The 72,089-nt window shown below is 47.0% G+C and overlaps 1 protein-coding gene across 2 annotated transcripts; it reads left to right on the top strand.

The window, feature by feature from the left end:
* The first annotated feature begins 45,988 nt into the window (after positions 1-45,988).
* Positions 45,989-52,620, top strand: LOC109733101 (alpha,alpha-trehalose-phosphate synthase [UDP-forming] 1). Of its 2 annotated transcripts, XM_020292300.3 has the most exons (19): positions 45,989-46,109; positions 46,214-46,281; positions 47,018-47,562; positions 47,660-47,757; positions 47,894-48,282; positions 48,373-48,487; positions 48,711-48,812; positions 49,114-49,264; positions 49,450-49,538; positions 49,654-49,702; positions 49,817-49,917; positions 50,075-50,262; positions 50,409-50,526; positions 50,806-50,985; positions 51,071-51,193; positions 51,270-51,357; positions 51,446-51,576; positions 51,671-51,769; positions 51,865-52,620. In XM_020292300.3, exons 1-19 carry the CDS (start codon positions 46,098-46,100, stop codon positions 52,306-52,308), a joined length of 3,090 nt encoding a protein of 1,029 aa, XP_020147889.1. In that variant the 5' UTR covers positions 45,989-46,097; the 3' UTR covers positions 52,309-52,620. The 2 variants fall into 2 exon arrangements, with proteins under 2 accessions (XP_020147889.1, XP_073356655.1); XM_073500554.1 differs by lacking the exons at positions 45,989-46,109; positions 46,214-46,281 and having other exon boundaries at positions 46,816-47,562.
* Positions 52,621-72,089: the final 19,469 nt, after the last annotated feature.

The following is a 72,089-nucleotide window of genomic DNA, read 5'->3' as shown; positions in this document are numbered from 1 at the left end:
AAGGATGATGGAGACTATGATTCCCCCACAAGTCGGGATGAGACTCCGGACTAAAAAAAAGAGGCCATAAAAAAAAGAAAAGGCCCAAATAAAAAAATAAAAAAATGAGAGAAAAAGAGAGAAGGGACAATGTTACTATCCTTTTACCACACTTGTGCTTCAAAGTAGCACCGTGATCTTCATAATAGAGAGTCTCTCATTTTGTCACTTTCATATACTTGTGGGAACTTTCATTATAGAACTTGGCTTGTATATTCCAATGATGGGCTTCCTCAAATGCCCGAGGTCTTCATGAGCAAGCAAGTGGATGCACACCCACTTAGTTTCTTTTTGAGCTTTCATACACTTATAGCTCTAGTGCATCCGTTGCATGGCAATCCCTACTCCTCGCATTAACATCAATTGATGGGCATCTCCATAGCCCATAGATTAGCCTCGTTGATATGAGACTTTCTCCTTTTTTGTCTTCCCACATAACCCCTACCATTATACCTTATTCCACCATAGTGCTATATCCATGGCTTGCGCTCATGTATTGCGTAAGAGTTGAAAAGGCTGAAGCGCGTTAAAAGTATGAACCAATTGCTTGGCTAAAACCAGGGTCGTACATGACATGAATATTTTGTGTGGGGAAGATGGAGCATAGCCAGACTATATGATTTTGTGGGGATAACTTGCTTTGGCTATGTTATTTTGATAAGACATAATTGCTTAGTTAGTATGCTTGAAATATTATTGTTTTTATGTCAACATTAAACTTTTATCTTGAATCATATCAAATCTGAACATTCATGCCACAATAAGAAGAATTATATTGAAATTATGCCAAGTAGCATTCCGCATCAAAAATTCTGTTTTTATCATTTACCTACTCGAGGACGAGCAGGAATTAAGCTTGGGGACGCTTGATACGTCTCCAACGTATCTATAATTTTTGATTGCTCCATGGTATATTATCTTCTGTTTTGGACATTATTGGGATTTATTATTCACTTTTATATTATTTTTGGGACTAACCTATTAACCGGAGGCCCAGCCCAGAATTGCTGTTTTTTTGCCTATTTCAGAGTTTCGCAGAAAAAGAATATCAAACGGAGTCCAAACGGAATGAAACCTTCGGGAACGTGATTTTCGGAACGAACATGATCCAGAGGACTTGGACCCTACGTCAAGAAATCAAGCAGGAAGCCACGAGGTACGGGGCGCGCCTACCCCCCTGGGCGCGCCCTCCACCCTCATGGGCCCCACGTTGCTCCACCGACGTACTCCTTCCTCCTATATATACCTACGTACCCCCAAACGATCAGATACGGAGCCAAAAACCTAATTCCGCCGCCGCAACCTTCTGTACCCACGAGATCCCATCTTGGGGCCTGTTCCAGAGCTCCACCGGAGGGGGCATCGATCACGAAGGGCTTCTACATCAACACCATAGCCTCTCCAATGAAGTGTGAGTAGTTTACCTTAGACCTTCGGGTCCATAGTTATTAGCTAGATGGCTTCTTCTCTCTTTTTGGATCTCAATACAATGTTCTCCCCCTCTCTCGTGGAGATCTATTCGATGTAATCTTCTTTTGCGGTGTGTTTGTTGAGACCGATGAATTGTGGGTTTATGATCAAGTTTATCTATGAACAATATTTGAATCTTCTTAATTCTTTTATGTATGATTGGTTATCTTTGCAAGTCTCTTCGAATTATCAATTTGGTTTGGCCTACTAGATTGATCTTTCTTGCAATGGGAGAAGTGCTTAGCTTTGGGTTCAATCTTGCGGTGTCCCCAGTGACAGTAGGGGCAGCAAGGCACTATTGTATTGTTGCCATCGAGGATAACAAGATGGGGTTTTTATCATATTGCATGAATTTATCCCTCTACATCATGTCATCTTGCTTAAAGCGTTACTCTGTTCTTATGAACTTAATACTCTAGATGCATGCTGGATAGCGGTCGATGTGTGGAGTAATAGTAGTAGATGCAGGCAGGAGTCGGTCTACTTGTCTTGGACGTGATGCCTATATACATGATCATACCTAGATATTCTCATAACTATGCTCAATTCTGTCAATTGCTCAACAGTAATTTGTTCACCCACCGTAAAATACTTATGCTCTTGAGAGAAGCCACTAGTGAAACCTATGGCCCCCGGGTCTATCTTCATCATATTAATCTTTCAACACTTAGTTATTTCCGTTGCTTTTATTTTACTTTGCATCTTTATCATAAAAATACCAAAAATATTATCCTATCATATCTATCAGATCTCACTCTCGTAAGTGACCGTGTAGGGATTGACAACCCCTTATCGCATTGGTTGCGAGGATTTATTTGTTTTGTGTAGGTGCGAGGGACTCGCGCATAGCCTCCTACTGGATTGATACCTTGGTTCTCAAAAACTGAGGGAAATACTTACGCTACTTTCCTGCATCACCCTTTCCTCTTCAAGGGAATACCAACGCAGTGCTCAAGAGGTAGCAAGTTGCTCAATGCGTTCACCCAAGGCTTCACTTTCTTGATGGAGAGCTTGTTGGGCGACGAAGAAATGGTTCTTGGTGACGTAGTCATGATCGTCACCTTGCTCCTCGAATAGGGGGTTCGCCGAAGAAGTTGGCCTATCCATCATAACCAAGTGGTGGTGAGTAGGAAAATGAGAGAACAAAACCGAAGTTACCTTTTTCGAAGATTGAGGATGTATCAAGTATCGCTCATTGTAATGCTGCAATAGTAGAATTGGTACCGGGTTTGTTTCTCACACCTACACAAGTAAAGCTTATGGAGGAGTTTGGTTAGGACGGTGGCACAAAAATTTCAAGCAAATGTTAGTCAAGATATCGATAAGGTTGAGAAGGTTCACAAAATTGCAAGTAAAGCAAATCGATGTAACCCAAGGATATCACTAGGAACACACACACGGAAGATAGATGGGACACGCACAACCAAGGAGTGAGCTCAAGATGTGTAACCCCGAAAAATGCTCTTGTTGTACGGATGCTAGAGAGACGCTAGCTCGATTGCTCAAATGGGCAAGACACGCTTGTGCACCTACCTATGAGAGAAACGTGCCATCTTCAATCCCAACTATGATGTGTATTTTGTGACCAAGATGATGTAGCGATGCAAAATGGCTCAATGCTATTGCTTACAAGCTCTTTGTTTCTCCTCTTTTGCTTAAAAGCTTTCTTTCTTTCTATTTTTCACTATGCTTGATGTTTGAGCCAAGTATGATATGAGACAAGCATGTAAGATATGCACGGGAGAGACTTATGGCACGATGATGATAGCAAGATCACTACGGTGCACAATATAGCGTGGCCCTGCAATTCTCAACTCGCTAGTCTCGATGGGTAAGTGACGCAAAATGGCTCGGTTTATCAATGCAAAAGCAAGGAAATGAACTAAGTGTCATCGATTTTACCGTCCTTGCTTACGGTTAGCAGTGTCAAAGGTGAAGATTGTTGGCGATGACGACTCCGAGGCGATGATGAATGGCGGTGATGTCGATGTCACATGTTCCTAAGTAGCCGAAACACCTTAGGAAACGGAAACCGCAACTCAAAATCGGTCAAATGCGAAAGATGGGTGTTTTATGGTGAATTTTTTATGGAGGCAAATGGTGGTGGTAATGATATATGTGGATGGGGGCTGTCAAGAGCTTCCAAACGAGCTAAAGAACACGAAAAACGGACTTGGGAGGTGAAACTTATGGTCAAAATGGTGGTGTAGTTGGGCTGTTTCGGGGGGGGTGCAGGCACCCCGGTGGGAGGTGCGGGTGCCCGGGGTGGTCAGGGACACACAGCCCGGGGGTGCAGGCAGCCGGGGGTTTGGGGTGCGGGTGCCCAGGGTGGTCAGGGGCACACAGCCCGGGGGTGCGGGCAGCCGGGGGTTTGGGGTGCGGGTGCCCGGTGAAGGAGTCCTAGATTAAGGGGTCCTCGGGCGTCCGGGCTATGTGACGTGGGCCGGACTGATGGGCCATGAAGATACAAGACAGAAGACTTCCCCCCATGTCCGGATGGGACTCTCCTTTGCGTGGATGGCAAGCTTGGCGTTCGGATATGAAGATTACTTCCTCTGTAAACCGACTTTGTACAACCCTAGGCCCCTTCGGTGTCTATATAAACCGGAGGGTTTAGTGCGTAGAGGCAATCACAATCATACAGGCTAGACATCTAGGGTTTAGCCATTACGATCTCGTGGTAGATCAACTCTTGTAATCCTCATATTCATCAAGATCAATCAAGCAGGAAGTAGGGTATTACATCCATCAAGAGGGCCCGAACCTGGTTAAACATCGTTTCCCCCGTCTCCTATTACCATCGACCTTAGACGCACAGTTCGGGACCCCCTACCTGAGATCCGCCGGTTTTGACACCAACATTGGTGCTTTCATTGAGAGTTCCGATGTGTCGTCATCAGAAGGTTCGATGGCTCCACCAGTCATCTACAACAATGCTGCCCTAGAGGAGGTTTTTCTCCCCGGCCAGATCTTTGTGTTCGGCGGCTTCGCACTGCGGGCCAACTCGCTTGGCCGTCTAGAGCAGATCGACAGCTATGCCCCAGGTCACCAGACCAGTTTTGGAAATCTGGACTATGTCGCTGATATCCGAGGAGACTTGATCTTCCAAGGGTTCACGACTCCCACCTCCGCTCTGGCCTTAGATGCGGAGCGCGTCGCCAGGTCCGGAGACGGGATTCCTAAGCCCGCCGGACTATCTGGGCCACTAAACCCAGTACGGGAGAGCCGGAGGAAGTAGTGTCGATGGTAACCATCATGAAGCCGGACTCTTCTCCGGACACTGGCTCCGAACCCCCGGAATCAGCATCGTGTGATCTCGGCCAAGGAGTTTCCTTCCCACCGTACTCCACGGATTCTCTTCTCCCTGGCCAAACCTCGCCTTTAAGCGAGGCTCTAGACTTGATGCGATCCCTCGTCATTATGGAGGAGCAACGTCCGAACTAGGCCCAGCCCAGACTAGGGGCTGAGAGCGGGGATTTTACGTCCCACCCACCACCCACTTCATAGCCACTATCGAGGACCTAACTGACATGCTCGATTACGGCTCCGAAGACATTGACGGTATGGACGATGATGCCGGAGAAGAGCAGGCCCAAAACCCGCCGTTTACCGGACGCTGGAAGGCCACCTCTTCGTATGACATGTACATGGTGGATACACCCAAAGAGGGCAACGGCGATAACGACAAAGATTCAGTTGAGGATAAACCTCCTGAGATACAGCCAAAGTGCCGACGACAGCGACGCCGCTCTAAATCACGCCATGGAAAAGACAGCAACGCACGAGAGACAACAATACTCCGGATGATGCCAAAGACCAAGAAGACCCCGTCGAGCAAACTTCCGAACAGGACGATCGAGAAGATGGGAAAGTTAGCCCTGATGAACAAGCCGTAAACAAAGACTCGGAGGACAGTAATTATCTTCCATTCTCCAAGGACGAGGTGAGCCTCGGCGACGAAGACTTTATCATGCCTGAGGAACCCCTCGAGCAGGAGCGCTTTAAGCGCCGACTAATAGCCACTGCAAGGAGCCTGAAAAAGAAGCAGCAGCAGCTTCAAGCTGATCAAGATCTACTCAATGACAGGTGGACTAATGTCCTGGCAGCCGAGGAGTACGGCCTTGAGCGCCCAACCAAAAGTTACCTGAAGCGTAAAATGCTACCTCAATTCGACGATGAGGCACTTGAGCCCGTACCATCAGCACGTAATGCGGCTGAACGACCACCACATGGCCGGGACAAAACGGCAACTCAAACCGAACACCAGCCCATACTACCTCACCGTAAAGGTAGAGACACAATAACTCGGGGATATACATATGACCTGCGGCAGGACCTGGAACATAGAGCAGGTCAAACCAGATCAATCTACGGATCATGGGGGCACGCCCCGACGCGCAACGACGACTATCTAGCCGAACATGACAAGCATAACCACGTCCGGGCCGAAAACCGCAGACGGATTCCATCCGAGCTACGTCGCGACTTGGCCCGATATAGAGGCGCCGCACACCCCCTCTGCTTCACTAATGAAGTAATGGAGCACGAATTCCCAGAAGGGTTTAAACCCGTGAATATCGAATCATATGATGGAACAACAGATCCCGCGGTATGGATTGAGGATTTTCTTCTCCACATTCATATGGCCAGCGGTGATGATCTTCATGCCATCAAATACCTCCTGCTAAAACTCAAGGGACCAGCTTGGCACTGGTTAAACAGCCTACCAGAAAACTCCATTGGCAGCTGGGAGGACTTGGAAGACGCCTTCCGCAACAACTTCCAAGGTACATACGTCTGACCTCCGGATGCCGTTGACTTAAGTCACATAGTTCAACAGCCCGGAGAGTCAGCCAGGAAATTCTGGACTAGGTTCCTAACTAAAAAGAACCAGATCGTTGACTGTCCGGATGCCGAAGCCCTAGCGGCCTTTAAGCATAGCATCCGTGACGAATGGCTCGCCCGACACCTCGGCCATGAAAAGTCGAAGTCCATGGCAGCCCTCACGACACTTATGACCCGCTTTTGCGCGGGCGAAGATAGCTGGCTAGCCCGTAGCAATAATAATGCAAGCGAACCTGGCACCTCTGAAGCCAGAAATAGCAACGGCAAGCCCCGACGCAACAGACACAAGCATCGAAACAACGGTGACAATACCGATGACACGGTGGTCAATGCCAGAGTCAGTGGCTCCAAGTCCGGCCAGCGGAAGAAGACATTTAAACGAAACAATCCGGGCTCATCCAGCTTGGACCGCGTACTCGATCGTCCATGTCAGATCCACGGCACCCCTGACAAACCGGCCAATCATACCATCAAAAGCTGTTGGGTCTTTAAACAGGCCGGCAAGTTAAATATCGAGAACAAGGAGAAGGGGTCGCAAAGTGAGGAAGACGATGAGGAGCCCCGTCCGCCGAACATAGGGGGACAGAAGAAGTCCCCCCCCCAGGTTAAAACGGTGAGCATGATATATGTTACCCATATCCCCAAGAGGGAGCGCAAACGCGCGCTCAGGGACGTCTATGCGATAGAGCCAGTTGCCCCAAAATTCAACCCATGGTCGTCCTACCCAATCACCTTTGATCGCAGGGACCATCCGACCAGTATCCATCATGGCAGTTCAGCCGCACTGGTCCTCGAGTTCTCATGGACGGTGGCAGCAGCCTCAACCTGCTCTATCAGGATACAGTCCGCAAGATGGGCATCGATCCATCAAGGATCAAGCCCACAAAAACTACCTTTAAAGGAGTAATACAAGGTGTAGAGGCCCGCTGCACGGGCTCAATCACATTGGAAGTCGTCTTCGGATCCCCGGACAACTTCCGAAGCGAAGACTTGATCTTCGATATCGTCCCCTTCCGCAGTGGCTATCACACACTGCTCGGACGAACTGCATTTGCTCGATTCAATGTGGTGCCACACTATGCTTATCTCAAACTCAAGATGCCCGGACCACGCGCTGTCATAACAGTCAATGGAAACACAGAACGCTCCCTCCGTACCGAGGAGCACACCGCGGCCCTGGCAGCGGAAGTACATAGCGGCCTTATGAAGCAGAACTTTAATTTAGCGGGCAAGCTCCCGGACACCGTCAAACGTGTTCGGATTACTCCGCAGCATGACAGTCCAGCTCGTCAGGAGTTCGACTAGCAATTCGGCCTCCGTCTCAGTCCCGACCAAATGGCGGCGTACGTACCGCGCGTACATTACTACGCACTCAAAATACCATGGGCAAGGACGGAGGCATAACTCGATTGTGGTCCATAATACGGCTCGACCTTCCTCGGGCACACATACTTTCCCTTTTCCTTTTTAGGTTTCTTTTCCACAGTCCCCTCACGAAGGCCTGATCATCGATCCTTTCAAAGGATGGATATACCAAGGCGGCAAGCGGCACAGACGTGTGAAGGAATCTCTAGGTGGTCTTCTTGACAATCACTCTACTTGTTTTTAGGACCCGCACGCAGCTCCCCCTTGGTCTCGGCATGTGAAATAGCCCTGTTTCTTATCGCACTATTTGTACAAATATGCTTTGACGTATTAATCAAATTATCATGGAAACAGTTTGCGGCCCAACTTATGTGGCACTGGATTACTACTTCACTTTATTTCGCGCTATTTTTATCGATTGCACCCGTACACTTTGGTACGCTTTAACTCACCAGGGGCTTCATTGCGCCCCATACTACGGCAACAAAGTCCGAACACTTTTTACAGTATAGTTCGGCACCCCGAAGTTAGCATTATATGCATCGGCTCCGAATCATGTCTTTGGTCAATAGTTGGGTTGCCCGGCTCCTATGCTTACTACCTTACGTTCCGTACTATCGGCTAGGGTAGTAAAGGGAGAACTACTACGATTGTGTTTCTGGTTTATCCGAGTAAACACCTCTGTAGAGAAAGTTGAAAACTGACTGTCATGATGCGGCGAGAGCTAGTTAGCTATTCGGAGGTTAAAATCTCTTGCGATTTTTTCCGTATTATGCGATGGATCGGCCTCTACCCGATCAGGTGTCTACAGCACCCTAGTCCGGATTAACAAATACTAACTAGGGGCTGTGCCTACATTTCCATTGTCAAACTCCTATGGCTAAGTGAGGGTGATAAAGCCACATAGTCCGATTGCCTGGTTCGTTGCGCTAAACACCTCCTTCAAGGACCAAACTCTTGGATCAAGAGTGTTTAGGTTCCAACCCGAACACCCCCGTACTACCTACGTGGGGCCTGAAGCCGACAACTGGCCAACTCTCAGATTTAATAAACGGCCGCACAGGAGGCAAAATTTTAAATAACCAACAAGCATTATATTACACATAGGCTTTGTTTCATAATACAGGACGGGATAACATGAATGTATTCATTCGAAGATAATGTCTTTTGCACACTTGCCCTCTACAATGCGGGATCCCTTTAGGACATCATCAAAATACCGCTCGGGCGTGCGATGCTCCTTGCCCGCGGGAGGTCCCTCGGTCGCGAGCTTGACGGCGTCCATCTTCGCCCACTGCACCTTGACACAGGCGAAGGCCATCTGCGCACCTTCGATGCAGATCGACCGCTTGATGGCATCAAGCCAAGGGCAGGCATTGACCAACCGCTTCATTAGCCCGAAGTAGCTGTTGGGTATGGCTTCTGCAGGCCATAAACGGATTATCAAATCCTTCATGGCCAGTTCGGCCACCCTATGCAGTTCGGTCGGCTGTTTCAGCTGATCGCTAAAGGGCACCGGATGCTCTGGCGCAAGGTATTGCGACCAGAACAGCTTCTCCGTTGAGCTCCCCTCTTCGGCTCGGAAGAACTCCGCAGCGTCAGCAACACTACACGGCAGATCCGCAAATGCTCCTGCAGAACTCCAAATCCGGGTCAGTAAGAGGTACCTTTTCTTCACATATTTGCTCTGCATAATAAAGGCCTTACCCGCCGCGATTTTCCTGGCCTCATAGATTTCCTGGAGGGCGCCCTGGGTTTCAACCCGGGCCTCTTGTGCACTTTGGTGGGCCTTAGCAAGTTCGGACTCTTGGTCCGCAGTCTTGCGCTCCAAGGACTCGCATTTCTTTACGGCATCCTGGAGCTCCTGCTGGACCTCCCCGACCCTTGCCTCGTGTTTTTCACGGGCGGCTTGTTCCTTTGCCGCTCTTTTCTGGGCCTCGGTCAGCGCGTTCTTGAGGGACTCCACCTCGGTCGCAGCTCCTACGAAAGATCATGATAACATGATCAACACAATCAATTCATATCTTTCTAGATCTGAATAGGCCATTGCATACCTGGCTTGTCCTCTAGTTGTTTCTTCACAAGGCCGAGCTCTTCCTTGGCCCGCTCCAGACACTGCTTTAGTCCGGAGACTTCGGTGGAATGGGAGGTCGCAGCCAGCAACGACGCCTACTTATTCACATAGACACGTATGGTTAGTCTCCTGCGAAAATTATTTGATCCTCTGTCCGGATTTTTTTCGAACACCGGACAGAGTCTCAGGGGCTACTGTCTATACTATGACATTTTTTGCATAATCGCGTTTCATACCTCAAAGCCTGTTAGAAGGCTAGTGCAGGCTTCGGTCAGTCTGCTCTTAGCGGACTGAATCCTCTCAACCACCGTACCCATGAGGGTACGGTGTTCCTCAACAATGGAAGCACTTCGCAGCGCTTCTAGTAGAGTATCCGGTGCCTCTGGATGGACAGAGGTCACCTGCGGAATAGGTGCACCTCCTTCTTTCGAAGGAGGCTGCTTGCCTGATTCCGGAGCCGTATGGGTCTCCGGAATAGTATTCGGCTGGGGGCCGAATTGGATATGGTCCCCATCGCCAGTCTTCATGGGGATTTGCTCCCCCATGGGTCCGGCGGCCGAGGCATTGCCCTCTGGCGCCACCCTGACGGCCTCTTGTACCTCTCCCTGGCCTGGGAAGGTCCTTCGGGACAGCACCTCGGCGTCGTCCGTGGCCTTGGGAGAGGAGGCCGTCGGCAGTGACCCGCTGTCCATCACATTTGGATCCAGCGAACTCCCCGAAGATGAGGATCGCTAGGGGCGGGCGTGGGCCGGACTGCAGTGCATGATTCAACATATTAAAATCACGAAGTAAAGAAGTCAGATATATGTGTGTATAAGTGCCTTTGAGTACTTACGATTCGGCCTGGGGCTTCTCCCTGGGGCGCCACTCGGAGCTGCTATCAGTGTCCAATGCGGAGTCGTCCGCGAGGGAGACCTTCCCCTTCTTGGACGCCTCGGCCTCCAGATCCATGGAGGCCGCCCTTTTCTTCCTCCCCCCCCCCCAGGGGGGAGTTGCTTTCCTCTTCCTCCTCGTCATCGGTGGCGGGAGAGGAGTGGGTTTCGGCGTCCTCAGACTGTTGGGGAACGCAGTAATTTCAAAAAAAATCCTACGCACACGCAGGATCATGGTGATACATAGCAACGAGAGGGGAGAGTGTGTCCACGTACCCTCGTAGACCGAAAGCGGAAGCGCTAGCACAACGCGGTTGATGTAGTCGTACGTCTTCACGATCCGACCGATCCAAGTACCGAACGCACGACACCTTCGAGTTCAGCACACGTTCAACTCGATGATGTCTCGCGAGCTCCGATCCAGCAGAGCTTCGCCGGAGAGTTTTGTCAGCACGACGGCGTAATGACGATGATGATGTTGCTACCGACGTAGGGCTTCGCCTAAGCACCGTTACAATATGATCGAGGTGGATTATGCTGGAGGGGGGCACCGCACACGGTTGGGAGAGATCAACTGATCAACTTGTGTGTCTAGAGGTGCCTCCCTGCCCCCGTATATAAAGGAGCAAGGGGGAGGCCGGCCGGCCCTCTATGGCGCGCCAGGAGGAGGATTCCTCCTCCTAGTAGGAGTAGGACTCCCCTCTTTCCTACTCCTGCTAGGAGGGGGAAAGGAAGGGGGAGAGGGAGAAGGAAAGGGGGGCGCCGCCCCCCCTCTCCTAGTCTAATTCAGACCAGAGGGGGAGGGGCGCGCGGCCTGCCCTAGGCCAGCCCTCTCTCTCTCCACTAAGGCCCATAAGGCCCATTATTTCTCCGGGGGGCGTTCCAGTAACCCTCTGGCACTCCGGTTTTCTCCGAAACCACCCGGAACACTTTCGGTGTCCGAATATAGTCGTCCAATATATCGATCTTTATGTCTCGACCATTTCGAGACTCCTCATCATGTCCGTGATCATATCTGGGACTCCGAACTACCTTCGATACATCAAAACACAAAAACTCATAATACCGATCGTCACCGAAATTTAAGCGTGCAGACCCTACGGGTTCGAGAACTATGTAGACATGACCGAGACACGTCTCAGGTCAATAACCAATAGCGGAACCTGGATGCTCATATTGGCTCCCACATATTCTACGAAGATCTTTATCGGTCAAACCGCATAACAACATACGTTGTTCCCTTTGTCATCGGTATGTTGCTTGCCCGAGATTCGATCGTCGGTATCTCAATAACTAGTTCAATCTCGTTACCGGCAAGTCTCTTTACTCGTTCCGTAATACATCATTCCGCAACTAACTCATTAGTTACAATGCTTGCAAGGCTTATAGTGATGTGTATTACCGAGTGGGCCCAGAGATACCTCTCCGACAATCGGAGTGACAAATCCTAATCTCGATATACGCCAACTCAACAAGTACCTTCGGAGACACCTGTAGAGCACCTTTATAATCACCCATTTACGTTGTGACATTTGGTAGCACACAAAGTGTTCCTCCGGTAAACGGGAGTTGCATAATCTCATAGTCATAGGAACATGTATAAGTCATGAGGAAAGCAATAGCAACATAATAAATGATCAAGTGCTAAGCTAACGGAATGGGTCAAGTCAATCACATCATTCTCCTAATGATGTGATCCTGTTAATCAAATGACAACTCATGTCTATGGTTAGGAAACATAACCATCTTTAATTAACGAGCTAGTCATGTAGAGGCATACTAGTGACACTCTGTTTGTCTATGTATTCACACATGTACTAAGTTTTCGGTTAATACAATTCTAGCATGAATAATAAACATTTATCATGATATGAGGAAATAAATAATAACTTTATTATTGCCTCTAGGGCATATTTCCTTCAGTCTCCCACTTGCACTAGAGTCAATAATCTGGATTACACAGTAATGATTCTAACACCCATGGAGCCTTGGTGCTGATCATGTTTTACTCGTGGAAGAGGCTTAGTTAACGGGTCTGCAACATTCAGATCCGTATGTATCTTTCAAATATCTATGTCTCCCACCTAGACTTGATGTGCTTGGTTCTCTTATGAAATCTGGATTCCTTTGCCAAGGCAGTTGCACCAGTATTGTCACAAAAAAATTTCATTGGACCCGATGCACTAGGTATGACACCTAGATCGGATATGAACTCCTTCATCCAGACTCCTTCATTTGCTGCTTCTGAAGCAGCAATGTACTCCGCTTCACACGTAGATCCCGCCACGACGCTGTGTTTAGAACTGCTCCAACTGACAGCTCCACCGTTCAATATAAACACGTATCCGGTTTGCGATTTAGAATCGTCCGGATCAGTGTCAAAGCTTGCATCTACGTAACCATTTACGATGAGCTCTTTGTCACCTCCATAAACGAGAAACATATCCTTAGTCCTTTTCAGGTATTTCAGGATGTTCTTGACTGCTGTCCAGTGATTCACTCCTGGATTACTTTGGTACCTCCCTGCTAAACTAATAGCAAGGCACACATCAGGTCCGGTACACAGCATTGCATACATGATAGAGCCTATGGCTGAAGCATAGGGAACATCTTTCATTTTCTCTCTATCTTCTGCATTGGTCGGGCATTGAGTCTTACTCAACTTCACACCTTGTAACACAGGTAAGAAACCTTTCTTTGCCTGATCCATTTTGAACTTCTTCAAAACTTTGTCAAGGTATGTGCTTTGTGAAAGTCCAATTAAGCGTCTTGATCTATCTCTATAGATCTTGATGTCCAATATGTAAGCAGCTTCACCGAGGTCCTTCATTGAAAAACTCTTATTCAAGTATCCTTTTATGCAATCCAGAAATTCTATATCATTTCCAATCAACAATATGTCATCCACATATAAGATTAGAAATGCTACAGAGCTCCCACTCACTTTCTTGTAAATACAGGCTTCTCCAAAAGTCTGTATAAAACCATATGCTTTGATCACACTATCAAAACGTTTATTCCAACTCCGAGAGGCTTGCACCAGTCCTTAAATGGGTCGCTGGAGCTTGCACACTTTGTTAGCACCTTTTGGATCGATAAAACCTTCAGGTTGCATCATATACAACTCTTCTTCCAGAAATCCATTCAGGAATGCAGTCTTTACATCCATTTGCCAAATTTCATAATCATAAAATGCGGCAATTGCTAACATGATTCGGACGGACTTAAGCATCGCTACGGGTGAGAAGGTCTCATCGTAGTCAATTCCTTCAACTTGTCCAAAACCTTTTGCAACAAGTCGAGCTTTGTAGATAGTAACATTACCGTCAGTGTCTGTCTTCTTCTTGACGATCCATTTATTTTCGATGGCTTGCCGATCAACCGGCAAGTCAACCAAAGTCCATACTTTGTTCTCATACATGGATCCCATCTCAGATTTCATGGCCTCAAGCCATTTCGCGGAATCTAGGCTCATCATCGCTTCCTCATAGTTCGTAGGTTTGTCATGGTCTAGTAACATGACCTCTAGAACAGGATTACCGTACCACTCTGGTGCGGATCTTACTCTGGTTGACCTATGAGGTTCGGTAGTAACTTGATCTGAAGTTTCATGATCATCATCATTAGCTTCCTCACTAATTGGTGTAGGTGTCACAGGAACCGGTTTCTGTGATGAACTACTTTCCTATAAGGGAGCATGTACATTTACCTCATCAAGTTCTACTTTCCTCCCGCTCACTTCTTTCGAGATAAACTCCTTCTCTAGAAAGGATCCATTCTTAGCAATGAATGTCTTGCCTTCGGATCTGTGATAGAAGATGTACCCAACAGTTTCCTTTGGGTATCCTATGAAGACATATTTCTCCGATTTGGGTTCGAGCTTATCAGGTTCAAGCTTTTTCACATAAGCATCGCAGCCCCAAACTTTAAGAAACGACAACTTTGGTTTCTTGCCAAACCACAGTTCATAAGGGGTCGTCTCAACGGATTTCGATGGTGCACTATTTAACGTGAATCCAGCCGTCTCTAAAGCATAACCCCAAAACGATAGCGGTAAATCAGTAAGAGACATCATAGATCGCACCATATCTAGTAAAGTACGATTACCACGTTCAGACACCATTACGCTGTGGTGTTCCGGGTGGCATGAGTTGCGAAACTATTCTGCATTGTTTCAAATTTAGATCAAACTCGTAACTCAAATATTCTCCTCCACGATCAGATCGTAGAAACTATATTTTCTTGTTACGATGATTTTCCACTTCACTCTGAAATTCTTTGAACTTTTCAAATGTTTCAGACTTATGTTTCATTAAGTAGATATACCCATATCTGCTCAAATCATCTGTGAAGGTGAGAAAATAACGATACCCGCCACGAGCCTCAAAATTCATCGGACCACATACATCAGTATGTATGATTTCCAATAAACCTGTTGCTCGCTCCATTGTTCCGGAGAATGGCATTTTAGTCATCTCGTCCATGGGGCATGGTTCGCAAGTACCAAGTGATTCATAATCAAGTGATTCCAAAAGTCCATCAGTATGGAGTTTCTTCATGCGCTTTACACCAATATGACCCAAACGGCAGTGCCACAAATAAGTTGCACTATCATTATCAACTCTGCATCTTTTGGCTTCAACATTATGAATATGTGTGTCACTACTATCGAGATTTAACACAAATAGACCACTCTTCAAGGGTGCATGACCATAAAAGATATTACTCATATAAATAGAACAACCATTATTCTCAGATTTAAATGAATAACCGTCTCGCATCAAACAAGATCCAGATATAATGTTCATGCTCAACGCTGGCACCAAATAACAATTATTTAGGTCAAAAACTAATCCTGAAGGTAGATGTAGAGGTCGACTTTCCAACCATTTCCCACGCGCATCGTCACCTCGTCCTTAGCCAGTCTTCGCTTAATCCGTAGTCCCTGTTTCGAGTTGCAAATATTAGCAACAGAACCAGTATCAAATACCCAGGTGCTACTGCGAGCTCTAGTAAGGTACACATCAATAACATGTATATCACATATACCTTTGTTCACCTTGCCATCCTTCTTATCCGCCAAATACTTGGGGCAGTTCCGCTTCCAGTGACCAGTCTGTTTGCAGTAGAAGCACTCAGTCTCAGGCTTAGGTCCAGACTTGGGTTTCTTCTCTTGAGCAGCAACTTGTTTGCTGTTCTTCTTGAAGTTCCCCTTCTTCTTCCCTTTGCCCTTTTCTTGAAACTGGTGGTCTTGTTGACCATCACCACTTGATGCTCCTTCTTGATTTCTACCTCCATAGCCTTTAGCATTGCGAAGAGCTCGGGAATTGTCTTATCCATCCCTTGCATATTATAGTTCTTCACGAAGCTCTTGTAGCTTGGTGGCAGTGATTGAAGAATTCTGTCAATGACACTATCATCCGGAAGATTAACTCCCAGTTGAATCAAGTGATTGTTATACCCAGACATTCTGAGTATATGCTCACTGACAGAACTATTCTCCTCCATCTTGCAGCTTTAGAACTTATTGGAGACTTCATATCTCTCAATCCGGGCATTTGCTTGAAATATTAACTTCAACTCCTGGAACATTGCATATCCTCCATGACGTTCAAAACGTCCTTGAAGTCCCGGTCCTAAGCCGTAAAGCATGGCACACTGAACTATCGAGTACTCATCAGCTTTGCTCTGCCAGACGTTCATAACATCTGGTGTTGCTCCTGCAGCAGGTCTGGCACCTAGCGGTGCTTCCAGGACATAATTCTTCTGTGCAGCAATGAGGATAATCCTCAAGTTATGAACCCAGTCCGTGTAATTGCTACCATCATCTTTCAACTTAGCTTTCTCAAGGAACGCATTAAAATTCAACGGAACAACAGCGTGGGCCATCTATCTACAACAAACATAGACAAGAAAAATACTATCAGGTACTAAGTTCATGATAAATTTAAGTTCAATTAATCATATTACTTAAGAACTCCCACTTAGATAGACATCCCTCTAATCATCTAAGTGATCACGTGATCCAAATCAACTAAACCATAACCGATCATCACGTGAAATGGAGTAGTTTTCAATGGTGAACATCACTATGTTGATCATATCTACTATATGATTCATGCTCGACCTTTCGATCTCAGTGTTCCGATGCCATATCTGCATATGCTAGGCTCGCCAAGTTTAACCCGGGTATTCTGCGTGTGCAAAACTGGCTTGCACCCGTCGTAGATGAACGTTGAGCTTATCACACCCGATCATCATGTGGTGTCTCGGCACGACGAACTTTAGCAACGGTGCATACTCAGGGAGAACACTTTTACCTTGAAATTTAGTGAGAGATCATCTTATAATGCTACCGTCAATCAAAGCAAAATAAGATGCATAAAGGATAAACATCACATGCAATCAATATAAGTGATATGATATGGCCATCAGCATCTTGTGCTTGTGATCTCCATCTCCGAAGCACCGTCATGATCACCATCGTCACCGGCGCGACACCTTCATCTCCATCGTAGCATCATTGTCGTCTCGCCAACTATTGCTTCTACGACTATCGCTACCGCTTAGTGATAAAGTAAAGCAATTACAGGGCGATTGCATTGCATACAATAAAGCGACAACCATATGGCTCCTGCCAGTTGCCGATACATCCGTTACAAAACATGATCATCTCATACAATAAAATATAGCATCATGTCTTGACCATATCACATCACAACATGCCCTGCAAAAACAAGTTAGACGTCCTCTACTTTGGTGTTGCAAGTTTTACGTGGCTGCTACGGGCTGAGCAAGAACCGTTCTTACCTACGCATCAAAACCACAATGATAGTTCGTCAAGTTAGTGTTGTTTTAACCTTCACAAGGACCGGGCGTAGCCACACTCGGTTCAACTAAAGTTGGAGAAACTGACACCCGCCAGCCACCTGTGTGCAAAGCACGTCGGTAGAACCAGTCTCGCGTAAGCGTACACGTAATGTCGGTCCGGGCCGCTTCATCTAACAATACCGCTGAACCAAAGTATGACATGCTGGTAAGCAGTATGACTTGTATCGCCCACAACTCACTTGTGTTCTACTCGTGCATATAACATCTACGCATAAACCTGGCTCGGATGCCACTGTTGGGGAACGCAGTAATTTCAAAAAAATTCCTACGCACACGCAGGATCATGGTGATGCATAGCAATGAGAGGGGAGAGTGTGTCCACGTACCCTCGTAGACCGAAAGCGGAAGCATTAGCACAACGCGGTTGATGTAGTCGTACGTCTTCACGATCCGACCGATCCAAGTACCGAATGCACGGCACCTCCGAGTTCAGCACACGTTCAACTCGATGACGTCCCGCGAGCTCCGATCCAGCAGAGCTTCGCCGGAGAGTTTCGTCAGCACGACGGCGTGATGACGATGATGATGTTGCTACCGACGCAGGGCTTCGCCTAAGCACCGCTACGATATGATCGAGGTGGATTATGGTGGAGGGGGGCACCGCACACGGTTGGGAGAGATCAACTGATCAACTTGTGTGTCTAGAGGTGCCCCCTGCCCCCATTTATAATGGAGCAAGGGGGAGGCCAGCCGGCCCTCTATGGCGCGCCAGGAGGAGGAGTTCTCCTCCTAGTAGGAGTAGGACTCCCCTCTTTCCTACTCCTACTAGGAGGGGGAAAGGAAGGGGGAGAGGGAGAAGGAAAGGGGGTGCCGCCCCCCTCTCCTAGTCCAATTCGGACCAGAGGGGGAGGGGCACGCGGCCTGCCCTAGGCCAGCCCTCTCTCTCTCCACTAAGGCCCACAAGGCCCATTATTTCTCCCGGGGGGGTTCCGGTAACCCTCCGGCACTCTGGTTTTCTCCGAAACCACCCGGAACACTTCCGGTGTCCGAATATAGTCGTCCAATATATTGATCTTTACGTCTCGACCATTTTGAGACTCCTCGTCATGTACGTGATCATATCCGGGACTCCGAAATACCTTCGGTACATCAAAACACAAAAACTCATAATACCGATCGTCACCGAACTTTAAGCGTGCGGACCCTACGGGTTCGAGAACTATGTAGACATGACTGAGACACGTCTCCGGTCAATAACCAATAGCGGAACCTGGATGCTCATATTGGCTCCCACATATTCTATGAAGATCTTTATCGGTCAAACCGCATAACAACATACGTTGTTCCCTTTGTCATCGGTATGTTGCTTGCCCGAGATTCGATCGTCGGTATCTCAATACCTAGTTCAATCTCGTTACCGGCAAGTCTCTTTACTCGTTCCATAATACATCATTCCGCAACTAACTCATTAGTTACAATGCTTGCAAGGCTTATAGTGATGTGTATTACCGAGTGGGCCCAGAGATACCTCTCCGACAATCGGAGTGACAAATCCTAATCTCGATATACGCCAACTCAACAAGTACCTTCGGAGACACCTGTAGTGCACCTTTATAATCACCCATTTACGTTGTAACGTTTGGTAGCACACAAAGTGTTCCTCCGGTAAATGGGAGTTGCATAATATCATAGTCATAGGAACATGTATAAGTCATGAAGAAAGCAATAGCAACGTACTAAACAATCAAGTGCTAAGCTAACGGAATGGGTCAAGTCAATCACATCATTCTCCTAATGATGTGATCCCGTTAATCAAATGACAAATCATGTCTATGGTTAGGAAACATAACCATCTTTAATTAACGAGCTAGTCAAGTAGAGGCATACTAGTGACACTCTGTTTGTCTATGTATTCACACATGTACTAAGTTTCCGGTTAATACAATTCTAGCATGAATAATAAACATTTATCATGATATGAGGAAATAAATAATAACTTTATTATTGCCTCTAGGGCATATTTCCTTCACGGACGTCGCATCCGAAGTGCCTATACGGCGAAGGCCGCCTCTTCCCGCCTGGCCCTTCTTCTTGGCCTTCTTCTCCGGTCCCTGGTAGGGCGCCGGGACCAGCATCTTCGTCACAAGTGGCATAGCTGGGTCTTCAGGTAGCGGAGCCGGACACTGGATACGCTCCGACCTCTTTGTCCAGCCCTGAAAAGTCGGATAAGGGAAGCTTAGACATCTTCCTTGAGGGTACAGGTGAAGGATACACCTTGAAATACGAAAAACTTACCGGACTGGCGGGATGGGTCAGGTTGTACCCACGGTCCTCGGTCGTCTTCGGCCACGTCTCATTGGCCTTAAAAAGCACCTTCCAGATGTCTTCGTGTGTAGTGCCGAAGAACTGTTGCAAGGTCTGGTTCTCGGCCGGATCGAACTCCCACAGATTGCAAGTCCGGCTTTGGCAAGGAAGGATCCGGTGAAAAAGCATCACCTGGATCACATTGACAAGCTTAATGTTCTTGTCTACCATGCTCTTGATGCACGTCTAAAGTGCTCTCAGCTCGTCCGACGAAGCCCAGTCCAGGCCCTTCTCTAGCCAGGAGGTGAGCCGCATCGGGGCCCCAGACTTAAATTCGGGAGCCGCGACCCAGGTGGCGTCACGAGGCTCTGTGACGTAGAACCACTGTTGTTGTCACCCTTTGACGGTCTCCATGAAGGTACCTTTGGGCCATGAGACGTTGGGCAGCTTGCTCACCATAGCGCCTCGGCACTCTGCGTGTTGACCACCCACCACCTTCGGCTTCACATTGACGATCTTTAACCACAATCCGAAGTGGAGTGGGATACGGAGGAAGTCCTCGCACATGACAATGAATGCCGAGATGTTGAGGAAGGAGTTTGGGGCTAGATCATGGAAATCTAGACCGTAGTAGAACATGAGTCCGCGGATGAATGGGTGGAGAGGAAATCCCAACCCGTGGACGAAGTGGGGGATGAATACCACCCTCTCATGGGGTTCCGGGGTGGGGATGATCTGCCCCTTGGCTGGAAGCCTGTGGGCGATTTTCTGGGGTAAGTACCCAGCCTCTCGGAGCTTCGTGATGTCCTTCTCCTTGACGGAGGAGACCATCCACTTGCCCTGCGCTCCAGATCCGGACATGGTCGGAGTGCTTTTTTCAGGCGGAAAGGATGGAAGCTTGGGCGCTGGAGCTCGAGAATGGGTGGGCAGAGAGAAGGAAGGCGTGGGTGAAAGGGTGAATCCTTAACCCTTTATAAAGGCAGCGAATATCAAGCTCCTCCCCACTCGCCTTAAAACTCGCCTATTCCCCAAGGGTTGTGCAGACGGCGCGGTTGGATTACCCACGCCCGTATTGATGAGAATCCCGCAATAAGGGGACATGATCTCTGCTTCGACAAGACGTGCCAATGAACACCGCATCTCGAAACACGGAGCGGGAGGCTAAAAAACGGTTCGAAATAATGACCGGGCAAGGACGTAATGTCTCGTTGCAAAAGTTTTCAGTAGACGGGACTCGTGAGATATTATACTCTCTGCAGTTGTGTGTGGTACATTTTTTGCGGAGCCGAACACATTTTCTGTGTTCGAAGGCTGCTTTGGAGTATTCGGAGGAGGAACCCGCCTTGCAATGCCAAAGACTATCTGCGCACCGGACACATCGTCATTGAAGCCTGGTTCAGGGGCTACCGAGGGAGTCCTGGATTAAGGGGTCCTCAGGCATCCGGGCTATGTGACGTGGGCCGGACTGATGGGCCATGAATATACAAGACAGAAGACCCCCCCCCCCCCCCCCCGTGTCCGGATGGGACTCTCCTTTGCGTGGATGGCAAGCTTGGCGTTCGGATATGAAGATTCCTTCCTCTGTAAACCGACTTTGTACAACCCTAGGCCCGTCCGGTGTCTATATAAACCGGAGGCTTTAGTCCGTAGAGGCAATCATAATCATACAGGCTAGACATCTAGGGTTTAGCCATTACGATCTCGTGGTAGATCAACTCTTGTAATCCTCACATTCATCAAGATCAATCAAGCAGGAAGTAGGGTATTACCTCCATCAAGAGGGCCCGAACCTGGGTAAACATCGTGTCCCCCCGTCTCCTTTTACCATCGATCTTAGACGCACAGTTTGGGACCCCCTACCCGAGATCCGCCGGTTTTGACACCGACACCCGGGGGTGTCGGATTTGGGCGATTTTTTTGGGAAATGGCCGAATTCGGTGGATTTCGTGGTGGGAAGGGTGGGGATTGATGGGTAGGGGCTAGATGCACTTGCCAAACAACCAAATCTCACAAGATCCAACAAATTGCAAGAAAAAAATTTGGGGCTATTTTGAAGGAAATATGCCCTAGAGGCAATAATAAAGTTATTATTTATTTCCTTATATCATGATAACTGTTTATTATTCATGCTAGAATTGTATTAACCGGAAACATAATACTTGTGTGAATACATAGACAAACAGAGTGTCACTAGTATGCCTCTACTTGACTAGCTCGTTGATCAAAGATGGTTATGTTTCCTAGCCATTGACATGAGTTGTCATTTGATTAAACGGGATCACATCATTAGGAGAATGAAGTGATTGACTTGACCCATTCCGTTAGCTTAGCACTCGATCGTTTAGTATGTTGCTATTGCTTTCTTCATGACTTATACATGTTCCTATGACTATGAGATTATGCAACTCCCGTTTACCATAGGAACACTTTGTGTGCTACCAAACGTCACAACGTAACTGGGTGATTATAAAGGTGCTCTACAGGTGTCTCCGAAGGTACTTGTTGGGTTGGCGTATTTTGAGATTAGGATTTGTCACTTCGATTGTCAGAGAGGTATCTCTGGGCTCTCTCGGTAATGCACATCACTTAAGCCTTGCAAGCATTGCAACTAATGAGTTTGTTGCGAGATGATGTATTACGGAACGAGTAAAGAGACTTGACGGTAACGAGATTGACCTAGGTATTGAGATACCGACGATCGAATCTCGGGCAAGTAACATACCGATGACAAATGGAACAACGTATGTTGTTATGCGGTCTGACCGATAAAGATCTTCGTAGAATATGTGGGAGCCAATATGAGCATCTAGGTTCCGCTATTGGTTATTGACCGAAGACGTGTCTCGGTCATGTCTACATAGTTCTCGAACCCGTAGGGTCCGCACGCTTAACGTTTCGATGACAGTTATATTATGAGTTTATATGTTTTGATGTACCGAAGGTTGTTCAGAGTCCCGGATGTGATCACGGACATGACGAGGAGTCTCGAAATGGTCGAGACATAAAGATTGATATATTGGAAGCCTATGTTTGGATATCGGAAGTGTTCCGGGTGAAATCGGGATTTTACCGGAGTACCGGGAGGTTACCGGAACCCCCCGGCAACATAATGGGCCTTAGTGGGCCTAGGTGGAAGAGAGGAGAGGCGGCTAGGGCTGGGCCGCGTGCCCCTCCCCCTAGTCCGAATAGGACAAGGAGAAGGGGGCGGCGCCCCCCTTCCTTCTTCTCCCTCTCCTCTTTCCCCCCTCCCAAGTCCTAATCCAACTAGGAAAAGGGGGGAGTAGGACTCCTCCTGGCGCGCCCCAAGGCTGGCCGCACCTCCCCCCCTTTGATCCTTTATATACGGGGGCAGGGGCACCCCATAGACACAACAATTGATCATTGATCTCTTAGCCGTGTGCGGTGCCCCCTCCACCATATTACACCTCGATAATATCGTAGCGGTGCTTAGGCGAAGCCCTGCGTCGGTAGAACATCATCATCGTCACCACGCCGTCGTGCTGACGAAACTCTCCCTCAACACTCGGCTGGATCGGAGTTCGAGGGACGTCATCGAGCTGAACGTGTGCTGAACTCGGAGGTGCCGTGCTTTCGGTAGTTGATCGGTCGAATCGTGAAGACGTACGACTACATCAACCGCGTTGTGTTAACGCTTCCGCTTTCGGTCTACGAGGGTACATGGACAATACTCTCCACTCTCGTTGCTATGCATCACCATGATCTTGCGTGTGCGTAGGAAAGTTTTTGAAATTACTACGTTCCCCAACAGTGGTATCCGAGCCTGGTTTTATGCGTAGATGTCATATGCACGAGTAGAACACAAGTGAGTTGTGGGCGATATAAGTCATACTGCTTACCAGCATGTCATACTTTGGTTCGGCGGTATTGTTGGATGAAGCGGCCCGGACCGACATTACGCGTACGCTTACGCGAGACTGGTTCTTCCGACGTGCTTTGCACGGAGGTGGCTGGCGGGTGTCAGTTTCTCCAACTTTAGTTGAACCGAGTGTGGCTACGCCCGGTCCTTGCGAAGGTTAAAACAGCACCAACTTGACAAACTATCGTTGTGGTTTTGATGCGTAGGTAAGAACGGTTCTTGCTCAGCCCGTAGCAGCCACATAAAACTTGCAACAACAAAGTAGAGGACGTCTAACTTGTTTTTGCAGGGCATGTTGTGATGTGATATGGTCAAAGCATGATGCTATATTTTATTGTATGAGATGATCATGTTTTGTAACCGAGTTATCGGCAACTGGCAGGAGCCATATGGTTGTCGCTTTATTGTATGCAATGCAATCGCCATGTAATTGTTTTACTTTATCACTAAGCGGTAGCGATAGTCGTAGACAATAGTTGGCGAGACGACAACGATGCTACGATGGAGATCAAGGTGTCGCGCCGGTGACGTTGGGGATCTTGACGGTGCTTCGGAGATGGAGATCACAAGCACAAGAAGATGATGGCCATATCATATCACTTATATTGATTGCATGTGATGTTTGTCTTTTATGCATCTTATCTTGCTTTGATTGACGGTAGCATTATAAGATGATCTCTCACTAAATTTCAAGATAAAAGTGTTATCCCTGAGTATGCACCGTTGCCAAAGTTCGTCGTGCCCAGACACCACGTGATGATCGGGTGTGATAAGCTCTACGTCCATCTACAACGGGTGCAAGCCAGTTTTGCACACGCAGAATACTCAGGTTAAACTTGACGAGCCTAGCATATGCAGATATGGCCTCGGAACACTGAGACCGAAAGGTCGAGCGTGAATCATATAATGGATATGATCAACATAGTGATGTTCACCATTGAAAACTACTCCATTTCACGTGATGATCGGTTATGGTTTAGTTGATTTGGATCACGTGATCACTTAGATGATTAGAGGGATGTCTATCTACATGGGAGTTCTTAAGTAATATGATTAATTGAACTTAAATTTATCATGAACTTAGTACCTGATAGTATCTTGCTTGTCTATGTTGATTGTAGATAGATGGCCCGTGCTGTTGTTCCGTTGAATTTTAATGCGTTCCTTGAGAAAGCAAAGTTGAAAGATGATGGTAGCAATTACACGGACTGGGTCCGTAACTTGAGGATTATCCTCATTGCTGCACAGAAGAATTACGTCCTGGAAGCACCGCTGGGTGCCAGGCCTGCTGCAAGAGCAACACCAGATGTTATGAACGTCTGGCAGAGCAAAGCTGATGACTACTCGATAGTTCAGTGTGCCATGCTTTACGGCTTAGAACCGGGTCTTCAACGATGTTTTGAACGTCATGGAGCATATGAGATGTTCCAGGAGTTGAAGTTAATATTTCAAGAAAATGCCCGGATTGAGAGATATGATGTCTCCAATAAGTTCTACAGCTGCAAGATGGAAGAGAATAGTTCTGTCAGTGAGCATATACTCAAAATGTCTGGGTATAACAATCACTTGATTCAACTGGGAGTTAATCTTCCGGATGATAGCGTCATTGACAGAATTCTTCAATCACTGCCACCAAGCTACAAGAGCTTCGTGATGAACTATAACATGCAAGGGATGGATAAGACGATTCCCGAGCTCTTCGCAATGCTAAAGGCTGCGGAGGTAGAACTCAAAAAGGAGCATCAAGTGTTGATGGTCAATAAGACCACTAGTTTCAAGAAAAAGGGCAAAGGGAAGAAGAAGGGGAACTTCAAGAAGAACAGCAAGCAAGTTGCTGTTCAGGAGAAGAAACCCAAGTCTGGACCTAAGCCTGAGACTGAGTGCTTCTACTGCAAGCAGACTTGTCACTGGAAGCGGAACTGCTCCAAGTATTTGGCGGATAAGAAGGATGGCAAGGTGAACAAAGGTATATGTGATATACATGTTATTGATGTGTACCTTACTAGAGCTCGCAGTAGCACCTGGGTATTTGATACTGGTTCTGTTGCTAATATTTGCAACTCGAAACAGGGACTACGGATTAAGCGAACACTGGCCAAGGACGAGGTGACGATGCGCGTGGGAAACGGTTCCAAAGTCGATGTGATCGCCGTCGGCACGCTACCTTTACATCTACCTTCGGGATTAGTATTAGACCTAAATAATTGTTATTTGGTGCCAGCGTTGAGCATGAACATTATATCTGGATCTTGTTTGATGCGAGACGGTTATTCATTTAAATCAGAGAATAATGGTTGTTCTATTTATATGAGTAATATCTTTTATGGTCATGCACCCTTGAAGAGTGGTCTATTTTTAATGAATCTCGATAGTAGTGATACACATATTCATAATGTCGAAGCCAAAATATGCAGAGTTGATAATGATAGTGCAACTTATTTGTGGCACTGTCGTTTAGGTCATATCAGTGTAAGCGCATGAATTAACTCCATACTGATGGACTTTTGGAATCACTTGGTACTTGCGAACCGTGCCTCATCGGCAAGATGACTAAAACGCCGTTCTCCGGAACTATGGAGAGAGCAACAGATTTGTTGGAAATCATACATACAGATGTATGTGGTTCGATGAATATTGAGGCTCGTGGCAGATATCGTTATTTTCTCACCTTCACAGATGATTTGAGCAGATATGGGTATATCTACTTAATGAAACATAAGTCTGAAACATTTGAAAAGTTCAAAGAATTTCAGAGTGAAGTTGAAAATCATCGTAACAAGAAAATAAAGTTTCTATGATCAGATCGTGGAGGAGAATATTTGAGTTACGAGTTTGGTCTACATTTGAAACAATGCGGAATAGTTTCGCAACTCACGCCACCCGGAACACCACAACGTAATGGTGTGTCCGAACGTCATAATCGTACTTTACAAGATATGGTGCGATCTATGATGTCTCTTACTGATTTACCGCTATCGTTTTGGGGTTATGCTTTAGAGACGGCTGGATTCACGTTAAATAGGGCACCATCGAAAACCGTTGAGACGACGCCTTATGAACTGTGGTTTGGCAAGAAACCAAAGTTGTCGTTTCTTAAAGTTTGGGGCTGCGATGCTTATGTGAAAAAGCTTGAACCTGATAAGCTCGAACCCAAATCGGAGAAATTTGTCTTCATAGGATACCCAAAGGAAACTGTTGGGTACATCTTCTATCACAGATCCGAAGGCAAGACATTCGTTGCTAAGAATGGATCCTTTCTAGAGAAGGAGTTTATCTCGAAAGAAGTGAGCGGGAGGAAAGTAGAACTTGATGAGGTAAATGTACATGCTCCCTTATAGGAAAGTAGTTCATCACAGAAACCGGTTCCTGTGACACCTACACCAATTAGTGAGGAAGCTAATGATGATGATCATGAAACTTCAGATCAAGTTACTACCGAACCTCGTAGGTCAACCAGAGTAAGATCCGCACCAGAGTGGTACGGTAATCCTGTTCTAGAGGTCATGTTACTAGACCATGACGAACCTACGAACTATGAGGAAGCGATGATGAGCCTAGTCCCGGATGTGATCATGGACATGACGAGGAGTCTCGAAATGGTCGAGACATAAAGATTGATATATTGGAAGCCTATGTTTGGATATCGGAAGTGTTCCGGGTGAAATCGGGATTTTACCGGAGTACCGGGAGGTTACCGGAACCCCCCGGCAACATAATGGGCCTTAGTGGGCCTAGGTGGAAGAGAGGAGAGGCGGCTAGGGCTGGGCCGCGCGCCCCTCCCCCTAGTCCGAATAGGACAAGGAGAAGGGGGCGGCGCCCCCCTTCCTTCTTCTCCCTCTCCTCTTTCCCCCCTCCCAAGTCCTAATCCAACTAGGAAAAGGGGGGGAGTCCTACTCCCACCAGGAGTAGGACTCCTCCTGGCGCGCCCCAAGGCTGGCCGCACCTCCCCCCTTTGATCCTTTATATACGGGGGCAGGGGCACCCCATAGACACAACAATTGATCATTGATCTCTTAGCCGTGTGCGGTGCCCCCTCCACCATATTACACCTCGATAATATCGTAGCGGTGCTTAGGCGAAGCCCTGCGTCGGTAGAACATCATCATCGTCACCACGCCGTCGTGCTGACGAAACTCTCCCTCAACACTCGGCTGGATCGGAGTTCGAGGGACGTCATCGAGCTGAACGTGTGCTGAACTCGGAGGTGCCGTGCTTTCGGTACTTGATCGGTCGGATCGTGAAGACGTACGACTACATCAACCGCGTTGTGTTAACGCTTCCGCTTTCGGTCTACGAGGGTACGTGGACAACACTCTCCCCTCTCGTTGCTATGCATCACCATGATCTTGCGTGTGCGTAGGAATTTTTTTGAAATTACTACGTTCCCCAACATATTTTGGTGGGGATTTTTGAATTAGGACGAAAACACAACAAAATCAAACTAGCAAATGGGGGGATGGGACTCCAAGATGTGAATCAACCTTGCTCATGATACCAAGATGTTGTAGGGTCAAACCCTAGGGGAGAATGTATTCACACTTGGAGGGGGAAAAGAGCAAGAACACAAGAGAGGAAACACTCAAACAAACCACAATCTCACATCCACTAGAGTAGCATGCAAGAGATCCACAAGCATACAAGATCAATCCAAGGAAAATAGCACTAGGGTAAAGTTCTTCCCATTAGGTGAGGTCTTGAATCCACAAGAGGATCATCTCCAAGAGGAGGGCTTGATCTCCAAGAGGAGCTTCTCCAAGAGGAGGTCTAGATCTCCAAGAGGAGGAAGATGAGCAAAGCTCTATCTTTGTCTATCAAATAATTTGCTAACCTCACTAATGAGCTAGGGGAAGAGTTTATATAGGCTAGGGACGAAATAAGATGAAAACGGGGGTACAAGGGTCATTTTAAGCCAAATGCACGCAGGCATAGCGGAGGGGTCCAGGCACCCGGGGAAAAGGGGTTCGGGCACCTGGACCGGTCAGGGAGCCGGCTGAAGGTGGATCGGGCACCCGGGGTGGCGGCTGGTGGCTGGAGGGCCGAGGCCGGGCACCCGGGCATGGGCTGGCGGCTGGAGCGGGGAGGCCGGGCACCCGGAGTTGAGGGCCCGGGCACCAGGGGCGTCGCTTGGGAGGAGAGAGGCCGATCACCCGGGGCTGGGAGGCCGGGCACCCGAGGCGTCCTGGGGCTTTTCCCACCCCGCAGTTGCATGCCCGGGCACCCGGGGTCCTCATGTCCGGGCACCCGGGGTGTCCAGGGGATCTCCGGTTCTCCGCGTCTCGGGGCTCCTTTTTCTCCTCCTTCACTTTGGGTCTCCAGGTGGACTTGGTGATCCCTCCATGTTTCCTCGCGATGATCTTCGAAGTACCTAAGAATGCATAACGTGTCTCTTTGAGGTAGAACCCAATTCTCATGTGAATCCGAACGAAACTCGAAGAGGAAAGAATTGACCTCGTTCTCAATGGCGCATGCGCGTGCTCTTGTCATTGGTCCTCTCAGTGTTTGTGGTGGTGATAGAGTGTCCATGTGGATGGACGAGGGATGCTCCGCATCATAACATGTCATCACACTACCAAAAATTGGCATGTTTTCTTTCAAAAAGTTTTTGGCATGTTTGGCTATGGTGAAGATCATCCATGGCTGCCCTTGCCCTTCCCGGCGCCCTTGCCTTCCTTCTCGCAGAAGTACCGGTCGAAGACGCAGTAGGGATCGAGCCGGATTTGCTCGTCGCTGGAGCTGTCCTCGCCATCCCTGTCCTCCTTCGGTGGCAGTCCGACCATGGCATGGACTGCCCGATTCTGCTCTCCGGCGAGGGCGCGTGTGTTCCTCCGCCGCCGTTTCTTCACAACGCGGGCGCAGATGGCTTCCTCCTCTGCGGCCGCCCGCGCCGCCGCCATTTCCATCGCGGTACGGGCCTCGGCGGCCCTTATCCTCTCCTTCCCATGGCGGGCTACCCGTTCCCAGTGGGACTCATAGTCTGCCCGACCGGTGATCGGGAAGGAAAGATTTTTCGGCAGTCGGGACCGTGATGATCCAGCCCCAGAGGAACCGAGCGCCCGTTGAGCCGACGCTAGGGAGTCGCGCCGGACAGATCCATCCGTCGCCCAGGCGTTGTCCTCCCGGGAGCGACGGAGTGCAATGGGGACCGTCATTGCCTCCTCCAACCCGCACGGGATGACACCCCAGTCGACGGATCCGGACTGGTCTGAGTCAGATCCGTTGCCCGTCATGCCGGAGACAGCCGGAAATCGCCAGAGGTTAGCTCGGGTGGCGGAGGGAGTGAAGGGGAGAGGAGTGTGAAGTGGCTAGGATTTGGTCTGGCGAGCAGATGTGGGACGAATATATGTGGGGTCAGGTGGGTCAGCATGGGCCGGGTCCTATATGGCGGACATGCTCAGGCGCCCCATATCCGCCCCATATTTGGGCTGGATATGAGGGTGTAGAAATTGTATGATGCTAATATTGTTGTTGTATTGATTAAACCCTCGTAGGGATATATATAGAGTACAATATGGGGTGAGACTTGGAGTACAAGACAAGATGTAGTTTGCTTAAACAATCATATCTCTATCCTCTTATCTCTATACAATTGTACTTCTAAGATTCCCCCTCAGTCGTAGCGGGGGTGAAGCGGATGATTAGGACTGAATTTGAAGTCTTGTGCTTCCGTCGTCTTCTCCGTTGCGCCATCATCAACTGCGTCTCTGATAGGTCGGCACCTAGGGCAGTGACTACGTCCCCCTTCTGGTGCCTTCCTTGTCTCTCCTCTCTTCCCTCCCGCAGTCACATCGGGACTGGTGTGGACGCTGGTGACGACGCGGTCGTTGTTGACTGGAGTTGTTGCCGACGAGTAACTGTAGACCTAGCCATGTATGTCGATGTTGATGTAGCCGATCATGATCTAGCCGTGGTCGATATAGTCGTGGTTGATGACATAGTCGTCGTGGATGATGAAGCCGCATGACACCGAAGGCGCAATAAAATTCGCTATGTTGTAGATGATGGAGCTGCAGTCGTGGACGATGCACCTTGCGGATGTCAGAGGGTGCCGTCGGCGATGAGTCCACCAATTTTGCCAAGACCGTAGGAAACCCATCGAGCACACGTCGGTTTTGCCAGAACCATGTGGCCGTGTAGGGGTCGTCACTATAGTGACGTCGTGTTGATGCAGTCGTGTCGTCATGGATGACATGGTCGATGCCGTCGTCGTGACACGGTCATTGTTGTTGTAGGATGCTAATATTGTAGTTTATCATCGTACGAGGCGCTGTACACCTGGAGTCGATGGAGTTCGGGAGTCTGCCCTTCCGTGATCCAAGTCGTGCACCTCGGCAGACCTGGGAAGACGTATGGACGCGCATGTGTCCAAGTCATGCACGCAGATATGTCACGCCACATGCACGTAAGAACGTGTGATGGATCTCCTTGGATCCATCCGGTGCATGCACGGCTGCTGCATATATGGCTGTATGTGCCGATCTGGCTGGCCGCACGGGTGCATATCATACACCCGCTGGAGGGCTTGAGGCGATCGCGCGTCTCGCGGTGACTGCAGCACATGGCTGGGTAGATTGTCGATGTAGAACCCGTGCACACATGCCGCTGGTCGGAATCCCCCCACCGTCGACACTGACGATCTGGGGATGTCCCTTGTGCCCCGCTCGTTGCCGTAGCGACGCACCACCGATGTACGTCAATCTAATGTCGATTATGCACTCCTTTTCGCCGGAGTTGGATCTGATCGTGGAGTTTATTTGTGCCTGACAAGATTGATCTACTGGATGGACTAGGGAATTTCGAAAATTAGAATTTATGGAATTTGATCTAATCTAAAAAAATTGATCTAATATCTAAACTAAGAATCGATCCAATCTTTATTTGAATTGAGTGCCGCGCCCCTGGGGAGAGGAGATTAATCTCCCCGGGGGTGGCGCGCTGCAGAAGTGGTGAAGAAACCTAGGATCAGCGTCGTAAGACTAACCGCTCTAATATGTTGAAAATATGAGCAATTAACCAAATAACTTTGCTAACGAAAATACTAGATAAAGCATGACTAATATAGCAGAGATAAAGCAAGTCATGCAATTTGACAGAGTGAAGGTAAATAGCATCTGCATATATAAACCTGAACTAAACACATTTAGAACAGACACTAGATGAAGTTGCATATATGAAGTAGAACCTAACATATGTAGGGCAGAAACTAGAGCAAAGAACTGTGGCAGGACATCTAACAGAAAGAGCAAGAACACGTACGGGACAGCAGCACCAGAAGCACTGAACTTGGGGTCGACATCCTCTCCAGCCATGTCGTTGATGAGGTTGTCGACGTCGGGGAAGAAGTCGTCGTCGGGGAAGTAGTCGTCGGAGTCCGTGATGAAGAAGCCAGTAATCGCGCGGAGCGCTCCCCAAAAACCTTATCACCCTTCTCCCGTACAGGACTCAAAAGGTGCGGTTCCGGAGGCCTACTGTCCCGACCTGCGGTGCACGCCGCAAGCCGGGATGAGGAAGATCGTAGCAGTAGCTCAGTGGTCAGGAACATGGAGGCAGAGGGTTGCGTTGTTCTGGTGTGTCTCTCTGGGAGGAGCGACCTCCCTTTTATAGGCACAGGAGAGGGACGCGAACAGGCTGCGACGGGAGGTGAAGCAACGGAGGGAGACGAAGCGAACAGGCAGCAGCCGAAGAGGCGCGGCGTTCGAATTCAGTGTCCACTACAGAAAACGTTTCAGCTCCCGCGTGACCTTTCGTATGCCCGTCGTGCGTGGTAAAAACTTGGACATCGGCTCGGCTCATTCCCGCAACCCGCAGCGCATCGTGACGAGGCGTGGCGTGGCGTAGCGTGGCATGGCGAGGCGGGCGGTGGAGGAGGAGCACACGTGGATGTCCCTCTTGTTCTCATCCTCATACACGTGGAGAAAGAGCCTCCCTTATAAAGAGGTCCAACTCCCTCTAAACTAGCAATGTGGGACTAAACTTTTGTTCCACCTCTTGCCTTGCACGAATGGGCTACGTGGGCCTCTAGGATTTATTAGGAATTTCTGAAACTGCAATTGGGCTAGGCCCAAAATAGATAGAATTCCAGCAATCCCCCACCAGATCCCAGAGGCACACAAAATTTGCCTTTGGTTCCAAAACACTGTTTTATATACCGGTACTGCAGTGGAGACTGTTAAGTTGAACTTCCACCTAGAACTCTATGCTACACTAGTAAGCAACTTGAACAGTGGACTGGGCCTTGAACTGCAAGTTTTCTGCGAATCTAGCTTCACATAAAGCCTTGACCGATACGTGGCTACCGTGGGTCTTCCCCGCGGATGGAGCTTATGCGTCATACTCCGAGACCTTTGAGTTTACTAGAGAGAACCCTACTCTCATAGATTGCGACGTTTAACAATCAGGCTCATATAGGTGTGTTCTTCAAAAGACGTTCTGCAGGACAACATCTCTGCTTAAATGAGCCACTTAGAACACATTAAGATATACATCAACCTGCCATGCAGTTTTAGGAGAGTATTGCATCTTCATGGAGTGGTATTGTTAATAGTAAGGATACTCTCCTCTCAGTTGACCAACAGCTTGTCTTCCACATCTAATTCACGGGATCTCCGATCAGAATAGGTTACCACTGTGAACAACTCATATTGTGGGTCTCATACCCATCTCCCTCGATGCATTATCTATCACATTACGTGATAGACCCTTAGTAAAAGGATCTGCCAGATTTTTAGACGTTTGGATATAATCCAATGCAATAACTCCGGAGTTTCTCATTTTCCTGACAGACTTTAACCTTCTCTGAACGTGTCTTGATGACTTCATGTTATCCTTTGAGCTGCTCACTTTTGTGATCATAGTTTGATTATCGCAGTTCATAAGGATACCCGGTACAGGTTTCTCAACAACCGACAAGTCATTCAAGAGCCGGCGAAGCCAATCTGCTTCGACCGTAGCTGTATCTAGTGCTGTGAGTTATGCTTCCATTGTTGACCTCGTTAAGATGGTCTGCTTGCAAGACTTCCAAGAAACAGCGCCACCTCCATGAGTGAATACATATCCGCTCGTGGCCTTTATCTCATCAGCATCTGAGATCCAGTTTGAGTCACTATACCCTTCAAGCACCTTTGGGTGCCCAGTGTAGTGAATTCCATAATTGGCAATGCCTTTCAAGTAACACAAAACTCTCTCTAGAGCTTTCCAATGTACATCTCCTGGTTTTGAGACAAACCGACTCAGTTTACTAACATCAAAAGAGATGCCAGGTCTTGTAGCACTGGCTAAGTACATAAGCGAGCCAATAATCTGAGAATACTTCAATTGATCTCTAGCAATTCTTTGATTCTTTCGAAGCAGCACACTAGCATCATATGGTGTTGGAGAGGGTTTGTAGTCACTATAGCCAAAGCGACTCAAGATCTTTTCCACATAGTGAGATTGAAGCAATGTAATCCCACCCTCATCGTCTCTCAACAACTTGATGTTCAGAATGACATCAGCCACTCCTAAATCCTTCATCTCAAAACAGCGAGATAGGAAATTCTTGACCTCCTTAATAACATTAAGATTTGTTTCGAAAATCAGTATGTCATCAACATACAAGCAAAGGATAACTCCCTCGCCCCACCATGGCGATAGTACACACATTTGTCAGCTTCGTTTACAACAAAGCCTGCAGCTATTAAAGTTCTTTCAAACTTCTCATGCCACTGTTTGGGTGCTTGCTTGAGTCCATACAAAGACTTCAGCAACTTGCACACTTTTCCTTCCTGACCATCTAGTACAAACCCATCTGGTTGTTCCATATAAATTTCCTCGTCCAACTCTCCATTTAGGAAAGTAGCCTTAACGTCCATTTGATGAACGAGAAGACCATGTGAGGCAGCTAGTGAAAGTAGAACTCGAATAGTGGTCAGTCGAGCCACAGATGAGTAACTATCAAAGAAGTCTTCACCTTCCTTTTGGGTATAACCCTTAGCCACGAGCTGAGCCTTGTACTTTTCAATAGTACCATCAGGCCTAAGCTTCTTCTTGAATACCCATTTACATCCTATAGGTTTGCACCCATAAGAACGATCAGTTATCTCCCAAGTTTCATTCATCAAGATGGAATCCATCTCGCTACAAACCGCTTCCTTCCAGTAGTCGGCATCTTCAGATGCATAGGCCTCTGAAATAGAACTGGGAGTGTCATCTATGAGATACACAAGAAAATCATCACCAAATGACTTTGCAGTCCTCTGTCTCTTACTCCTAGTAGGAACTTCATTGTTCTCCTCCACAGGACTTTCAAAGTGTTCCATCGAAATGGCAGGTTCGGTGATTGTAACTGGTTCCTGATTCGATGAACTAGGCATCTCCTGGTTAGATGAGGTAGCCATATCCTTCATGGGAAAGATATCTTCAAAGAAAGTCGCATCATGCGACTCCATGATCGTACCGACATGCATGTCAGGTACCTCAGATTTTACAACCAAGAATCTATAACCAATGCTATGAAAAGCATATCCCAGGAAAACACAATCCACGGTCTTTGGTCCAAGCTTGCGCTTCTTTGGAATTGGCACATTGACTTTCGCCAAACAACCACGGGTTCGTAGATAAGAGAGTTTTAATCTTTTCTTCTCCCATTCCTCGAATGGAGTTAAGTGGGGACTCGGTTTAGGACATGACATGCTGTCAATATCGCCTCCCACCATCATGCCTTGGAGAGACCCGATGTGTCTAACATGGCGTTAACCAAATTAGTTAGAGTACGGTTCTTTCTTCCGGCCACCCCATTTGACTGGGGTGAGTAGGGAGGCATCATCTCATGGATTATACCATGTTCCGCACAAAAAGCATCAAATTCATTGGAAAAATACTCTCCACCACGGTCGGACCTAAGCCTCTTGATTTTTCGATCAAGTTGGTTTTCCACTTCAGCTTTATAGATCTTGAAAAAGTTCAAAGCCTCATCCTTAGATTTCAGAAGATACACACGGCAGTATCTAGTGGAGTCGTCAATTAACGTCATGAAATATTTCTTTCCACCTTTTGTCAAAACACCATTCATTTCACATAGATCTGAATGTATGAGCTCTAGTGGTGCAAGATTTCTCGTTTCCGCAGTCGTGTCAGACTTACGAGGTTGCTTAGCTTGCACACAAACTTGACACTTAGATCCCTTGGCAGTGGTGAAACTAGGGGTTAAGTTCAACTTTGCTAGTCGCGACATGCAACCGAAGTTAACATGACAGAGACATGAATGCCACACATTTGATTCACTATTGTTGCAAACATGATTGACAACTTTATTGCAAACATCTGATAAGGATAAACGAAACAGGCCTCCTGACTCATAGCCTTTACCAACAAAGGTTCTATACTTGGATATTACAAATTTATTTGACTCAAAGACAAGCTTATAGCCATCTCTACACAGAAGAGATCCGCTAACAAGATTTTTATTGACGGAGGGGACATAATGCACGTTCTTCAGCCGCACGATCTTCCCCGAAGTAAACTTCAGATCGACCGTGCCAACACCACGAACAGAAGCACTTGAACCGTTTACCATCAGCACGGTTGAAGTCCCTGCGGTCTGATAAGACGAAAACATGGAAATATCACCGCATACATGCACATTAGCACCCGTGTCAATCAACCAATCAGGAGAATGACATACTGAAAGCATAGTGGGAAATATACCATATCTAGCATCCTTCATGTCAGTGTCTCCAATGACAACATTAGCGGTCTTGCCGCCTTTCCCAGGATGACGCTTGTCATAGCGATTAGGGCAACTAGGAGCCCAATGATCAGGATCCCCACACACATGACAAACACCTTTCTTCTTGTCATTCTTCTTCTTGAAGTTCGTGTGTTGCACAGCCTTGTTCTTCCCATCAAACTTTTCTTTACCATCAAACTTGCCCTTGTTCTTGAACTTGTGGGGCTGGAAGTTCTTCTTCTGTACCAGATTGGCACTAGATCCTCCCTCAATACCTCGAACACGTGTGTCCTTTGCTCTCGCCTTTTCTTCCACATCAAGAGTGCCAATGAGATCCGGGATGGAAAACTCCTGTCTCTTATGTTTCAGTAAGGTAGCAAAGTTCCTCCACGAAGGAGGAAGCTTAGTGATGATACATCCGGCAACAAACTTGTCCGGTAGCATACAACTGAAGTGCTCAAGTTCTCTAGCAAATGACTGTATCTCATGAGCTTGCTCAACCACGAAGCGCTCTTCAGTCATCCTGTAATCATAGAATTGCTCCATGATGTACAGCTCAGTGCCAGCATCCGAGACCCCAAACTTGGCCTCGAGTGCATCCCACATATCTTTTCCATTATCAATTGATGCATAAGCATCAACTATGTTCTCACCAAGAACACTCAAGAGAGCGGCCTTAAACAGAGTATCTATTTTCTGAAAGGCTTGTGCCTGTTGAGCATCAAGCTCCCCTTCAGGTTTGAAACCATAAGACTGCTCTCACGCGCCACCTCTTATAGTGGATACCTTCAAACATAGGAGGTCTCATGGAAGCAGCAAAACCACTTGGGGTAAATTGCCTATAATAAGGTTTTTGGATTGTTGAAAATATGAGCAATTTACCAAATAACTTTGCTAACGGAAATACTAGATAAAGCATGACTAATATAGCAGAGATAAAGCAAGTAATGCAATCTGACAGAGAGAAGGTAAATAGCATCTGCATATATGAACCTGAACTAAACACATCTAGAACAGACACTAGATGAAGTTGAATATATGAAGTAGAACCTACCATATGTAGGGCAGAAACTAGAGCAAAGAACTGTGGCAGGACATCGAACAGAAAGAGCAAGAACACGTACGGGACAGCAGCAGCAGAAGCACTGGACTTGGGGTCGACATCCTCTCCAGCCATGTCGTTGATGAGGTTGTCGACGTCGGGGAAGAAGTCGTCGGAGTCCGTGATGAAGAAGCCAGTAGTCGCGCGGAGCGCTCCCCAAAACCTTATCACCCTTCTTCCGTACAGGACTCAAAAGGTGCGGTTCCGGAGGCTAACCGGCTGTGACGGGAGGTGAAGCGAACAGGCAGCGGCCAAAGAGGCGCACCGTTCGAATTCAGTGTCCACTACAGAAAACGTTTCAGCTCCCGCGTGACCTTTCGTATACCCGTCGTGCGTGGCAAAAACTTAGACATCAGCTCGTTCCCGCAACCCGAGGCGAGGCGAGGCGAGGCGGGCGGCGGAGGAGGAGCGCGCGTGGATGTCCCTCTTGTTCTCATCCTCATACATGTGGAGAAAGAGCCTCCCTTATAAAGAGGTCCAACTCCCTCTAAACTAGCAATGTGGGACTAAACTTTTGTTCCACCTCTTGCCTTGCACGAATGTGCTGCGTGGGCCTCTAGGATTTATTAGGAATTTCTGAAACTGCTAATTGGGCTAGGCCCAAAATAGACAGAATTCCAGCATAATATCATGTAGAAATTGTATGATGTTAATATTGTTGTTGTATTGATTAAACCCTTTAGGGATATATATATAGTACAATATGGAGTGAGACTTGAAGTACAAGACAAGATGTAGTTTGCTTAAACAATACTATCTCTATCCTCTTATCTCTATACAATTGTCTATACCTCTATATAGTGTGCGAATAACTTTGAAAGATGATCGTTGGATGAAGCCAATCCGACGGTGCAAAGATGGCAAATCCGAGCACTACTAGCCATTGGATATCATCTACATTCCACCAGATTTTGCCACATGTACAATCTAGAAGACTCCATGGTTGAACTTAAGCATAATGCAGAAACCTCAAAACACAAAGCACTTCTCCTTTGTTCTAGAATCTTCCGTATCCTAATTGCCCAAAAAAATTTCTACATGAATTGCCATTATTTGTTTTTACTTTATGCTTTACAACGCATAATTTCATGAATCTTAAAATAGATTAGCTTTTTTATTAAAACTAAATGATTTTGAATGAGATGAACTATAAGAATTAAACGAACATCTACATCATGCATATATGACTCAAAGCTTACATGCTATATATAATGTGGTATTTATTTGTAATTTGGTTGCCAAATCTCATGTGTGCAATGTACGTATACCTTACTAGTACTTCTAACAGAGGGATGCCGGATCAGCCCGGGTGTTTGAGGCCCGTTTGAGACGTCCGTCCGGATCGAAATTTCATGACCGACCAGTAACCGGGCGGACCGGTCGGGCGTTTGAGAAGGTTTGCAATGCCCCGGCTGTAGATGCTTTTACGCACTGCGCGGGGTCTTTTCGGGGTAAAGGATGGTAGAGTGGCCGGCCGGCCGGGAAACGGATGATGGACGGAGGAGCATTGCGGCACGCGTGGTGCTGGCATGGTATGGGGATAGGATATACCGTTGGGAACGCTCGCGGTCGAAGGCAACGCGCGCTCTGCTCTGGGGCACGGGCGCGACGTGCCGGGGTGGGGTGGCGAATCCGGATCTTTTTTGTGGCTGGGATGGCTAGTCTTGGATCCGTGGGCTAACTGTCTGGGCGCACAAGTATTCTCCTTGGCTTTGGCTTTGGCAGCCAACTTGTTACGGCCAGGAGGTGCGGTCGTGGATGAGGAGGGAGCAGCGACGTACGTAGGCAGAATACGATCCGGATTGGCCCCTACCCCCCTGCATATAGGCCTAAACGAGCCGATTCGAGTCGCTACGAAGCTGAGATTCCGGGTGCAGTGGAGATCATTTCGCCGCGCCGCCTATGAACAACGGGGGAGGATTTAGCAATGTACAGGCGCCAGATCCGATTTCTCAAAGGGTTCACATCATGTATATATACGATGATGATCTCGGTCCGCGTGTGCTGCACGCACGTATCCGATACTTCTGTTTCTCGCGGAGATAATCTTCTGAAAATGTCAGGTGCATCTGCTGCATCCCGTCATGCTCTCTTACAAGTACATAAAAAATACTACCACAGAAATATTTCTACCAACGGATCATCAGGATATAAAGCGCACTTGCATATCTTATGAAAAAGACATAAATCCCTACCATAGTTTTTTTTTTTTTGACATGAATCCCTACCATAGCTGCCTCAACAAAGGGGATAAAAAGCCACACCCTTCCATTGGATGGATCAGACCACAGAATCTCATATCACGTAGTGCTAGTATAAGCTAGCTAGCTCGTGGACTACACTACACTACGCATGCAAGCTCCGTAAGTGAAAGTGCTTGACACGTATAGGATGCTCCTACGATAATAGCAAGTCTCACCGCGTACTTTCGCACGTCGAGCATGCTTCAAGATAGATCGATCTGACAGGGAACAGACATAAGCTTCTGCACAATTAACGGAGTATATAACAGTGCTAAAAAAGCAATGGTATTATTGAGACGAGGCCATCTATCGATCACGACGTGCGCCTGTCCCTTTTCAATTGGGGGAACTGTTCCTCGTGGATTTTTGTCCATGGAGATCTCTCACCTGCGCCGGCCACCTTGAGTGCCCTAAAAAGAAAGTTGAGATGCGCCTTGGATTGCCTTTTCTGGCATCTGGCAAGGAGATCCTAGCGATCGGCTTACTAATACTACTACATGTAATAGGATTTGTTCATTTTATTATGAAGGTTAATCTGTTCATACTGCAAGTCTGTTATATTTTTTTGCAGGGTTGTTGTATGTATTTGTACAGACACAAGTGCTAGATACCTGATTTTGGTTACAATAGAGATGGTGAAAAACAGATACTGCCTCCGTCTCACAATGTATTGCGTCTATGCTTCTCGAGATTTAAGTTTGATCACAAATTTAATTTGGTCTCGTTGGTTAAATTTATGATCAAATTAAGATCTCGAAAAACGCAGGCATATCATGGAACGAAGGGAGTAGTACAGGTAGTCCCAATATTTTGATGGACTTGCAACCGAACGGAAGTCATGGTAGAGTGCGCCGCATATTGCTCTTGAGGGGAGAGGATAGCGTGTCAGCCGGGGATCGGGTGGAGGGAACTTTGTTGCCTGAGCTGATAGAAGCATGCGCTACAACTGTGCACTGGCTCTAGACCTATGGGTGCGAGCATCTTTCCTCGATCGGCCTCGACTGACTGAAAGAAATAAAGAAAAGAAAGGCTGAGGTTCAGTCTCAACTCTCTCACGGGAAGTGCATGCATGCAGCCGTGGACCCGTCCAGCTGCCTCACTCCCCTGCCACCTCAACCTGGTGTCAGGGACAATCACTCACATGATCGAGGAGTTGCTCGGCTCGAATGCCCGATCATATCGATCCATCTCCGACCCTCCACTGCCTGTGATAATTGATGCAACTTCTGTACCAACATAGTATGTGACCATGCAACAGCAGCAGCATCTCTACCTCAACTCCCAGTCTCCCACTGTACCGACATAGTAGTACTGTACATACAGACCGTGTTTTTAGACTGCTGCTGTACTTGTGTACAGTACCTGCGTCAGCGTGATCGATGCATCGTAGTCGATCGATCACCTAACTCGAGTCGTTTTACACGATCCTTTGTCTCATCTCTACCCGCTGCAGAGCGCTTCTTTCTCGGTTCCCGTGTCCCCCTGTGTGCGATGCAGATGCATGCGTGCATGAGAATCGTCCGTCCATGCGGTGGGTGGGTACACCGTGTACAACATAGAGAACGTACCACTCCCTCCGTATAAATCTTTTTAGATATTCTAGTAAAGACTACATACATATAGATACATATATTTTAGAGTACACATTCACTTATTTTACTAGTTTATTACATTAAAATCTATAAAAAGACTTATATTTAGAAACGAAGATAGTAGTACTTGCCCGCAGCCACCCGGCGTGGCGTCGTGGCAGCCACCCGTACGTACGTGCACCAAGTTTAATCATGGAACACATTCCATCTCCACATATGTGCGCCCATGTTGCCAGCCATTTCCGATCCTTGTCATGTGGTGCACGCTAGCCACCACACGAATGCGTGCATGACATATCGTAACGTACGCTTTCAAAAAGAAAAGAAAGGGAAAAAACGCATGGCTGTTAGTAACGCGCTCGCTTTTGAGCTAGCCGCCCGGTCGGTTTCCATTTTGCCACCCAAGCTTTAGCTCATCTTGATCTCTACGCAGACATGGCTAGCTTGGCGCTTCGTTTCACGCCACTGACATGGCTTGACGCGAAGACACGTATCAGCGTGCGGACGCAGAGGCGAACAAATCTATGGTTGGATGGTTAGGTGGACGCAGAGGCGGACAAATCTGTGGTTGGATGGTTAGGTGGACGTAGAGGCGAATAAACCTGTGGTTGGATGATTAGGTGGACGCAGAGGCGAACAAACCTGTGGTTGGATGCTTAGGTGGACGCAGAGGCGAACAAACCTGTGGTTGGATGGTTAGGTGGATGCAGAGGCGAACAAATTGGTGGTTCGATGCTTATAGGTGGACTCAGTGGCGAACAAACCTGTGGTTGGATGGTTAGGTGGACGGTGGCATCTTCAGCCCACCAGGGTTTAAATCCTGATGCTCGCATTTATGTTGGATTTATTTTAGAATTTTCGGTGATGTGCGTTCAGTGTGAGGAGACGTTCTTGTCAACTACGAGACGCTTACGGTGACTTCGTAATACCTATAGATGATATGCCGGATCAGTCTTTTAAGATACTCATAAAAGTAGGATGTGCATCTATATGTTCAGTATGCATGTATATAAGCGCTTGCCTCTATACTATTTTTTAAAAAAAAGCGCGGACGCAACGGGAAAACCAATCAAACTCCATTTTCTCGGCAAGAACGCGGGCGTACATACGACCGGAGTAGACGAGGGCTCTGACGTACATGAGGCGGCGGCTTTGTACGTGGAGGGTGGAGCTCGGCTGTCTGGGGCACCCGGATCCCGGCCGGGGTCTAAAGTCCAAATCCCGGCGCGCACGGGGGCTCCCGATTTCCCGTAACGGTCGGACGCTCCGTCGGGCTGTGGCCTCTCTTTTTTTTTCATGGTCGTGGCCTCTCGTTATCGTCGGCTTTTTCCCCGTCGCCGTCCGTATCCCGTAGTAGTATTCCACACCTGCTGGATATTTACTCACTCCGTTCCGTATTTCTTAACTGGCCACGGCTGGTACCAGCTGCTATTACACGTGGTCCTGTACCCCCCCCCCCCCCCCCCCCCCCGGCGGGTTTTAGGCATTTGACCATGGGGGTGTATTCCCAGCAAAAATAAACAAATTATGGGGGTGTAAACAGTAAGACTGCGTTATTGTACCACCGGTGGATCATTATAATCATGTTTGCCAAATCTGTTTTTTTATGTTCATATAAAATTTTGTTTGAAGTGTTGCTTTTGTACATATGCACTATTCACGGAATATAAAATAATGTCGCAAAAAAGGAATATACGGTTGTGTAGTACAGTAGTATATATAGCTCAACTGACTGGGAATATCAATCATTTAGAGCCCCCCCTCCCCCCAAAGCATAACAAATTTCACATACAAGAATCACATGAATTTATTTAATGAACATGCAGTTCAAACTAAATAGGGATACCTGTTCAGTCGGCGGATGACAACATGGCGTTGACCGCTTCCCCATTGCACTACGCGTCTTACGTGGGGCCACACGCCGCTCAACCCAGACCTTATCCCGTTGCGCCCTCCTTTCCTTCCCCGGCTCTTTCTCCTCCCCCTAATCTCTTTCTTCTTCCAGGAGCTGCGGACCACGGACGAGTTCAACCTACGCTGACACCGCCTCACGCGACCCCCCCCTCCCTCAACCTCGACTCCCGCTACAAGATCCGGAGGCGCGCCTTCTCACCGGAGTTCGCCTGCCTCTATTGACCTCGTCCCCACCGCCGCGTTGCCGCCTGGTGGCTGTCATCCAATTCCATGGCAAGACCCCCCCCCCCCCCCCCCCGCGTCCAGCGACCGTGCCGTCATCGTCCCAAGTCCATGGCCGCCGGATGGTCAACACGGTTGTGCGAGGGAGACAAGGGTGTGTGTGTGTGGGGGGGGTGCCCAACAGAGTTTTGCAACAAGGGTTGCAATGGCGATCAGGCACCGGCGGAGATGTTTTTTTTGCAACAAGGATCATGTTGCAAAGGGGATTTTTCAACAACATACATATTGCAAAGGACTTGGCAAGTCATTCGCGGGCTTCGCGACAACATCTGTGTTGCAAAGAGGCTTTTTGCAAAAACGTCCCCACCGCCCCTGTTGCGAAGAATTGCAACAAAGGTTGTGTTGCAAAGGGGCTTGCACAACATGCTCATTGTTGCAAAGTAATGTGGCTATAGGAGGAGATCATATGGTTGCGAAACTCGTCATCCAATCGCTCGCAAGGCGACGAATCTTTTAAAAGCCGGCCGACACGTAGCAGCCCTAAGCCAGAGTTGAAACTACCTTCTACACCAGTTCAAAAGTCTCATAAATTTTGTTGCTTTACTTGGGCGATGGATGCTTTTGTTGTAGGCAAATCGTATAGATACACGATGATCTCAGCCAATGAGAAGATGCATGCGTAAGCAGATGGGAGCTGTAGTTCATCTGTGGCATGCGTCAAGGCATTGGCTAATTCCGGGTTCTTTATGCTTTTAGCTGGCTTGTGCACGTGTCGGGCTTGTTCATATCTTTTGAGTGGTTTCTGCTATCAACAAACGACATGCATGATGCTGGGTTTTGTATTGTACCGGCTAGTTAGTCCCAGCTGGATCCCCCATTCTTCTTATAGAAGCAGGGTTGTCATGGCCTTTTTTCTGAACATGCTAGGAATTCATTCATTTCACCCCTCAACTATTCCTTGAGTCCAACTTTGGTCCAAGAATTTGAATATGAATAACATAAACCCCAACTCTTAAAACTAGATAACTTTGTTCCCTTTCTCCCGATGTTTCTTTTTTTGTCGAATACGCATAGCATGCATATCATATATATATTGAGAGAGAGAGAAAGGGTACAAGAGCCCTCCATCGAGGGTGTTACAACACACCCGTCTACTCCATGCTAACACACAAATCTACGTCTCATTCGACACCCACATTTGAATCCGCGAGAAGAGGAGCTCTAAGCCCGGTGTTCTCAACAATCCCGCCATCCTCCAAGCTCTACCCTCAACAAGAACCCTGCCTAGCAACCGCTGCAAAGATGGCGACTCACCGTAAAAAACAATCATGTTCCAGTGCTTCCACAACTCCCAAAAGGCCAGTGTGAGCAAAGCTCGCAAATCCTTGTCATGCATGCCTTGGATGCACTTGCCCAAGATCCAAATAGGGAGGGCGCTTGTCTGTGTGGGGGTCCAGTCCGGCTTGTACAGAGCTGTGCACAGCTGTAACCAGAAGGCTCTCGAGAAGACGCATTACAACATGATATGACTCATGGTTTCATTCTCCTGGTTGCAAAGTGGGCAAGTATCCTGATGCGGCAGTCCACGTCTAGCCAAACGATCGGAGGTCCAACAACGATTCTTCATGGCGAGCCAAACAAAGAACCGACACTGCGGGGGGGGGGGGGGGGTCTAGACTTCCACGTGGAATCAGCCGTGGGGGCAAGCTGTCTTCCCATGAACAATGTTGCGTACGCCAATCGAGCAGTGTAAGCGCCACCCGGCTCCCAAGCCCACTTGGTGACATTCGGAATCCCAACTTGTATTTGTATGTTTCCAACGCGCTGCCATAATACCATGAACTCCATGAGGGTCGGTGCATCCATGTCCAGCCCCACGTCGTTGGCCCGCCGTCCGTTCTCCATGGCCTCATGCACACGTAGTTGTGAGCTCACACGGGGTGATACCATTCTTCCCGACGTTGAAGTACTTTGATGGATGACACAACGGTGATTCTGCACATGTGAAAGCATAGTAATAAGGAAAAAAGTTACTACAAAACATGAAAACAAGAATATGAAGACAAACTATTGTGTAGAGAACTTAAGAAATATGGAAAATATGGAATTTTAAAAACAGAAAATGATTCCTAGGAATATTCATGAACGAACAAGAATTATGGTTGAGTACATTTCTTACTTTCATTTTTTCGTCAAACTATAAGCTATGATTTTTAAATTGGTATGTATGTTTTCATTTATAGCAGTCACATATTTCTCTAGCTCATATAGAACATTTTTATAGTCTCCCTTAAAAAGGTACATTGTCATGTATTTCCTTTCTCTTCTAGTCTACTACTAGCATTCCATTCCATTACAAGAGCAAATTAAAAGCAGGGCCTGGAATACACGATGATTTACACTAAACACCTCTAGGCCCGAGGGCTGCAGCCCTGCCGGGCAGGAGGGACAGTTTCGCAAATATACGCGCAGCCGGTTCCTTTTTCTTTATATAAATACGGTTCGTGGATTCGAGGTGCTGCTAGCTGGATCCCAGGCCCAGCGATCCTATAAAAAGGTGCCAATCGCCCCCACCCCGACCTGCACATATCGGCTCGTGCTCTCAAACAAGGGTGCGAGTTCCAGGCGTGGCGGCCCTTCTTGCATGTTGCATGAGGTACCACCCCCCTCCCCCTCTCCCTCCCTAGTGTATTCTCCTCTGCTAGTCCCCTCCCATCCCTCGGACGAGTTCATCACATCTCTCACTCTTGTTGTAACCAGCCGGCCGGAGTCGGAGTCTCGTCCCATTGCAGAGCAGAGCGAGGCGGCGAAGGCGGCCTTGATATAGGGTGAGTTGTTGATCTGTACCGCGTCGTCCCTTTTCTTCTCGCTTTTCGTTCGCCCGTGCGGCGGCGCCGCCTCGCTTGGACGGATCAAGGCCGGCGGGCAGGGTGGTTCCCGCCGATCTCACCGGGGACTAGTAGATTAGATTGGTAGTTCCGATGCCGGGGGCCGTATGGGCCGTGAACGCGATCACGGTCCGGCCTTCTCCGGGTGTTGTAATCGCATTCGATTTCCGTTACGGAGAGTTTTTTTGTTGTTGTTAAGTTTATTTTTCCTGTTATTAGTAGTAGAGTACAGTTTTTTTTAGGGAAAAGTAGAACGGAACGTGATTACGGTATTTGCGCTTGAAACTTTTTGAAAAAAAAAGGTGGAGGAATTGTGTGTGTGTGTGTGTGTGTGACGAACGGTGGGCGTAATAAAAGAGGATTTTCTGCGGCCCGGCGCGCTTGACTAGGCCCGTGCTCCTGGCTGGCGGCTACCTCACTGACGCGCGGGCCCCACCCCGCGCCGTTTTAGCAGGGTCCGTCCGTGGCGAGCGAGCCGCTGCGCACACGAGTCACACAACGCAACACGAGAGGAAAGCAGCGCAATTAAGCCCAGCCGCGCCTCCTCCTCGGGACGCGCGCGCCGTTCGCCGTTCGTCGCTCGCCGCCGGCCGCCGCCCATGAGTGATGGGCCGTCTCGTTTGTCTGCCTTGTCGCGCCGCCGTCGCTCACCGCGCGCGCCCGCCTAATGCTGCAGGACGAATCATCCGGCGGGGGAGTCGTCTGGGAAGTTCATGAGCACTGACGCCGCGGGCAGCAACATCATCAGCAGAAGAAGAAGCAGGCTGGGCGACGAAGCCATGCCGACCCCGTCCTCCAACGCCCCCGACTCCTCGCCCTTCTCCAACGACGGCGGCGCCTCGCCGAGCGCCATCGAGCGCGTGCTCCGGGGCAGCGGCCGGCGCCACCACCTGCCCACCGCCGCGTCCCCCGACGCCATGGACACGGACGTCGCGGAGCCCGCCGCGGCCTCCCTCGCCGACTGCGGCGCCCAGTCGCGCCCCGAGGGCGGCCCGCACGCCAGCATGGACGACGCCGGCGGTGGCGGTGGCGGGTCGGGGGGCCACGCCCCGCGGCCGCCGCTCTCGGGTCCCCGCAGCGGGTTCCGCCGCCTCGGCCTCCGCGGCATGAAGCAGCGCCTCCTCGTCGTGGCCAACCGCCTCCCCGTCTCCGCCAATCGCCGCGGCGAGGATCAGTGGTCCCTGGAGATCAGCGCCGGTGGCCTCGTCAGCGCGCTCCTCGGTAATCCCTTCTCCTCAATGTCATGTGCCGGAGCGATGCATGCATCAGAGTCCTGCACTAGCAGCAGCTGCATGTACTGAATTTTCTGACTTCGCAGGTGTGAAGGATGTCGACGCGAAGTGGATCGGCTGGGCCGGCGTGAACGTCCCCGACGAGGTCGGCCAGCAGGCTCTCACCAATGCACTCGCCGAGAAGGTTCGTTGCAATCCACAGAATCCAGGACATATTTGATGTCAACTGAACCAATAGAACAGTGCTTTCTGTTTCTTTACCGCTCTAGTTCGTTCTAGTGACTGAAACCATATCTGTTTCTGCTGATCAAACAAAACAGAGATGCATACCAGTGTTCCTGGACGAGGAGATCGTGCACCAGTACTACAACGGCTACTGCAACAACATACTGTGGCCGCTCTTCCACTACCTCGGGCTGCCGCAGGAGGACAGGCTGGCAACCACCCGGAACTTCGAGTCGCAGTTCGACGCGTACAAGCGGGCCAACCAGATGTTTGCTGATGTGGTCTACCAGCACTACCAGGAAGGGGATGTGATCTGGTGCCATGACTACCACCTCATGTTCCTGCCCAGGTGCCTCAAGGAGCATGACATCAACATGAAGGTCGGGTGGTTCCTGCACACGCCGTTCCCTTCCTCGGAGATTTACCGCACTCTGCCATCACGCTCGGAGCTGCTTCGCTCCGTGCTCTGCGCTGATTTAGTCGGGTGAGCATGCATCTTGCTTTTATAAGTAATGGTTTCTTTACAAGTTGTTCTATATGCTTGTTCTTAGCTCTGACTGATTTTCTTCTTCAGATTTCATACTTACGACTATGCAAGGCATTTCGTGAGCGCATGTACCAGAATACTCGGACTCGAGGGTACCCCTGAAGGTGTGGAGGACCAGGGGAAGTTAACACGGGTTGCAGCGGTACACATCAGAACTTTTATGTTAGTTAGTTTGTTTATTATCTGACATGTTTGGGATCAGTGGCGGTGCTTCACTAGGGTCTCTCCTCGTTGTGAAATGCCATTAGTTGAAGCTATTCATGATTTTACCTATTCCTACCTCTCATTATGATGATTTATACAATATCCAATTTGTTTTTTGGAAAATGGGTGATTCTTTTTACTCACGTGGCTGAAATCTTCAGTTTCCTATTGGGATAGACTCTGATCGTTTCAAAAGGGCGTTGGACATTGATGCAGCAAAAAGACATGTCAATGAATTGAAACAGCGATTTGCGGGACGGAAGGTGAGAAAACACTTGAAATTTCCAAACAGCTGATAGGATGCTGCTATTGTATTTTTGAATTTTCCAGATCTACCTGGCACATTTTAGCGGTTCTAACTCATAAATGCCACCTTGAAAGTCACACTTCCATTTCTGTCCTGTTATTCTAATGTAGGACATTAATTCTTGACCTGCAAACTTATAAACCATATTAACGATATCTTTTTGATTTGACCTATCTTTCTTTTGTTGAAAAATCTAGTATAATTTATCGACGCCACTTGTAGTCTTACAGAGTATTCGTTCCTGGTTGTTGTCATAGGTAATGCTTGGTGTTGATCGACTTGACATGATCAAAGGAATTCCCCAAAAGATTTTGGCCTTTGAAAAGTTTCTTGAGGAAAACCCTGAATGGATTGATAAAGTGGTTCTACTTCAAATTGCTGTGCCAACTAGAACTGACGTCCCTGAGTGTAAGAACATTTCTGTATTTTTTCTTGCCACTCCGCATATGTAGTGCATCATATGTTTGACATATGATTGTTCATACACATGGTTTTCAATTTGTCAGCTTGCTGTCTCTTTTTAAAATATCATTCCTCTTAAACAATATAGATTTGGTTGCAGTTCTTATAGCACTTCCTTGTTTCTTGAGCAGATCAGAAGCTTACAAGCCAAGTGCATGAAATTGTTGGGCGCATAAATGGACGATTTGGAACATTGTCTGCTGTTCCTATTCATCATCTGGTTAGCTTTTAAATAGCTCATTGTGCTATCTTATGACCTAAATTCTTTGTGCTATCTATTAAATAGCTCTTTGGCAAACTATTTCGTTTCATCTAAAATAATTTGCTCCTTGCAGGATCGATCTCTTGATTTCCATGCCTTGTGTGCTCTTTATGCAGTCACTGGTAATTCCTGGCAGCTCTCTTTATATTGAAAGTTGGACTTTATTAGCACTCTTTTGTTCAAAATATTAGTGCTTTTATCGTGCTTGAGCTCTGCATTTCCTCTGTTTTGCTTAGATGTGGCTCTTGTAACATCACTGAGGGATGGCATGAATCTTGTAAGCTACGAATATGTTGCATGCCAGGGATCAAAAAAAGGAGTTCTGATATTGAGTGAGGTAAGTGATCAGCTATGATGATAAATAATATCGGTTGATTCCAAATTTAGTCTGTAAGGATATTCATATGTGTGTGTTCATATTTTCCGTTTCTTTTACACAGTCTCTTGAAAATATATTTGATTTTGGTGCATAAGTTCTACCATTACAATTTCAGTTTGCCGGTGCAGCACAATCGCTTGGTGCTGGTGCCATTCTTGTAAATCCCTGGAATATTACAGAAGTTGCAGACTCAATAAAACATGCTTTGACAATGACATCTGATGAGAGAGAGAAGCGGCACAGGCATAACTACGCGCATGTAACAACTCATACCGCCCAAGATTGGGCTGAAACTTTTGTATGGTGAGGAGCTCGTTTCCACTTCGTCTCATTTGTACTTTTATTAACCAGAACTTACTAGTAGATTAAATGTTTCTTTTTCATTGTAAATATAAATTTGTTAGCTGCTGCCAGACTTTCTTGTAACCACACTGTGTCTTTTCATGTAGTGAGCTAAACGATACAGTTGCTGAAGCTCTGATGAGAACAAGACAAGTTCCCCCTGACCTTCCTAGTCGAACGGCCATCCAGCAATATCTGCAGTCAAAAAACCGTTTGCTCATATTGGTAAACACCATATTTGCTCTTTTCTATTGATATTTGTTGTGAAGTTGTTTATACTGGCCATCACTGGGGTATTATAATGCAAAAAACTGCTTGTTTACTCTTCTGCAGTAACTTCTCCACATGTTGAAATGTTACACATTAGTTCATTTATTTTCCTTGCATTTTAAACTAAATGAATGGCATCTGCAAATATAGTTTTTCCTTCATAGTACAATGAACTTGGCACTCAAACAGCATGACCTTACAATTTCTATTTGTTGCACCGATGACTGAATGCAGGGTTTCAATTCAACATTGACCGAGCCAGTTGAATCCTCTGGGAGACGGGGCGGTGATCAAATCAAGGAGATGGAACTCAAGTTGCATCCTGACTTAAAGGGTCCTTTGAGAGCCCTCTGCGAGGATGAGAGCACTACGGTTATCGTTCTCAGCGGAAGCGACAGGAGTGTTCTTGATGAAGTAATACCACTAATCCTGTCATTTTGTGATTTGTAATTGCTTTATCTGTTAGTATTAAAATCAACATATCCTATCCCCTTTGCAGAATTTCGGAGAATTTAACTTGTGGCTGGCAGCAGAGCATGGGATGTTCTTACGCCCAACTGATGGAGAATGGATGACAACAATGCCTGAGCATCTGAACATGGATTGGGTCGACAGTGTAAAGGTATGTCTGTTTCATGAGCAATATCCAGTTGTAACCCCTTAATGTATACCTTCTCACACCATTTACCCTTTTCCAGCATGTTTTTGAGTACTTCACAGAAAGAACCCCAAGATCTCATTTTGAACATCGTGAAACATCATTTGTGTGGAATTACAAGTATGCCGGTAAGTGATCAGGTCTTCATGCATAGTTTTTGTTCATTTTGTGAATAACAAAAATATCCAATACTATTTGCACTTGCCTCTTGTGAAGATGTCGAGTTTGGGAGGCTCCAAGCAAGAGATATGCTGCAGCACTTGTGGACCGGTCCAATCTCAAATGCAGCTGTGGATGTTGTTCAAGGGAGCCGTTCAGTTGAAGTTCGCTCTGTTGGAGTTACAAAGGTCAGTTAGGCAGTGTGATTTTTAAACATGGTGGAAGCTTTTCATGTTATTTAGCTAACTGATGCCTTACCAATTATTCATTTCCGTTCTGTAGGGTGCTGCAATTGATCGTATTCTAGGAGAGATAGTTCACAGCAAAAGCATGGTTACTCCGATTGACTATGTGCTATGCATAGGCCACTTCCTAGGAAAGGTAATTCTGCACTGACTTTATGTTCTCGCATTCCTTTCTAGTTCAGTCTTCAATGTGTGTGACAGTAGGAAATTTTTAAAATTTTATCTTTTCAGGACGAAGACATCTATGTGTTTTTTGACCCTGAATACCCTTCTGAGCCAAAAGTGAAACCGGACGGTGCGTCGGTATCCGTCGACAGGAGGCAGAACGGGCGGCCATCAAACGGCCGGAGCAACTCGAGGAACTCGCAGGCGAGGACACAAAAGCCTCAGGTCGCGCCGCCGCCTCCGGAGAGGTCATCGTCGTCATCCGACCACAGCACCGCAAACAACAACAGCCACCACGACTGGCGCGAAGGGTCGTCGGTCCTCGACCTCAACGGCGACAACTACTTCTCCTGCGCGGTCGGGAGGAAGCGCTCCAACGCCCGTTACCTGCTCAACTCGTCGGAGGACGTCGTCTCATTCCTTAAGGAGATGGCGGAGTCGACGACGCCCCGCGCCGGTGGCCTCCCGCCCGGCGCTGCCGCGGACTACATGTTCTTGGATAGGCAGTAGACCAAGTTTGCCTCTGCTAATCAGGAATCACCCGGCCGCCCCGCCCCGCCCCGCCGGGCAAGAAGAGTTAACAACAGCCCTGAATAACATCGGTGTTCCCTGTACGCGCGCCGGAGTAGCCGCCGTCGCTGGCCCGGCGCGGCGTGGTGTACAATCCTGTACAAAGTATGACTGAGCTCCTGGTTTTACTGTTACTGCGAGAGGAGACTGACGCTCTGTGACCGTGAGTGATCCCGAGAGTTTGTGCTAGGCGGAATTGATGGATATTTGTTATTATGTGATGTGATGACTAATCTCAGTATTGACTGTCTATCTCTGGTTTCTGGATGCTCTGCACATCTGCTCTTGACTTTTCGTTCGACTGGCTTTGGATTGTGTCATTTTCGTTTCTCACACTAATTTTGGTTCATGATCCAATTGCACTGTGGCCACGCAGGTAAGCATGGCAACTTGAAACTGTATTCGCGTAGTTATTTGACCCTAAACCCCCCTAAAAATCTAAACTAATCTAGATCGATGTGAGACTGAAGGGTTAGGTGCAGCTAGTTCCTGACGGAATAAAACTTCTATAGTAAGGCGTGAGCCGTGGCCATCCTGGGAGGATGACTTGCTGTGTGGGTCTCCCTAACCGCATCCCTTGTCCACGTTACCCGGTCAAGCATCATCCAGGTCGCGAATGATTGGTTGCCCACCGGATTAACCCAATCTGCCATTTCTTATGCGCTTGCAACCGTCACTGCATCACCAATCTTTTTCTAGTATTCCCCATCTATCTCTTGCAATCAAGCTCTCTCTTGTCCTAGAAGCAGATAACGATGTACATTTCTGCAAAAATCGCTGTCACTGACATATAGTATGATGCCTCAGTTTTGTTTCTTTCACAAGTATCGCGCAGTTTCATTTTGAATATGACTCGGCATTTTGTGGCCAACACAAACCAGCACGCATAAGTCGATTGTTAAAGTCGGCATTGAACGGCATGTGGCGTCACGTACGTAGTATTACATAATCTGTCATTTTGCTGAGCGCTGCGCAGTTAACCAAATTTAATCAAGGCCAGGAGTGCCCCCTACGTCACGTCATCACACACGGCGATGCGACGCGCTTCTCTCTTGCGGCAAGGCGCGCGCAACCCATATTACAAGAATGGCTTGCCTGGCTGCTCTCGGAAATAGTTTCCTGGCCGGAGGTGCGCCCATGGAGGAGCTCCAGGAGGCCGACGTGCTGTGGCCCGACACGCCGCCGCCGTCGCGGGACCGTGAGAGGAGCCTCCAGGATCAGCTGTACGACTCCGCTGCCGCGGCCGCCGTCGAGTTCTCGTGCGAGTCGTTCGGCAGCGACGACGACGGCCCTGCGGCGTCCTCATCGATGAGCTCGACGTCCTCGTCGACGAGCCTGCTGCCGTTCGGTGGTGGGTCCTCCGGTGGCTTCCTCTCCTACCCTTCCACCTTCGCCGGCGGGCATGGCGGCGACGGCGACATGGCGGAGGAGTTCCAGGAGGCGGACGTGCTGTGGCCGGACGACGGTTACGAGCCGCGGGGGCGCGGCGCCTACGGAGGGGAGCTCTGGTGGCTTTGCTGCGGCCTCGGTGGTGATGCCGCCGGCTACCACCGTGCGGGGCCTGCAGCTGGAGGTCAACGTCAAGCGTGGAGACCTCCGGTGTCGTCTCCGATCGATATCCCTACCGGAGTTGCCACCGCCGCCGCTCGCCGCCGTCGCCCGGGGGTCGTGCTGGTGCACCGTCGATCGATAGGCACGGATTAATTAAGCTCGGCTAGCTGATGCTTTTGTTTCATTTCTTCCCCATTTTCGTTGGAAAATGGGGTGTTGTTCGATCGTGAGCAAATTTTCTTGTAGTATATATAACTACGAATTACAGGCGAGAGGTGTTAGAAATCAGGAGCGCGAGTGTAGTAGTGAGGAAAAGATATTGTTGGTGATATTTTTTCCCTATCGAAATGATAGTATGAGGAATGCAAAAAATATATATTGGCAATGTGATTGTGATGGTACGAAGGGAATGTGGTCTTTTGCTGCTGGGGTGCACGTGCACTGTGCACGAAGTCTCAAAGCTCACCAAATCCATGGATACTTTCCGCAGGGTTTGGCGGTCGATCCGCTGACCTTTTCGCGTCTCGTCTCGATCGTTTTCCTGATGAGCAGAGACGACGACCTGCAAGCTGCAATGCAAGTTGCAGTGCCAACGAACTGCCAGGACATGCATCAGGCATGAGAAACATATATGCCGCTGTCAATCGTGTGTGTGTCTATATATATATATATATATATATATATATATATATATATATATATATATATATATACGTGAGTAATCAATTATGAACCTTAAATCCTTTCGAACACGTATATACACAAACCTATATGTGCAGTCGTTGAGTTGCTCTTGGCGCACACAATCCACCGGATGAACAGAGCACTCTTGTATACGATATTTCTGTGTGTATTTTCCTAGAGCCGACATCTGAGGGCATCACATACATTTGGTGTCAATTTATCGTTATAGTAGATTGATTATGGAACAAGTTAAACACACCATAATTTAGCAGCTATAAAATGAGTTGACTATAGTTTGTTTATCCTGAACCATGCCGCTGCAACAGTGGAGCCGCCCTGCTCAATGAGTGCACGCCAGCCAGTTTTGCTTCAGCCTTCTCTCACATCACATGCGCGTGCATGGTCAATCGAATTTTAGTTCCACTTGTTTTACTTCGTTCCATCTTGTTCGCCATGCACTCAAGCCACAAAATTAATCAACTCAGCAGCAGCATCCCAGTACAGTACCACCGACGGGTCGCTGACAGCAATCTTTGGTTTGGTTATCTTGTAAAGTTTGGGAACCAAGTAATGACCGGGACACGATAGGAATATCCAAATTACTTGCTCCAACATTGCCTTATCACACCTACGTACGCCTCAAGTCAGGTCCACTCTGCTGACAAACCAGAGGACGGAGGTAGTATCCAGTGTACAAAGTGGTTCATTGTAAAAGTTTTGCTCTTTCCTGGTTGCCCTGATTTAATGGAAACTCGGTCGTTACTTCAAATTGTGCATTAACAAGTCAAAGATCGAAGTTAACTTTATAAAAAAGTAACATTTGGTTGATATGTATGCGTGGTGGGACGAAGACGAGGATGTTGATTCAAGTGACTGAGATTTGCAAAACAAAATTGTAGCACAATCGTCTTCGGTTAATAACAATAGTAAGTTATTTTATGCATCATGAGCACTGCATATAGTTTTGTTGAAAAGTGAAAATGAGTGGAATTGAAAACCTCATAAAATGCAATGAAAGACATCCGAAAAAGAATGCACAAGTAAATGTCCTTCACTAGTCCTAAACTATTTATCATGGCATCTTCTATGTAAGGAGAACCTCTGTATTTTTTCAAGAAGTTTGGATGGATAGAACTTTAACTAATGGATCATTATCCACCAAATGCAAGAAAATAATTGATAAATGGGTTTCCCCCGATTTGATTCAACAAAAACCGACTGATGTATTCTCCACAACACACCCAACCAACAAACGAAAGAGCACAACCGTTCATCAAAGGCCAGAAACACCGCAGGGGGCAACATCCCCATGCCAACATTAGCAAAAGCCAAAAGAGTGATCAAAGACTAGCAAAACCTAAAAATTTACCCCCTCGAAAAATCATTCTAAACAAGCAGAACAGAAAATAGAAAACAAAACAAGTGCAGCATCTTTAGGGTTCAATCTTTTCATCTTTCTTTTTCCTAGCATCAAGGCATCAGCAAAGTAGGAGCAATTCCTCCGGTTCTTAGGTCAGCCTCATGATCCAATGCTTCCATCTTCCTCTCACCGAGAACACCTCACCCACGGCTCGAGCCAGTAATATTTTGCAACGCTACAGTTCTAACTTTGCGGCCTCCTTCACCTGCAAAGAGCCTTATAGATCAATCCAGTAGCAGATACAATAGATGACATCACAAGGTTCATTAGGGAATTGGTTTCGAAAGCACTCTTGGTTCCTAGTATTTAAAATACCCACAGATGACTCCAACAACTACAGCCATGAGGTCTCTAGTTCTTCTCCCCATAGCCCCCGGCCAACCAGTGATACAATCTAAAACATTAGTAAAGTTGCAGTTAAACCAATTACGTGACTCACCACTTCTAGATGTATCTAGCTAGAGGGCAATCAAAGAGGAGATGAGCTCTTGCCTCATCAGCTCCACAAAGCAAACAATGCTAGGGGCACACCCCTCCCCTTCTGATAAGCACATCCCTACTTAAGGTACCCCAACCAGATGAATGTTTTGACTCTCAGAGGGGATTTTATTTTCCATAGAATCTATAGGAAAAAAAATCTCATATTTATGTATCTTTACCTAATAATCAAGGACGGAAGATTCGATAGTTCTCCATACGTCACCGTTTTATATCCGTCAATTATATGTTAACTATAAAAATCAACGGCTGAGATTTAAAAGGCAAAAAACGAGTTTTCTCTTGCGAGGTGGTACTAATCCTCTCGCGAGGTCGCAGCTGAGTTTTCTCGCATGAGGTGGCAGCCGGCCCAGTCAAAAAAATAGGCATCAGGGAGGGTTCGAACTCCCAACCTCTTATGCAACGCAACACACGTAGTACCAAATGATCTAGCCACCGTTGTATGTTCAAGTAACAATTATGTCGCATATTAAATAGTACCATCTCGCTTTTATACACACTTTCCTACCGATTTATATATGTCTTGATTCATAATCATCAACGAGCGGTCGGCGCAATACGAGGACGACGGGCTTTGCATGGGCCAACGGAAGAACCTTTGACACGTAGATGGTGGTGCGCATGTTGCTGGAGCAGCCAACAGATGGATGGCAGAGGTGAAGGTGAGACCCTGATACGTCTCCATCGTATCTACTTTTCCAAACACGTTTGCCCTTGTTTTGGACTCTAACTTGCATGATTTGAATGGAACTAACTCGGACTGACGCTGTTTTCAGCAGAATTGCTATGGTGTTATTTTTGTGCAGAAATAAAAGTTCTCGGAATGACCTGAAACTTCACGGAGAATATTTTTGGAATAAAAAAATACTGGCGAAAGAATCAACACCAGGGGGCCACACCCTGTCCACGAGGGTGGAGGGCACGCCCCCCCTGCCTCGTGGGCCCCCTGAGGCTCCACCGATGTCAACTCCAACTCTATATATTCACGTTCAGGGAGAAAAAAAATCAGAGAGAAGGATTCATCACGTTTTACGATACGGAGCCGCCGCCAAGCCCTAATCTCTCTCGGGAGGGCTGATCTGGAGTCCGTTCGGGGCTCCGGAGAGGGGAATCTGTTGCCGTCATCATCATCAACCTTCCTCCACAACCAATTTCATGATGCTGACCGCCATGCGTGAGTAATTCCATCGTAGGCTTGCTGGACGGTGATGGGTTGGATGAGAAATCGAGTTAGTTTTGTTAGGGTTTGATCCCTAGTATCCACTATGTTCTAAGATTGATGTTGCTATGACTTTGCTATGCTTAATGCTTGTCACTAGGGCCCGAGTGCCATGATTTCAAATCTGAACCTATTATGTTTTCATGAATATATGTGAGTTCTTGATCCTATCTTGCAAGTCAATAGTCACCTACTATGTGTTATGATCCGGTAACCCCGAAGTGACAATAATCGGGACCACTCCCGGTGATGACTGTAGTTTGAGGAGTTCATGTATTCACTAAGTGTTAATGCTTTGGTCTGGTACTCTATTAAAAGGAGGCCTTAATATCCCTTAGTTTCCAATAGGACCCCGCTGCCACGGGAGGGTAGGACAAAAGATGTCATGCAAGTTCTTTTCCATAAGCACGTATGACTATATTCGGAAAACATGCATGCCTACATTACATTGATGAACTGGAACTAGTTATGTCTCACCCTATGTTATAACTGTTGCATGAGGAATCACATCCGACATAATTATCCATCACTGATCCAATGCCTACGAGCTTTTCACATATTGATCTTTGCTTAGTTACTTTACCGTTGCCACTGTTACAATTACTACAAAACTGCTACCATTACTTTAGCCACCGTTACCGTTACTTCCATACTACTTTTCTACTAAATACTTTGCGGCAGATATTAAGTTTTCCAGGTGTGGTTGAATTGACAACTCAACTGCTAATACTTGAGAATATTCTTTGGCTCCCCTTGTGTCGAATCAATAAATTTGGGTTGAATACTCTACCCTTGAAAACTGTTGCGATCCCCTATACTTGTGGGTTATCAAGACTATTTTCTGGCGCCGTTGTCGGGGAGCATAGCTCTATTCTTTGAGTCACTTGCGATTTATATCTGCTGATCACTATGAGGAACTTGAAAGACGAAAAAACCAAGATTTATCCCTCAACTACGAGGGGAGGTAAGGAACTGCCATCTAGCTCTGCACTTTATTCACCTTCTGTTATGAGTAAATTTGTGACACCTACACCTGCTATTGATTCTGATAGGTCGCATGTTATTGATGATGCCACTTCTGCTATGCATGATACTTATGATGAAACTACTTCTACGCTTGATACTACTGTGCCATTAGGTGAAGTTCTTGATGAACAACTTGCTAGGGCTAGAGAGAATGAAATTATTGAAACTGATAATATTGATGAAAGTGATGATGAAGACTCTCCCCCTAGATATGAATTGCCTGATGTGCCTGAGGGTTATGTTATGGATGAAGAAACTGCTAGAGATCTTTTTGCTTGCAAAGATAGATATGACCTTAAGAAACTGTTAGCTAAGCTGAAAGAAAAATCATTGAATGCTAGAATGAAATATGACCCTGCTTTTGCTACTTCACCTATCTGTATTTCCGATAAGGATTATGATTTCTCTGTCGATCCTGAGATAATTACTTTGGTTGAATCTGATCCTTTTTATGGCTATGAATCTGAAACTGTTGTGGCACATCTTACTAAATTAAATGATATAGCCACCCTATTTACTCATGAGGAAAAAATTCATTACTACTATATCCTTAAGTTATTTCCGTTCTCATTAAAGGGTGATGCTAAAACATGGTTTAATTCTCTTACTCCTGGTTGTGTGCGTAGTCCCCAGGATATGATTTACTACTTCTCTGCTAAATATTTCCCCGCTCATAAGAAACAAGCTGCCTTAAGGGAAATATATAATTTTGTGCAAATTGAAGAAGAGAGTCTCCCACAAGCTTGGGGGAGGCTTCTCCAATTACTTAATGCTTTGCCTGATCATCCTCTTAAGAAAAATGAAATACTTGATATCTTTTATAATGGACAACCGATGCTTCTAGAGACCACCTGGATAGTTGTGCTGGTTGCGTTTTCAGGGAAAGAACTATTGATCAAGCTGAATTGCTATTGAATAATATGTTGAGTAGTGAAAATGATTGGACACTTCCTGAACCAACTCCTAAGCCAACTCCAAAGAAAAGGGGTATTCTATTTCTCAGTCCTGAAGATATGCAAGAGGCAAATAAATCTATGAAAGAGAAGGGTATTAAAGCTGAAGATGTTAAGAATTTACCACCTATTGAAGAAATACATGGTCTTGATAACCCGACACAGGTAGTAAAGGTAAATTCTCTCTATAGATATGATAAGTGTGAAATCCCATCTACTAAGTTTGCTAGCCAATGCTTGGATGAGTTTGATGATTTTATTGTCAAACAAGAAAACTTCAATGCTTATGTTGGTAGACAATTGAAACGTAATGCTGATATGATTGAACACTTGAGTGATTATATGTCTAGAGTTAAAGGTGAACTTAAACTTATTAGTAAACATGCTTCTATGGTTACCACCCAAGTAGAACAAGTGCTTAAAGCTCAGAATGATTTGCTCAATGAATTAAATAATAAGAAAAATGATAATGATGTTAGAGTTATGACTAGAGGGGGTAAAATGACTCAGGAACCTTTGTATCCTGAGGGCCACCCTAAGAGAATTGAGCAAGATTCTCAGAGGACTAATGTTGATGCACCTAGTCCTTCTAAAAAGAAGAAAAAGAAAAATGATAGGACTTTGCATGCTTCCAGTGAACCTGTTGTTGACACACTTGAGAATCCCAATGATATTTCTATTTCTGATGCTGAAACACAACCTGGTAATGAACATGAACCTAGTGATAATGTTAATGATGATGTTCATGTTGATGCTCAACCTAGTAATAACAATGATGTAGAGATTGAACCTGCTGTTGATCTTGATAACCCACAATCAAAGAATCAACGTTATGATAAGAGAGACTTCGTTGCTAGGAAGCACGGTAAAGAAAGAGAACCATGGGTTCAGAAACCCATGCCTTTTCCTCCTAAACCATCCAAGAAAAAGGATGATGAGGATTTTGAGCGCTTTGCTGAAATGATTAGACCTATCTTTTTGCGTATGCGTTTGACTGATATGCTTAAAATGAATCCTTATGCTAAGTACATGAAAGATATTGTCACAAATAAAAGAAAGATACCGGAAGCTGAAATTTCCACCATGCTTGCTAATTGTACTTTTAAAGGTGGAATACCTAAGAAACTAGGAGATCCAGGAGTACCAACTATACCATGCTCCATTAAAAGAAACTATGTTAAAACTGCTTTATGTGATCTTGGAGCCGGTGTTAGTGTTATGCCTTTCTCTTTATATCGTAGACTTGATTTGAATAAGTTGACACCTACTGAAATATCTTTGTTAATGGCCAATAAATCAACTGCTATACCTATTGGCATTTGTGAGGACATGCCTGTTGTGGTTGCAAACGTTACTATTTTAACGAACTTTGTTATTCTTGATATTCCCGAGGACGATAGTATGTCGATTATCCTTGGTAGACCTTTTTTGAATACTGCAGGGGCTGTTATTGATTGCAACAAAGGCAATGTTACCTTTCATGTTAATGGTAATGAGCATATGGTACACTTTCCGAGGAAACAACCTCAAGTCCACAGTATCAATTCTATTGGAAAAATTCTAACGATTACTATTGGCGGTTTTGAATTTCCTCTTCCTACTGTCAAGAAGAAATATGATATTCTTATTGTTGGGGACGTTCATATCCCCGTGGAGGTAACCTAGTGCTATTCGAAAATTCTCCGGTTTCATGCGATTCGGAATGAGTTTGTTAACAAGACTTGATCAACCTTGTTAATGGATTTCTTTTGATGAACATGAGATGGATGAAGTTAGAAAGCACAACTCTCTGTACCCTCCTTTTACTTTATGTTATTTAGATTAAATAAAGTAAAAATAGTATTTTCTGTCTGTTTTCTAAATTATCCTTGCAATAAAAAATACCCCGAAAATAAAAGTTCTCCAAATGTCCCGAAAATGAAATATGATTTTTTGTAGAATATTCAAGAATATCTGGCACTGAGAACACACCGGGGGAGCCACCACCTGGCCACGAGGGTCCAGGGCGCGCCCACCCACCTGGGGCGCGCCCCCTGCCTCATGGGCCCCACGTGGCCCTCCTCCACTTACTCCAGCACCCACACACTTCTTCTTCCTCCAGAAAAAATCCTCACCAAGCTCAAATCCGTGTTCTAGCTCATTTTTCTGCCATTTTCGATCTCCTTGCTCAAAGCTCCATTCACAAAACTGCTTTGGGGGATTGTTCTCCGGTATGTGACTCCTCCAATGGTCCAATTAGTTTTTGTTCTAGTGCTTATTTATTGCAAATTTTTGCTGCTTAGGTGACCCTGTTCTTGAGCTTGCATGTCAAATTTATTTGGTCCCAATTAGTTCTCATGCATGATATAGCCTCTAGGAACTTGTGGGAGTAGTTGCTATCAATCTTGTTGAGTTTGGTTCACTTTTATTTTGAGTCACTAAATTTTTCAGAGGGAGAAAATGTTGAAGAGATTGTTGAGAGGCTCTTCGAGCCGAAGCTCGAAGGATAAGCAAAGTGAAGAGTATAAGAAGCCCAAATATAATCTTCCTCGCACCGCGGAGGTTCGGCCGTGTGAATGGCCTTGTGATGAGTTCTTGCGAGCCGCCGGAATTTATGAAGATTTTTATTACTTGGCTGATAATGCAGGGCTCACCGACTTCCTCCGCGACTAGCTCGAACAGTATTTCCTACTTACTAATATTTTTGTGCAAAATTTTCATTTCCATGCTAGGAGATCACCATCTTCAGTAGATTTTTATTTATATGATGAGTTTAAGGAGATGTCACTCTATGATTTTTGTGTGGCCTGCAAGTTGCCTTTTGAGGGCAGCGTCGAGGAACCACATCCTAGTGATGTGGCAGAATTCATTGATGAAATTGATGTAGGGGAAAAGAGAAAAGTGTCAGATGCAAGAACTACTAGTATACATTTTCCTGTTCTACGTTACTATGCAATATTTGCTAGTAGATGTTTAATTGGTCGTGGGAACAGTGGGGGCCTCAGTGCCCCCGACCTCGCCATTTTGCGCCATGCTTTACTCCATGACAGAACTTTCAGTTTAGGCGCTATGGTTGCTAAACGGTTGAGTCTAAACCGTACAAAGGGCCCCATTTTTGGAGGTATCTTTGCTTCGCGTCTTGCTAAATATTTTGAGATACCTATTAGACACTATGAGAAAGAAGAAAAAGTGCTGCCCCCTATTTTCTTGGACTATAAAAGTATGGTAGCACATGATTTTATTTGCGATGATAAGGAGAAGAGACTCATTTATAACCTGGTATTCACTGAAAAGACTTGTCAGATTATTACCCTGCCTGCACCTTCTTTGTTTAATATTTATTCAGGCACATACATCATCCTGCCCGATGACATCTATGCATATTGGGAGCGAACACGATCCCCAGAGCCAGAGCCATCTCCTGATCCATATCAGGAGTCTATTTATCAGTGGGATCCGCAAGAGCTCGCTAACCAGTGGCACCCCGAGGATCCTCCTCAGTACACTGGAGAGGACCACTTTGATCCTAGGCATAGACCAATTTAGGCCAAAAGCCTAAGCTTGGGGGAGTACGTATTTCTCACCGACATTACATTCATGTTCACACACTCAGTCTAGTTGTCGGTGCTCATACTTTTTCATTGTACTATCCATGCCAGTTTATTTTCTTTTCTAAGCTTTCTTCTTGTGTGTTTGAAAAACCTTAAGAAAAACAAAACAAAATTAGTTGTAGCTTTTAGCTAGTTTACTTTCCATGCCTGTAGTAGTAATAATTAAAAGAAAACCCCAAAAGATTTCTCGTTCTTCTTTTGCTCTTATATGATGAAAATGTTGAGTGGCTCTTATATGCATTATTGTTGATTTAACCAAGAGCCCATATTACTTTGTCTTCTTCCTTGTATTAAATGCTTTTAGATTCCAGCTTAGTCCAATGCACGTGCACTATTATTATTATCCACACCGTTCGGTCGTGCAAGTGAAAGGCAATAATGACGATATATGATGGACTGATTGAGATAAGAGAAGCTGGTATGAACTCGACTTATCTTGTTTTTGTAAATATGATTAGTTCATCGTTCCTGATTCAACCTATTATGAATGAAACATGTTTGCAATGACAATTAGAGATTATAGTTGCTCATGCCATGCTTAATTTGCTAGGAGTTTATAATGGTTTACCTTGCGTGCCAACATGCTATTAAAATGGTTGTGATGTGGTATGATAGGATGGTATCCTCCTTTGAACGATTCAAGTGGCTTGACTTGGCACATGTTCACGCATGTAGTTGAAACAAAATCAAAATAGCCTCCACGATATTTATGTTCATGGTGAATTATATCCTACTCATGCTTGCACTCAGTCTTAATTAATTTTAATGCATGTTCATGACTGTTGTCGCTCTCTAGTTGGTCGCTTCCCAGTCTTTTTCTAGCCTTCACTTGTACTAAGTGGGAATACTGCTTGTGCATCCAATTCCATAAACCCCAAAGTTATTCCATATGAGTGCACCATACCTTCCTATATGCGGTATCTACCTGCCGTTCCAAGTAAATTTGTATGTGCCAAACTCTAAACCTTCAAATGAAATTCTGTTTTGTATGCTCGAATAGCTCATGTATCAACTAGGGTTGTCTATATCTTCCATGCTAGGTGGGTTATTCTCACGAGGAGTGGACTTCGCTCCTCACTCACGAGAAAATGCCCGGTAACCGGGATGCCCAGTCCCATAATCAAATCAAAATAATTGCAAACAAAACTCCCCCAAGATTGTTGTTGGTATGGACGGTACCCGTTGTTTCGGACCAACCGTGGAGTGTGCTTGTTGGTGGAGGGGGAGTAAAAACTTTACCTTTCTGTTTGGGAACCTCCTATAATGTGTGTAGCATGGAAGATATCGAGATCTCTTGGTTGTTATGTTGACAATGAAAGTATACCACTCAAAATATTATTTATCTCTGTTTCAAAACTCGAGCTCTGGCACCTCTACAAATCCCTGCTTCCCTCTGCGAAGGGCTTATCTATTTACTTTTATGTTGAGTCATCATCCTCTTATTAAAAAGCACTAGTTGGAGAGCACCGCTGTCATTTGCATCCATCACTATTAGTTTACATTGAGTATGACTGTGACTGGACCTCTTTTACCATGAATTCAATGTTTAGTCAGTCCTTGATCTTCAGAGGCGCTTTGCATTTATGTTTTGCGGTCTCAGAAAGGGCTAGCGAGATACCATCTTGTTATATCATATCATGATTGTTTTGAGAAAGTGTTGTCATCCGAGATTTATTATTATTGCTTGCTAGTTGATTATGTCATTGATATGAGTAAACATGAGACCTAAGTGTTATTGTGAATGTGGTTAGTTCATAATGTTTGCTGAAAACTTGAATGTTGGCTTTACATATTTGCAACAACAAGAGCGAACAGAGTTTGTAAAAGTTTTTCTTTATCACTTTCAGTTTGTCAACTGAATTGCTTGATGACAAGCAAAGGTTTAAGCTTGGGGGAGTTGATACGTCTCCATCGTATCTACATTTCCAAACACTTTTGCCCTTGTTTTGGACTCTAACTTGCATGATTTGAATGGAACTAACCCGGACTGACGCTGTTTTCAGCAGAATTGCCATGGTGTTATTTTTGTGCAGAAATAAAAGTTCTCGGAATGACCTGAAACTTCACGGAGAATATTTTTGGAATAAAAAATACTGGCGAAAGAATCAACACCAGGGGGCCACACCCTGTCCATGAGGGTGGAGGGCGCGCCCACCCCCCTGGGGCGCGCCCCTGCCTCGTGGGCCCCCTGAGGCTCCACCGACGTCAACTCCAACTCTATATATTCATGTTCGGGGAGAAAAAAATCAGAGAGAAGGATTCATCGCGTTTTACGATACGGAGCCGCCGCCAAGCCCTAATCTCTCTCGGGAGGGTTGATCTGGAGTCCGTTCGGGGCTCCGGAGAGGGGAATCTATCGCCGTCATCTTCATCAACCTTCCTCCATCACCAATTTCATGATGCTCACCGCCGTGCGTGAGTAATTCCATCGTAGGCTTGCTGGATGGTGATGGGTTGGATGAGATTTACCATGTAATCGAGTTAGTTTTGTTTGGGTTTGATCCCTAGTATCCACTATGTTCTAAGATTGATGTTGGTATGACTTTACTATGCTTAATGCTTGTCACTAGGGCCCGAGTGCCATGATTTCAAATCTGAACCTATTATGTTTTCATGAATATATGTGAGTTCTTGATCCTATCTTGCAAGTCAATAGTCACCTACTATGTGTTATGATCTGGTAACCCCGAAGTGACAATAATCGGGACGACTCCCGGTGATGACCGTAGTTTGAGGAGTTCATGTATTCACTAAGTGCTAATGCTTTGGTCCGGTACTCTATTAAAAGGAGGCCTTAATATCCCTTAGTTTCCAATAGGACCCCGCTGCCACGGGAGGGTAGGACAAAAGATGTCATGCAAGTTCTTTTCCATAAGCACGTATGACTATATTCGGAAAACATGCATGCCTACATTACATTGATGAACTGGAACTAGTTATGTCTCACCCTATGTTATAACTGTTACATGAGGAATCACATCCGACATAATTATCCATCACTGATCCAATGCCTACGAGCTTTTCACATATTGATCTTTGCTTAGTTACTTTACCGTTGCCACTGTTACAATTACTACAAAACTGCTACCATTACTTTAGCCACCGTTACCGTTACTTCCATACTACTTTTCTACTAAATACTTTGCGGCAGATATTAAGTTTTCCAAGTGTGGTTGAATTGACAACTCAACTGCTAATACTTGAGAATATTCTTTGGCTCCCCTTGTGTCGAATCAATAAATTTGGGTTGAATACTCTACCCTCGAAAACTGTTGCGATCCCCTATGCTTGTGGGTTATCAGACCCCTGGGTAGTGCTACTGAAGCAAAATAGTGGGGCAAGGTGCGGGAGCTCCCGGTGCCGGCATAAAGGGAAGGGAGAACCGGGTGCGACGGGGCGAAGCAGCCGGTGGAGTTGCGCCGAGGCGAGCAAAGGAGGCAGCGGGCGCCATGGCAGATGCGAGCAGAGCTCATAGCGTCGGAGGAGAGAGGTGATGGAGGGGACCATGGTCTCAAAAGAGAGGGGAGGGGGGCCAGAGGAAGGAGGCCACCGTGACGGCGCATGGGTGCGGGCCATGGGGATCAGGCGCGAGCGCCTACCCCTGGGTGTGGGTGACGACGCGAGTCCGGCTGTAGCAGGGAGTTAGAGTTTTTGCCCTGAAAATTTGTGGGCGGCGGTGACCACATGTTGCAGAGATGCCCAACTTCATGGACGAATCCAGCCACCGGCCCTGGCGCTAGGAGTGACGGCTAGGTGTGCGCGCTGGCGTCCAACGATGTGAGGCGTGAAGCAGTATTGGTGGGTATGTCAAGGCTAGAGCAGGACTAAGAGTGCTACGACTCTATGCAAGGATGATCTCCTATCCCAAGCGCTAGGAGTGCCGGCTAGGTGTGCGCGCTGGCTTCCAACGATGTGAGGCGTGAAGCAGTATTGGTGGGTATGTCAAGGCTAGAGCAGGACTAAGAGTGCTACGACTCTATGCAAGTATTGGTGGGTATGTCAAGGCTTATCGCCAGGCTCGTCGGCTGTTAGAGTAGTCATTATGGTATACGACTTCTAGTCCAAGTCAGTTTTGTACCCCTACCCCAAGTCGGTTTGTACCCTCTTATATACTCTTGTATGCCGCACCAAATCATCAACAAGCAACAGTTTTATTCAGCTTTCATGGTATCAGATACCGGTCCTAGGGTTTAGGGTATGGCTCCGCCAACGCCACCGCCGCCGCCGCCACCCGGCTACTTCGAGCGCCGGGCCACACTCATCGCCAAGGCTGCCAACGCCACGGCCGCTTCTCTCTCGGCTCTCACCATAGCTCCACAAAACTACCCTGCACCCATCCTCGCCGCACCAATATCTCTTGCTGACACAATCTCCGACGTCAGTCCCTACATCCCCATAGTTCTTGATCTCGCCGCCCACAACTACTACCATTGGAGACATCTCTTCGATCTCCACCTCGGCCGCTGCAACCTGCGCTCGCATGTCGCCGCCAACTTTCTTCCCCGCCCCGACGATCCGCAATGGTTGAAAGACGATCTCGCGATCGTCCAGTGGTTCTACACCCGCATCACCACCGAGATCTTCAACATGCTCAATCACGACGGCGCCACCGCTGCCAACATCTGGCACTCCCTCCGTCAGCTCTTCCAAAGCAACACCGACGCTCGGAAAAACGCTCTCCACACCGAGCTTCGCAATATGGTGCAAGGAGACGCCCCGGTGAACCTGTTCTGCCAGCGCGTTAAGACCATTGGTGATGAGCTCCGCGAACTCGGCGATACAGTTAGCGACTCACAGCTAATCAATATCGTCGTCGTCGGCCTCAGCGAAGACTTTGACAAGCAAGCCTCGTTCATACCGATGATACGGCCCCCTCCTACCTTCGTTGAAGTTCGTTCCTTGCTACAACTCGCGGCGGAAACACAAGCTCGCAAGGACTCTCGCCCCAAGGTCTTTCATGCTGCGGCTCATCCTCCTCTGTCGTCTACACCAGCGCCGCCTTCCAGGCCGGCTCCTGCCGCCGGGCAGTCCGCATCGTCATCTGTTCAACCGCCCCCAGGCTGGCGTCCTAGTCCGAACTACCGCGGCAAAAACCCTATCTACAGGCCGCCGTCGACTCGTTCGGTTCCGCCTACGACATCACCAGCACCGAGTCCTGCACCACCCACCAGTGCTCCATCTGCGGTTGCATGGCGGCCTCCTCATGATCCTTGGACGGGGCTTGTTCAAGCATGGCCCATGCCCTGGTCTGCTCCGTCCACCCTCGGTGCTCCGCCGGCATACTCAGGTGCCTGGCAACCCGGCCTTCGGCCGCCTACTGGTGCTCCCGGGGTTCTCAACCCCCGACAGCCGGCCAATGCCTATCACGCCGCCCCGACGTATGCTCCTTATGGTCATTACAACACCGACGGCGGCGCCTACTACACACCTCAGCCGGCCCTGCTCCCGACGCCACCCCCACCACAGCCGGCCAATGCCTACTACACTCCCCAGCCGGCCCTACTGCCTTCACCATCGTGAAGGATTACTTCGCGATGTTCTAGTTGCACCCGCCCTCATTAAAAATCTTATCTCTGTTTGCCAATTTACTTGCAACAATCTAGTTTCGGCTGAATTTGACCCTTTTGGTTTCTCTGTGAAGGATTACCTGACCAAGGCCGAGATCGCTCGCTTCAATAGCTCCGGTGATCTTTATTCTCTTAATGGAGTTCCTGCCGCCACCCCTCCAACATCCATGCTGGCCTCCATCGAATTCTGGCATCGTCGCTTGGGCCATCCCAACCCCGCCGTCTTAGCTTCTATGCTTAGTGAATTTACCATACCATGTAATAGGGACTCTCATAATTCTGTGTTTTGCGAGTCTTGTCAATTAGGCAAACATGTGCGTCTTCCCTTTAGTTCCTCTAGTTCTTGTAGCACTTATCCCTTTGAATTAATACATTGTGATTTATGGACCTCTCCCATTGCAAGTGTTTCGGGTTTTAAATACTACCTTGTTATCCTAGATGATTTCACCCACTTTGTCTGGACTTTTCCTCTACGCAACAAATCCGAGGTCCATTCTCTTTTCCTTAATTTTCAACGCTATGTGTCTGTTCACTTCTTCCTCCCAATTCGCTTTATCCAATGTGACAATGGTCGCGAGTTTGATAACATTAAAAATCGTACTTTCTTCTTACAACATGGCATCCTGCTTAGGTTCTCATGTCCCTACACCTCCCCTCAAAATGGTAAAGCAGAACGCTCTCTTCGCACCCTCAATGATATAGTTCGCACTCTCCTCATTCAATCATCTATGCCTCCCAAGTTTTGGGCTGAAGCCCTACACATGGCCACCTTCCTTCTAAATATTCGACCTTCTAAAACTAAACCCAACACTACTCCCTATTATTCCCTCTTTCTTTCCCACCCCGACTACTCCGCGGTTCGTGTTTTCGGCTGTCTCTGTTTTCCCAATGCCTAGGCCACTTCTGCAAATAAATTGTCACCACACTCTATCCCATGTGCTTTTCTCGGCTTCTCTGACAAGCACAAAGGCTATCGCTGTCTCGACCTTCACACCGGACACGTTCATGTCTCTCGTCATGTCACGTTTGCTGAGCACATTTTTCCTTTCTCACAACGCACTACTACACCATCCAACACCCCTAGCTCCGCAAACACCCCCTCTCCCCGTCCTTTCCAACTATATACTCCCCTACCTGCCGAACACAACTTATCACCACCACCATTAACACCCACCATAGCCAATCCCAACCATACACTCACCCCACCTGAAACGTCCCCAACACCCCCGACCCCTGCTCCCTCCCCAACACCCCCGGCCCCTACTCCCACTCCACCACCCAGCCCTGCTCCCACTCCACCACCCAGCCCTACTCCTTCGTCCGACTCTTCCGCTGCGCCGGACTCACCAGTACCCACCTTACCCCCTCGTGCTATTCCTACAGCAGCCCCGATTAATGATCATCACATGCGTACTAGGGCCAAATCAGGATTTCATCAACCCCAAGACCGCCTAAACCTTCATACCTCCGTATCTCTCACTTCTCTTCCAAATAATTACAAAACTGCTCTACTTGATCCCAATTGGGCCGCTGCCATTCAAGAAGAATATAATGCTTTACTTCAAAACAACACCTGGCAACTTGTTCCTCGTCCTCCCAATGCAAATATTGTTTCTGGCAAATGGATTTTTCGCCAAAAGTTCCACTCCGATGGGAGCCTCTCACGATATAAAGCCAGGTGGGTTTGTCGTGGCTTTTCTCAGCAACAAGGAATTGATTACGAAGAAACCTTCTCTCCTGTTGTTAAACCTAGCACCATTCGGACCGTTCTTAGTGTTGCTGTCTCCTCTTCATGGCCCATTCACCAACTTGATGTTAAAAATGCTTTCCTCCATGGTTCCCTTCAAGAAACTGTCTACTGCCAGCAACGTCTGGGTTTTGAAAATCCATCCTTTCCAACTCATGTATGTCTTCTTCAGAAATCTCTCTACGGTCTTAAACAGGCCCCACGAGCTTGGTTTCAACGCTTCTCCTCCTTCATTCAAACAATAGGCTTCACTCCATCTCTCTCCGACACCTCTCTTTTTGTGTATCATCAAACTTCTGACACTGCCTATTTACTTCTCTATGTAGATGATATCATTCTTACCGCCTCCTCTCAAAAGTTCTTAGATCATATTGTCTCTCTTCTTAGATCTGAATTTTCTATGACTGACCTAGGACTCCTTCATCATTTCTTAGGCATTGCTGTTGTTCGAGATTCCTCCAACCTTTTTCTTTCCCAACGCCAGTATATTCTTGATCTTCTTAATCGTGCTGGTATGCTTGACTGTCAATCATCTCGCACTCCTGTCGATACTAGTTTTAAACTTTCGGCTACCGGTGAACCCTTTTCCGATCCTACTCTCTATCGTAGCCTAACAGGTGCTCTCCAATATCTCACCATTACTCGTCCTGAAATCTCTTTTGCTGTTCAACAAGCATGTCTCTATATGCATGATCCCCGGGTTCCTCACTATAATCATGTTAAACGCATTCTTCGGTATTTAAAAGGAACTCTCAATCATGGTCTCCACCTCAATAATTCTTCTCCAAACTCGCTTACCGCATACTCTGATGCAGACTGGGCTGGTTGTCCTGACACTCGAAGGCCCACTTCCGGTTTTTGTGTTTTTCTTGGTAACAATTTGATTTCTTGGTCTTCGAAAAGACAGGTTACAGTCTCACGTTCGCCGGCCGAGGCTGAGTATCGTGCTGTGGCACATGCCATTGCAGATACAATCTGGATTCGGTAGTTACTCTCCAAGCTACACAGGCCTATTGAGCAGGCCACTATTGTCTACTGTGACAACATATCAACAGTCTACATGACCAGCAATCCAGTTCAACACCGACGCACAAAGCATATTGAGATTGATATTCATTTTGTTTGTGAAAAGGTTGCTCTTGGTCAGGTTCGGGTGCTTCATGTTCCTTCTACGGCTCAGTTTGCTGACATTTTCACCAAGGCACTGCCTACTAAGCCGTTTCAAGATATCTGTTTTAGTCTCAACGTCGTCGAGCCTGCCGTTGATACTGCGGGGGGATGTTAGAGTAGTCATTATGGTATACGACTTCTAGTCCAAGTCAGTTTTGTACCCCTACCCCAAGTCGGTTTGTACCCTCTTATATACTCTTGTATGCCGCACCAAATCATCAACAAGCAACAGTTTTATTCAACTTTCATTATCGTCAGGCTCGTCGGCTGCTAGGTAAAGCCCGTGTTAAAAAGCC

This window comes from Aegilops tauschii, chromosome 1, assembly GCF_002575655.3.
Source record: "Aegilops tauschii subsp. strangulata cultivar AL8/78 chromosome 1, Aet v6.0, whole genome shotgun sequence".
Lineage (NCBI taxonomy): Eukaryota > Viridiplantae > Streptophyta > Magnoliopsida > Poales > Poaceae > Aegilops > Aegilops tauschii.
Note: the sequence above shows the minus strand (reverse complement) of the source record. Positions and strands in the feature narration are given on the sequence as shown.

Excerpts from the sequence above, each read along its gene's own strand:
- LOC109733101 (XM_020292300.3), top strand. Across the intron at positions 48,283-48,372 it reads CTCTGCGCTGATTTAGTCGG|ATTTCATACTTACGACTATG; the intron begins GTGAGCATGCAT and ends TTTCTTCTTCAG. Across the intron at positions 49,539-49,653 it reads CTGTTCCTATTCATCATCTG|GATCGATCTCTTGATTTCCA; the intron begins GTTAGCTTTTAA and ends TGCTCCTTGCAG.